General features: G+C 44.6%; 1 protein-coding gene across 1 annotated transcript; it reads left to right on the top strand.

Moving 5' to 3' along the window:
- Window positions 1-10,028: 10,028 nt before the first annotated feature.
- LOC144682606 (cytokine receptor common subunit gamma-like) lies at window positions 10,029-57,532 on the top strand. The gene is made up of 10 exons (XM_078545096.1): window positions 10,029-10,159; window positions 15,244-15,361; window positions 16,806-16,972; window positions 21,726-21,843; window positions 24,012-24,196; window positions 31,314-31,459; window positions 34,777-34,936; window positions 40,619-40,721; window positions 46,465-46,549; window positions 56,012-57,532. Exons 1-10 carry the CDS (start codon window positions 10,084-10,086, stop codon window positions 56,297-56,299), a joined length of 1,446 nt encoding a protein of 481 aa, XP_078401222.1. The 5' UTR covers window positions 10,029-10,083; the 3' UTR covers window positions 56,300-57,532.
- Window positions 57,533-72,089: the final 14,557 nt, after the last annotated feature.

Consider the following 72,089-nt stretch of genomic DNA (forward strand, 5'->3'; position numbering starts at 1 on the left):
GGGGTCAGCAGCAAGGTCAGGGGAATGGCTCTCAGCATATCCCCACCCCCACCCCTTCCTGATGTTTAGTTCCTTGATCGTACCCCGCCCCCTCTTGCACTCCCCCGCAAGGTGACAAGTTGGCCTGCCTGCAGCTGGGTTAATACCAGTGGTGGTGGAATGAGACCCTGATGTGGTCATGAATTGGCCTTAATTGGCAGGAGGGTCAACCATAGGCCTTTCTGCCCACAACTTAATTCTAGCAGAGGTGGGAAGGTGGTAGGGCTCAGATACGTCATCGGCCTGCCTAATTAACTGCCCTTCATGCCTCCGAGCTCACCACCAGAGAGAGCAGAAGATTCCACCCAACATTTCGGGCCGATGAACCTTCATCAGAACGAATGGTGAAGGTCAACGACCTGAAACGTTAACTCTGCTTCTATCTCCACATTTGCTGCCAGTGATGCTGTTTCAGTGATGCTGGTTGAGGACTAATTATTGGCCAAGATACTAGGGATAACTCTTCTGCTCTTCTTCAAAATAGTACGATGGGATCATTTACACGTGAGGTCTCGGTTTAACACCTTTTTCTGGAAGATGGCCTCTCTGACAGAGCAGCACTCCCTGACTACTGCAGTCTAGATTTTGTGAACAGGCTCTGGAGTGAGCCTTGAATCCACAACCTTTTGACTGGGAGGAAAGTTTGCTACCATGGAGAAAGAAAGAAAGACTTGCATTTATATATTATCTTTACCATCGGACATCTCAAATTACTTTACAATCAATGACTTTTGAAGTATAATCAGTGTTGAACTGTCGGAAATATGGCGTACAAACATACGAAATCGGAGCAGAAGTAGGTCATTCGGCCCCTTGATCCTGCACTGCTATTCAATAAGATCGTGGTTGATCTGTTTGTGTTTCAAAGTCCACATTCCCATCTACCCCAAATATTATTTGATTCTTTTGCCTAACAAAGAGGCTATCTACCTCTGCCTTAAAAATATTCAATGACCCCGCCTTCACTGCCTTCTGAGGCAGAGAGTTCATCTGAGAGAAAAAATTTCTCCTCATCTCTGTCCTAAAAGGGCAACCCCTAATTTTAAAACAGTGCCCCCCTAGTTCTGGACTCACCCACAAGAGGAAACATCCTTTCGACGACCACCTTGTCAATACCGTTCAGGATCTTATATACTTCAATCAATTGCTGTTCCGTTCTCTGCAAAACTTCGGAACCTGATTTCAGAATTCCTGGGCAGAATTTTGCCCTTGATGGGCGGGTGGGCCCCACCGGCTAGGCGGCGGGCAGGCAGCCAATCGCCGCCACCGAAATGGGCCCCGCCGCCATTTTAAGTGGGCGGGCCAATTAAGGACTGTCCAGCGGGCTGCCCGATGGGAAGCGCTATGCACCTCCTTTGTGGGTGGGGTGGGGGGGGATTCCCCAACTGTCAGAACGCACATCTCCCTGAGGCTAAGTGCTGCCTCAGGGATGCGCTGAAAGTTTTTGAAAGTGTAAAAATGGAAAAATAAAAAAATTATTAACATGTCCCCCTCATGTGACAATGTCACACGAGGTGGGACATGTTAATAAATATCACAGAAATTTTATTAAAGATTTTTAAAACCGACATGAAACCTCATCCCGCCAGTGGATGAGGTTTCATGTATTATCAGGAGCCTGCTGGGGCTCCTGGCCTGCCCGCCAGCCTTAAGGTTGGATGGGCAGGGCATTTAATTGATTTAACTACCCTGTCAATGGTCTCAATTGGCCATTGACAGGTCGGTGGGCGGACAGCTGATCGCGCTGTGCCCCCGCCATCCCGAATATTTAAATGGGGCGGGATGATGTCAGGGGTTCCGCCCGACGTCATCCCGCGTCATTTTTGCATCGGCGAGTGGGCCCCGACCCCCAAATCGCCGACGGAAAAATTCTGCCCACTAAGCGGCAGCAAAATGATCATAGTAACCCGGGAGGACAGGCACAGGTTTAACCCCCTTAAATCATTCTGAATTCATCCTAAGTAGTTAATACTCAGGAAATTTTGTGGGGAACGGAAGGAAATTTGAACTCGATAATCTGACCTTGAAGCATTGTTAGCCCCGGCAGCCAAGACTAACAGGTGTTATTGGGAATTAATGAGAGCCGATCCTGAGAATAGCAGGCTTTGACTGAGCAGACACACTTTTGAAGAACTTATGTTGAAATGAAACCTTAAAAAATCTACCATAACAGACACCATTGAACCCATTCAATGAACCAACTTGACTTTGTAACAAAACACGCCTGAGGGCTTTAGGCTATGCAATTGTGGCAGTAAGAATGAGTGCATCAAAACATCCTTACAAAATTCCTTTGCTATTTTAATGATGGCATCAGCTTGCTTCAGGTAACTGGGGTTTATTAAAATAGTAGCTTTTTGTACAGTCGCGTTAATGAAGTTTGTTACCACCAACCCACAGGGAGACTTGAAGGCATCTGTGTTGGCTTTCCTGCACTATTTGTTTCCTGGCTAATTTGAATTTTGATTTGAGAGCATTTTGGAATATTAGCAACATCAACAGCGAACAAAGAAAAGGCTGCATTTATATAGTGCCTTTCACAGCCCAGGATGTCCCAAATTGCTTTACAGCCAATAAAGCACTTTTGAAGTGTAATGTAGGAAACATAGCTGCTGATTTGGGCACAGCAAGCTCCCACAAACAGCAATGTAATAATGACCAGATAATCTGCTTGTGATGTTGGTTGAGGGATAAATATTGGCCAGGACACCAGGGATAACTCTCCTGGTCTTCTTTAAAATAGTGAAATGGGATCTTTTATGTCCATTTGCCAGTGCCCAGTGTCTTATCTGAACTAATGTAATGTCTAGCACTTCCTCAGCATCACAGTGAGATTTCAACCCATAATCTAATATCTGAAGCGTAATACTGCTAACCACTGAGCCATAGCTGACATTAACATAAGATTCAAATGATGAGTAAGCTGGTTCTTATATAGCCTCAGTAAGTATTCAATAACTTCAATAATGTCACACAGATTAAGTGGTTTGCAGATCCTGTCATTCTACATTAGATGCAATGACTGTTGTGCTCAGTATCAGTTCACTGTGTACATTTTACTTCCAGTTAGCTGCCCACCAAATGCCAAATTATTAAAGTGCCCCTGCTCATTGTCTGCTTTGACTCAGTTGTAACCCTCGTAGCTTTACCGTGACTGAAGCATGCAGCTTAGCCGTGGTGCAATAACAGAGCAAAGTTGAGAGACTTTTGTGTTGTCGGCGAAGTTGCTTTTCAGATGAGAAGTTAAACCGAGGCTCATAGGCGTTTGTGGGATCTTACTGTGTGAATCGCCATTGACCACGCCTCAGAGGTAATTCAGCAACTATGAAGTGCTTGGCACATCCTGCTGCTGTGAAAGATGCTAGAGAAATGTAAGCTTATCTAAATATGCCACCATCGCCTAAGTATTGTATCTTCCCTTGTTTGATGACACCTATGCAAAACTTCAAAGGACAGAATTTCAATTTGCCACCCCGTGTATATGCTGATGTGGAAGGATTAGCCTCCCATTATAGAAGCCATGCAATTTTATCATCCATTTCCAATCATTTTCTCACCCTGGCCAGGAATCGCCAACATCCGATCTTCCCAGGCCCAGGTAAGTACATAGTTGTATGCCATCACCAAGCATGTTGTCATAGTTTTGTTATAATCAGATCACTTTCAACAGACTTGGCTTTATTCAATATTTGCTGAATTGATTTGACTTGTATTTACACAGCACTTTATCCTGCTGAAGTGCAGGGTCTATTGTATTGGTAATAAATATGTCATCATTTTGCTTCAGCAAATTCTCACTTGGACCATACCGTTGATCTAGGTTTTTCTAGTTGTACCCCTGTATTGGTTGAGCGGAAATGTTGACCAGATAGTTCCCATGTTTTTCTCTGAATTATATCATGAGATCTCTAATGTTCATTTAAAACGATAGGTAGAGCCATATGGTTTAACTTATTACCTGACGGAGCCTCTGACAGTGAAATGTTCCCTCACTAGAGGAGTGATTCCAGTTATAGGCTTCAAAAGCCATCCAACGCAGAGGTGAGTCGACGATTACCTGAGACACGTTGACGGTGCCTTTTGAAGCATTCCCTTTGACTCCGGAAACTTTGGTTTCGTGAACTGGTCATACCTGAATTGATATCCTCAACAAGCTTGACTTTCTGTCATTACTGAGGCTTATTATCAGACATGACTTTGTCACTCATACCATGTCAGCAAACTGTGCTCTGTACCAAGTGCGGCGACCTTTGACACGGCAGCAGCACAGTAGGGAAAATTTGTAATTTCTTGCAAATGTCCGCAGAATCTGTAAATGGTTTTAAGGATGTTTGAAAAGGACTTTTAAGAGCTTGCGTCAATTGTAAAGGGATCAACTGTAATTTTCTTGGATAATAAGCAATACTGATCCTGGCGACCCTTGACCTAGAAGCTGTAGCAACAGGGAGGACGTTAACATACAGAAGCGATTTGGTCAGACTCAAAGCTGAGCTGCAAACAAAGCAGAGCTGGAGCAGAGAGGAGAAACATTGAGTGTACATTTACAAGGAGGTGTGGGTGTGTGTGTGTGTGTGTGTGTGATACAGTTAAATAGGGCTGGAAGTTGAGGACAAGGTTAGAGCAATGATTATGAATTGGGCAATTGTACTGCTGCTACTTCAGATTTGCCAGAGCTGACCAGGGGGTTTATCAGGATTTATTAAAGAGTTCGGATAAAGGAGTCTCAGGCTGCCATGAACCTAACTAAGGAGGTTCTGCAGAAGTGTGTCATTTGGGTAACAACTGTCTCCAGGGACCTCAGATGGAATTTGGCTGCAGGTGAATGGCACCCGAGGGACAAATCGATTAAGTGGCAAAGTGGGCGATCCTACATACCAGAAGCTGAGTTAGAGAACTACGTGTGGCACCACTGGCATCACATGTCTGATGGGAGTGATGCGGGTATTTGTGGTTGAATAAGGTGTACCTTCGTGGCATTGACTATTTAAAGTGATACTTGCCTTTTTATTTTAAGTACCATTTGCTTGTTAACCCATGTTTAATTCACACTGGTTCTGATTCGTGTTCATGTAAAAGCAACAAACAGTGAAATCTTTATTTGGGGGTCGTTTGGTAACTTCTGTTATTTTGGTTTACAGTTTCCCCGCGGGGATAATAACAACTGTGCTATGACTGATGTGATCCTTATACCTCTACATTTGGATACTTTGAAAGAATCTGAAGCAAAAAATCTACTAATCCTCTGTGTCTAATTCAAGAAAGATGCATTCAACCATCTCCTCTCGCCTTGTGCTTCATGAGGTTTCATAGGTTCGCTTAAGTTTAAAATTCTATATTGCACATATCAAACGCCCCATCTGGACTGACAGCTGGAGTCAAAATAAAACCTCTCTGGCTCACTTCCTGCGTTTTATGCCCTCCCAAGAGATTCTAACGCAATGACTTTTGAGCATCTAGTTTCTCTTCGAAGTCTTGCAGAGGGTCATTTTTGAACAGCTGCCTTGGTTTGTATTTATTCTTTCGCGATAATGTCACCAAGATTGTAATTCAGTATGTCCTGTGACATCCTTCTTGTCACTTTCAACATTCCCTTTGTAGTAACTTCTGCAGTTAGGTTAGAAATCAGTGAGCAGAAACGGGTCAAATCACAACGGATGGCCCAACCCCAATTTTAACCTGACCCGCTCCAGGGGGAAAGGGGTGGTTTAGATTGGGCAATTACACCCCGCCCCAGCCTGCCAACCCCCTGTCCCTTGCCCCGCACCCCCCACCCCCTCCACAATTTTACAGTCTATCGACTTCAGTGGAGCACAGAGCTGAGCAACGTGTTAAACGATTAGCAATGGTTAAAACTGGGGTTACATATGCTTGAATGATCGGGCTGCATTTTGCCTGTCACCATTGGACCCTATCTTTGTCCAATTGGCGATACCATCCCTTCCTGCTAAGCTGACAACCGTCTCTGTCAACATTCCCGCTTTGATCCTAGGCTTTTCCCGCATCATCCTTAGAGTTTGTGATAGAGCTGGTGACCAGCCTATGAGACCTTTGATTACCCCAACTTCAGACTGAGCTACCTCACCAAATCAACGTCCCCCACCTGTGACTGTGAACATTCTCTCTGTCAAGCCAACACCCTGAGATGGACCCACACGTGGGCAGCACTGACCCTGCATTTTAGGCCCCTCATTTTCTCACCTTGACTGACAGTCCTCACCACAAACGCCCCCCCTAACCACCCCCCACAGCACCCACCACACCCTAGGCATTAAGCCCTTCCCTCTTCCGCTCTTCGATTTCCACAACCACGCTCTGTCCTCCCTTGGAACTCTATTCCACTCCTCGATGCCCCTGGCCTCACTCCATACACCCCACCCTGCCCCCACCCCCGACTTGCCCTTACCGGTCCCGAGCCTCCATACAAGCTGCCATGCTCCCCATTCTTGCCTGGCAGAGTTCACCAAAAAAAATCGATGACCTTAGACCCAGCTGCACAAAGCCAACTGGTGCAGGTTGCCTGTAAACGCACATGAACTGGGTGTCATGAGATTCTCAAGCGCCACTGACTTTATCTTGAAGATAGGATGAAGTTATAAAACATTTTACGCTAATGAGTATTCACGGCAGGCAAATGTATTATAAACGGGAACCCGCCGCACCTACCTGAGGTCCGATATGCCACAAACATGCTGTTCACTTGATCTCGGCATCTTAACCAGCTTTCAAAGAAGTTGAAATTCCGGCTCCTGCCTAATTTAGTCACCCCACTGTGTTTCCCACTCTTGCGGGCTCCATAAAACCCCTACGTTAACTCTGTTCCTCTCTCCACAGATGCTGCACTGTCTGCTGAGTGTTTACAGCATTTTCTATTTTTATTTCAGATTGCCAGTATCTGCAGTATTTTGCTTTTGTAATGTCCGTGCAATCCTGCATGGTGTCACCACAGCAGCTGCAGCTACCAACTACCTACTGGCATATTGAACTTTTTTATTAAGACCTGCGTGTTTTAAGAGAAATACAAGTAAAGACTGATCAAAGTATGGCTGATGAAGTAAAAGTGACCACTTTCTGGAAAATTCCTATGTGGATTATACTGACAGACCTGCCCTGAGAGAACATGGAATGTCACACCTGAAGAGGTGTTAAGGCCTACTTCAAACAGACACACTTGAAAGGAAGATATGGAAAATGCAAAAGACTGGACTTTAATCTCCTGTGTTTGCGGAGACAATGGAGGCTGATTCTCACATTTTAGCAGTCATCCAAAAACCCATCTCCCGCTGATTTATATCTCAGATTGTGTAAACATTTCGGATATCAATGCAAGACATGACTATTTCCCCTCCCGAGGACGCATAAGAAAAATGGATTAAAAAGCTGGCTGCAGACCAGTGTTTGTGAGTCACAGAAGCAGGAAGAAACACCAGTCAGTCACCCCTGCAAAGACAAGGAGGCGATTATTTATTCTCTCTCTCTCTCTTTTGCTGGGGGGGCAAGTATGTTCTTGCAGAGACCACAAGTAATAAGAAACAAGGCAACCTCTTCAGTTACCCTGCAAGAGAACCAGGGACTGAATGTTTCATTCATCGGGCATGCGCGATCGGTGGGCCTGGGAGTGGACGGGAAACAGGCCCCAATAGCGATTGGCACCCGACCGCGATTTCATGCCAATTAACGGCCAGCCAGTGTGAAACACGTGTTGAGAAAGGCTCAGTACAGCCGGTGGGGGGTGGGAAGAGGGTGGGTGCCAACGTCACCGTGGGTGCTGGTGACAGCTTCCAGTGAGCTCCCTGAAGGGAAGCAGCTGCCTCAGGGAGCTGCAGACCTCCACAGAATAAACCAAACAACAAAAATGCTGCAAAATATGTCCATGCAGCACAAACAAGCACCTGAAAGCATACCTCATAAAAAAACAGTCCTCAGATATCACTTATTATTTTATTTCCCCACAGAGATTTCATCCAGCCCTGGATCGAGGTTTGAGTAAAAATGTAAAGGCCCGTCTACCAACTGTAAAAGTGGACGGGCCATGAAAAATCACTTTCAATTGCCTCCTTAATGGGCTTAATTGCCCGCTTAAATATCAGCAGTTGCGCTTCCGACTGCCATGTGTACCTGCTGAGCGAGATATCATGCTAGTGCATGATGATGTCTGGATGCTCGCCTGACGCCAGCTTGCGCTATTTCACAGCTGGACAGGTCGGGCGTGTGCCCGCCCGCAGTAGTAAAATTCTGGCCCAGGATTCCTTCCCCTGGGCCAAACCAACAAGTGTGCCCAACAGACTGTGAATATGCCAAAGTCAATCCTACTGAAATCGCCCAATCTAACGGCCACAACATACCACCATCTATGCTTCATGAACAAGCCAAGGACTGGTTTGTACATTTTTAAACTTTTGTTCGAACTTTTAACTTCTTATTTCTGATCAGAGTGTGTAGGTGGGTGTTGCATATTTATTATTTTTCCTCAGGTTTTAGTAACTAATAAACTTACTCTTTCTTTGACGCAAGGAAGCCTGTTTAAATTGGCTCCTGATAAAAAGTAAATACGTTTGGACTGGGAAAAGGTATCCATTGTGAAAGGATTTTTAAACTAACCTTGTTGCGACCAACCAAGGGGGTTGAACAAAGTGGGAGTCAACTAATTCCTCCTCACCCAGGATCATAATAAAATTGAGGTCCCATCCAGGTCATAACAAATTGGGGACTCGTCCCGGACTGGCTGTAACAATGGGTATAACTTTAACCCTACTAACTCTAACCTAACAACACTGCTAACTCTGACTGTACCAACTTAACAAGCAACCTTGTCCTCAGTAACCTTTTACAAAAGTCAGGTGCTACTAGCTCCAACCTTACCTCTGGTTGCTTGAACCATATTCTAACAAACTTTCACCCTTTTCGCAATAACTGGAACCCTTGCCTCATTTTTCAGCTAGTTTTAACAGTGCAATCCGGGTTAAATTGGCCAAACTAGCACAAAAGATTGCAAAATCTCAAATGTAAGATAGGTCAAGCGTAAATCGTGTTTCTGTGACCTTCAACGCAGGTTAAAAAATCATTTCACCCAACCGAAATGATCAGGACGGTTAGTTTCTGCCAATTGCACCGAGTTGTAGGCATTTGAGGAGGTTCTTTAAATTAAGTCCATTTTCATAGGCACCAGCAGACACGTATTAAAAGTTTGTAGACACTAAAAAATATTTAAATAAAATTACAGAGGAGCTAACTCGCGTACACTAGTCGCCTAGAAAATAATTTAGTATAGTTTTTTTGAATCATTTTCAGTGATCTAACATCAAGTTACATATAGGGGCAGGACAAGGCATCCTTATTAAAAACACTTACTTCTTGAGATAAACCTATTTAATGCTGTACTAATAAAGCTGCACCGAGTTAACGATCTTAAAGTACATCAATGAATATGTTATACTGCAAGGGTAAAGAATAAACAATCACAGGCGATTATGTTAGATGATTATGCAGGTACATGGAAGATTTTAAGTTAATGATCATGAAAATGTGTTTTAGCACAAACTTAAACTGTGACTGAATCAATGATATTTCAAGAGCAACTTATGCCCAATTTTCCAGTTACACACAAAGGGGGAACTGTATCCTACGTTCCTATTAATTCTAATGTAACACTTACACTGTTGATTCTAACCCTGTTCACTTTGATTTAAAAAATTGTCACACATATAGCAAGTGGATAAGGTTCCTTTTTTATGATACATATTTTGATTTAGAACTTAATGAATGGGCTACGCGAGGTGGAAGCATTCAAGTGGTAAATGCAGCTTTAGTATGACAGAAACCACAGTTAAAATCCGGAGTCAGGCGCTCGGATGATTAAAGTGACTATAGTTCATAAAGCAGGAAATGAGTTCAGGAAACATGACCTGAGTCAGCATTTACAACTTAAGGGCACATTGATAAGCGACAAGTTCAATGCCAATCCACGAGTAGATCAATGAACCAAGTGGAGAGAGATATAGAAGCAGTATATAGAGCTGGGCTCGTATATCATTCCACTTTTTAAAAATGACTCTATTACTGCCCTTTTCTGTGGCCTTCCTTGTTAGTCTGCAGCAGGTGGATGGTCATTCTGCCAAGAAAGGTGAGTGGAGGATGGATTTTGATATAGAGATGAAGGTAAGACAATAATCCAATTGGTGTTCGGAGCTTGGGTTGGGGTTGTTACATAACATAGCTTTAAAGCTATGTGAGGTCTATTAGTGAATTGACATGGGAGACATGTCAATTGCTCCAAAACTAAATCCTTCACGTTATCAGGATGCCTACTTTTACCAGTTTTCTACTACTCCCTGATGGGGAGAAAACCCCAAAACATCTATTAGAAACCCCTACAACAGGCAAAATAGAATATGGCTTGTTGAGTCAAGGTAAATCAGTGGTCCTGATTATTGGCTAGGAGAAATTTCACACTTGTACATTTGAACTCATTGGGCAGGATTTTACCATTGGCAAATGGGGGCGGGGCCCACTCACCGAAGCATAAAATGACGCAGGATGACATCGGGCAGTACTCCCAATGTCATCCCGCTCCATTTAAATTTTCAGGAAGGCGGGGCGCAGCAAAATCAGCCCTGCGCGCTCGCCGACCTGTCAATGGCCAATAGAGGCCATTGACAGATCAATTAAAGTAATTAGTGGACCTGCCCGTCCAACCTTAAGGTTGGAGGGCAGGCCTGGAGCCCTGGCGGGAAGTAGAAAGAACATGAAACCTCATCCACGGGCGGGATGAGGTTTCATGTAGGGTTTTAAAAATTTTAAATAAAGTTTTTTTGAAAATTATGAACATGTCCCAATTTATGTGACATTGTCACATGAGGGGACATATAAGGGAATTTTTTTTTACTCTATTTTTAATATTTTTGCAGGTAGTGCCGATCTCCCTGAGGCTGCACTTAGCCTCAGGGAGATGAGCGCCCTCTTTCGTGCACATGCGCAAAAGAACGCACTCTTGATTTTAGGCATCCCCCTGCCCACACATGTAAAATGGCGCTGCGCCTCCGATTGGGGGTGCCGATCGGAAGCGCGCTCACACGCGCTGGCCCATCAACTTCCCCCCCAATGGGGGGAAAATTCAGCCCATTGTTCTTTCACCAATTAACTGAGGAATGTGGATAGATGGGTAACGTAACATGCTATTGTTTTATACCTATAGTATATGTATGATTAGTAATATTATTATTTATAATTAATGTTGATTAGAACAAGCAAATGGAATAAGGCTAAGTTAGTATGGTATTGGCATATGCCTTTTTTGTTTCCAATGAAAGTCAGATATATTATTAAGCCTTCGGCTCCAGAGTGGAGATTTTAGCCAAGAGAAAACAAAGCTTCATAAGGAGCTTTGCAGTTGCAATCACAGTTATTAACTCCTTATAGAAGGACAGGGCAGCAGACAGCTGGGAACACCATGCTCTGTAAGTTACCCTCCAAACAGCACACCATCCTGATTTGGAAATATATTGCCATTTCTTCACTGTCTGTAGAAAGATCTCACAAGTAGCAGGTTATCTCAAATGGCTAGTATCTGGTTCAGAATACTGCTAGCAACACAGGTTCAATTCCTGCTCTGGCTGAGGTGGATACAGCACCTGCCTCATTTTCCTATCTCATAGAGTCATGGAGGTCACAGCACAGAAAAAGGCCCTTTGGCCCATTGAGTCTGTGCTGGTCAAACAAGTACCTAACTATTCTAATCCCATTTTCCAGCACTAGGCCCATAGCCTTGTATGCCATGGCATCACAAGTGCACATCCAAATACTTCTTAAATGTTATGAGTGTTTCTGCCTCGACCACCCTTTCAGGCAGTGAGTTCCAGATTCCCACCACCCACTCTGGGTGAAAAAATTGTTCCTCACATCCCCACCTGCCCCTTACCTTAAATCTATGCCCCCTGGTTACTGATCCCTCCACTAAGGGGAAAAGTTCCTTCCTGTCTACCCTATCTATGTCCCTCATAATTTTATACACCTCAGTCATGTCCCCCTCAATCTCCTCTGCTCCAGGGAAAATAACCCCAGTCTATCCAATCTCTCTTCATAAATAAAACTCTCCAGCCTAGGCAACATCCTGGTAAATCTCCTCTGCACTCTCTCTAGTGCAATCACATCCTTCCTATAATGCCAGAACTAATACTCTAGCTGTGGCCTAACCAGCGTTTTATACAGTTCCAGCATAACCTCCCTGCTCTTATATTCTATGCCTCGGCTAATAAAGGCAAGTATCCCAAATGCCTTCTTAACCTCCTTGTCTACCTGTCCCACTACCTTAAGGGACCGGTGGACATGCACACCAAGGTCCCTCTGATCCCCGGTACTTCCCAGGGTCCTAATAATTAATCGTGTATTCCTGTGTCTTGTCTGTCCTGCCCAAGTGCATCACCTCACACTTATCCGGATTAAATTCCATTTGCCGCTGATCAGCCCATCTGACCAGCCTGTCTATATCCTCCTGTAATCTAAGGCTATCTTCCTCACTATTTACCACCCCACCAATTTCCGTGTCGTCCGCGAACTTACTGATCAACCCTCCTACATTCAATATATCTGTGGTAAAATGTCATGACACTCGGCAATGGTTTGGTGAAGATTGACCCAATAATCTGTTTTAATGACCTTGTCGTAGGATAAATGCTGGCTAGGGCACTGAGCCCATCTCCCCTATTCTACTTTACAATAGAGCTCTGAGGTAATTTATGCCCAAGCAGATGGGAGCCTTGGTTTAAAGTCACACCTGAAAGGTGGCATCTCTGATATTGTAGCTGTCCCTCAGTATGGCTCTGGAGTGTGAAAGGTCTACATCTGAAACATGGATCAGCCCTCACTCTTTATAATGCTGATTGATTTAATGTTCTCTCCCGTTTTACCTTTCATAATGTTTTAAGATTAAATCATTTTTTTTATGTAACTGGCCTGTGAAGCAATAGGGATTACGAATCACTTTCCTGACAATCTGATAAAACTCTGCAGAAATTTTTAATATGTGTCACTCAGGAATTTCCTTTGTTGACTAATACCTGTCATGGCTTGAACCTGCGGCATCTTGCTAAACCGCCCCCGGTTGGAGATTAAAATCTGTGATTTTTCTTTTTAAAATAAAGACAATCTTTACATTGGAAACAATTGTGGGCATTTAGATGGGTCATGGCAGTTCAGGATGTCCCAAAGTGCCTTACAGCCAGTGAGGTACTTTTGAATAAAAGTAAAAAAACTGTGGATGCTGGAAATCCAAAACAAAAATAAAAATACCTGGAAAAACTCAGTAGGTCTGGCAGCATCTGCGGAGAGGAACACTGTTCCTGGTGCTTTTGAAGTGAAACGCAGCAGCCAGTTTGTACACAGCAAGATCCCACTAACAGCAATGAAATGAATGAGCAGTCCATTTGATTTTGAAGTGTTGTTTGAGGGATAAATGCCGGCTAGGACAGTGGGAGAAATCCCCTGTTCTTCTTTGTAAAGCATCATGGAATCTTTTATATCCACGAGAAGGGGCAGACAGGGCCAGAATAAAGATGCCCTGCACCTCTGACAGTGCAGCACTCCCTCGGTACTGCACTGAAATGTCAACATGGAGTGAGCCTTGAATTCATGACTTTCCAACTCTTGTGGCAACAATGCTACCAATCAAGTCAAGACTATAAACTAAAACTGGATGATTTGTAGGCATGTTCAGAGGGTGTAGCATTAGAATTTGAAGATAACAGTAAGAACAATGGCACCTTTAAGATAATAAAGCATCTCAGGGTGTTTCATAGAAACGTAATAAAACTAAATTTGACACCGTGACGCATAAAGAGATATTATGGCAGATGACAAAAGCTTGATCAAAGAGGTAGATTTTTGGTGCATCTTGAATGTGGAGTGAGAGTTAGAGAGCTAAAGAGGTTTAGGGAGGGAATTCCAGAGCTTAGGGCCTTGGCAGCAGGGCTTGGCCACCAAGGGTGGAGCAATTAAAATAATTTGGTATGTCAGGCCATGGACAGCCATTGACCTCAAGATTACAGAGGCTAGGATGTGGGAGGCAAACCAAGTGTGCATTGGAACAGTCAAGTCAAGAGCTAATAAAGGCATGGGTGAGGGTTTCAGCAGCAACGGTAAGAATTGTTTCAGTATAACTGGATGGCCTCATTATGCATGTTTGTCTGAGAGCCCAGACTCATAAAAGGATTTTCTCAACAGAAGGGTTCTATTTTGATAGCTGGAGAGAACTGTTGACTTTGCTTGATAGACATCTTTAAGTGGTTAAAATAAAAGGTTCATTCTGTGATCATTGTTGTCAATGTCTGAATGTTTACGTTCACAAGATTAGGAGGTGTGATATGTTTGAGGCCTCTGTTATTGGTACTCTAGTTAATGATCTGTGTAGGAACAACAGTCTTTTTGAAAAGATGTGAATAAGTTTTTTTTATTTACTGAGCAGTTCGACATGTGCCATTGTTACCACATGTAGTATAGTTCTGTAAATTGTGTATACTGGGTGAATGGGCATGGAAGGGTCAAGTGTTGGCATGGGGGGAAAGAGGAGCTATGTGGGGTGGGTGAGGGGGCATGAGTTGGCCTGAGTCAGTGAAAGGGCTATTAGGGACCATGGGGTTGGATAGGGGACATGAGTTGGCATGGAAGCCATGCAGGTGGTATGGGGAGTGGGTGGTTGGGAGGATGGGTAGTCAGGGTTTGTAAGGGGTGAGGGTTAAAGGGCCTAACACCATTTAATACAACTGAGGTGAGATCCCAGACAGCTGAGCTGGGCCTTCTAACCAGTTCGCCTCAGCACTCTGAGATCACCCGTTCTCTGCTTCCAAGGCTGCCGGGCCTGTCTCCATCCTACACTCATCCCCCTCAGAATGAAGATCACAACATTCGAGGGCCTTTTTACAGAAGCAGGTCCAGCAAGTTGAGATATTTCCCAACTCGAGCTACCAGCCTTGGTAGAGAAAACTCAGCCCTTACTACCAGTTCTGTATTGGCCCACTTCCAATGCCACCTTACATCAGCACAAGATTGATCATGTAACTAAGTTGCAAGAAAAACCTTTTTAAACCAGCGTTCCTAATTCAATTGTAAGAACAGAACGGGTGCGATATAAATTTTATTTTGGTTAAACTTTGTGTGCATTATATACTTGTAAGTTTTAAAACAGTGTTCTATGTGTGCATTAAACACTGGTAGGCAAAGATGAGATTGCTGAGCAGATAAATTGTATCTATTACAATATGGAATATGTAAACTGCACGTGGGAGCAGAAGAAAGAGGCAGCTAATGGTGTTAATGACACATTTTATTACTGGTAAGTAGCAATCTTGAATATGTGTCCCAAACTTCACTACTGTTCCTATATCTTTGTTCTAACAACTTTTGGCACCTCAATTGCAATGCTGAATAGGAGAAAAAAATAAACTTTCTCTGAAAGACTTGAGTATTGCTGAAAAAAGATTTTTTTTTGTCAAAGCTTTTCGTCTTACACTCATCAGGACAATTTGCAAGAAAATGCCAATGTGGCGGGAAACAGCATGTTTACACTGTATGAGAAGCACTCTCATCTCATGCAGTATAAATTCATTGCTTCCCCTGACATTGGCATTTTCTTGTGGATTGTCCTGATGAGTGCAAGATGAAAAGCTTCGACAAAACATCTCTTTTTCCAGCAATATTTTTTCTGAAAGGCAATTCTCTAATGTTCAATTTCTCCTTGTTACAAAATTTGTCCCTATTTTGCTGGTTTTGTTATGGTCTTTCTTCTTTTGAGCTTTGCTTTCTTGCTCATCCTTACCTCAAATATGTTTACAGGTTTCTCTCCTCCCTACATCCGCTCGGTATTGAAATCCAGGCTTACTGCTTAGTCCCTTAATCACATTCACTCTATCCTAGAGCATCAGGGCTGCTTACCTCAAACGAGTTGCAGATCTAATTTCGTTTTAGTACAGCCCTTCCGACAAAGCCACAATAGCCATTCCTGCAAATGCGACTCATGTTTGACTGGAGAGCAAGTAATGGAATAGGAATAGTACTGAAGCCTTGAATGGAAGTCCAAAAGTGGTTGGGTCTATAGGTTTTCCAGTTGACAATACTTCTTCAAATGGCATCACATGAACCCGATATAAACAGAGAATCATACCACACAGAAGGAGGCCATTCAGCCCATCATGACTGTGTTGGCTCTCTGAAAAAACTGGTTAGTTCCACTCCTCTGCTCTTGTCCCAGACTCCTGAAAATTCTTCATTTTGTTTCATGAGTTCTTCACTTGAGTGCTTTGCTCTGATTTCCTTAGAAAGCTATTACCGAGACTGCTTTCATCATCCCTTCAGGCAGTACAATCCAGGTTATAACAATTGCTGAGTAAAAAAATCCCCTCATCTCCCTTCTGGCATTTTGCCAATTGTTTTCAATCTGTGTCCTCTGATTACCAACCCTCCTCCCGGTCGGAACAGTTTCTTCCTGTTTACTTTATCAAAATTTCTCTTAATTTTGAAGGCCTTTATGTAAACTCCCCCCTATACTTTACTGCTGTAAGGAGAACAATCCCAACTTCTCTAGTCTCTCAAGGTAGTTGAATATTATTCTTTCCTGGTAGCATTTGAGGAAACTCCTCTCTACATCTCCAATCCATTGATGTCCTTACTGTGTAATGCTGAATATTTTATGTTATTTTCAGAGCATGTATGATTATAAAGATTAAATGTATGAAATAGCAGGCTAATAAAATTCTTTGCATATGTAAATACTCTTACAGGTGTTCAAGCAGTCGGTTACACAAGGAGTTATGCAACTTGAACAAAGAGAACCAAAGTTGTAGCTTGAAAAAGAAAAAGAAAACACATAAGTGGTTGTGGTTATATATAAAGACTTTGAAAAATTTCACACTGTTGGCACCAAATGGCTTCCAACTTCAGGGACGTGGTATGTAGAATATTCACATGCAACAACTTTAATATGTACTGCAAATGACTCTCATGTGTTCAGTTTTGCACTTCTCACAACGTGGGCGGTATTAAGGTTTGGAAGGGCAAAAAACGGTGCCACTATCGCACTATCCAAGGTGGGATCAAAGAGTTGGGGCTGACACTTCGGGGATGTTTTAATTGAGGTTTATAAAATGGTTAAGGAAATATTGTGTTTCTGTGCAGAAAGCAGGTTTCAAACAAATCTCAAGTTCTACAAGGTCAGATTGTTATGACGTGGCAAATGATGTGCGGCAGGTGGACCAAATCTACAAGGGAAGTTTAGTCACGCTATCACAATGGTTTTGCAATTTGTATTTATTACAAGATGTGCGCACTGAATTCAAAAGTAATAAGTCCACCAAGATCTTTAGAGATTTTAAAAATTAAATTAAAATATTTATTAACAAAAGAAAAGATTTCAAGCACATGCATAAGATGACAACTATTGCTATGATAACTCCTAAAATTCCTAATTAACTTGACTCCCAGTTACACTCCCTTTGAGGCAATGGTCCAAAATGGATTTTAGATTTAAAACAAACTCAGAAAGTTAACACAATACCCTGAACAGTGGAATTCCAACTGGCTTTTCTCCAGATTCAGTTTTGTAAAACAGCAGACTTATGTTCAAATCCTGGAGGTTTCATTAAGGCTTTTCACACACACCTGTTAGATCTTACGTGGCCTTTTAACACTTAGCCTTCCATCCACCTTTATATCTATATTTCTCTCTTTTTAATATGTAAATTCTATTGTTCCAGACGTCTTTGAAACTGTAGCCTGGATTTTACCCTTGATGGGCTCACATGATTGGTGGGCTGAGGAGCGGCCAGGAAACAGACCGCCAACCTCAATGTTCCCCCGACCTCGATATCACACTGGCTGGCCAATTAACAGCCAGCCAGTGTGAAACGCGCACTGAGAAGCTCAATGCTGCCGGGGTGGAGGCGGGAGGAGGGCAGTCAATGACATCACCGTGGGCATGGGTGAGTGCTGCGAGAGAGCTTCCTGAAGACAGACAGCTGCGTCAGAGTGCTGCAAACCTGCAAATGATGAAAAAAAAAGGTGTAAAAAGCTGCAAAAAAAATTTCCATGCATCACAATCAAGCACCTGAAAGCACGTCTCATGAAAAATGCTGGCCCCAGATATTTCTTTTTATTTTATTTCCTAACGGAGATTTCATCCTGCCCTTGGATGAGGTTTGATGAAAAATGCAAAGTCCGCCTGGCTGATTCGCCCGTCTGCCAACCGTAAGGTTGGATGGGCCATGGAAAATTGCAGATAATTGTGCTGTTAATGGGCTTAATTGCCCACTTAATTGTCGGCGGGCGCGCTTCCGACTTTTGCGTGCACCTACCGAACGAAATATCGCGTGAGTGCGTGATGACATCAGGACGCTTGCCCGACATTGTCTCAAGCGATTTTACACCCGATTGGTCAGGCGTGCACCTGCCTGGTGGGCGTCAAAGTCTGCCCTGTATCTTCCTCACAATATAAAAACTTTCATGTTGCCACTATTTCCAGTAACCTTTGGGAAAAATAAACACATTCCTTAGCCTTGCTTATCTGGCTAGTTGTAAACAGTTTAAAGTCCCTTTGAAATCCAAATATCCCTTCATTTATCTAAAAATGCAAATTCCCTTCACACCTTACATGCTAAGCCAGCATCCATATTTACTCATTAGCATGTCAAGCGCCTAGCTTCTTTTGATGATTCAAACTTGCAGTCTACTTGGCTACAAATGTAATTAAATCAAACACAGACCCAACTGTACTTACCCCCATGAACCTACTTCACAATAAACCAGAAAAATATTATGAAAATTATCATACTTTCATGGCAAGATTTAAATTGGATGTTAGGAAGTGGTTCTTTTCTGAGATAATAGTGGGCTTGTGGAGCAGGCTGCTTTCTGACGTAGCGAACACCAATTCATTAAATCCCTTCATGTGAGTGCTGGGCCTGCTTCTGACTGAGGCGAAGAACCGGTAGTCAATAAGATAAATACCGCCTGACGTTAATCAGCGCCAGAGTGCTCTCCAGGACTACTTTCAATCACCTGAGGTGTTCTGAGAGGAGGGTTTTTTTTGGATTTGTTTCTGATTTTTTATCTCCTTTGGGAAACAACATTTCTGTTGGAATGGGCTGTACGTGTATTGTGATGCACAAGGCATCGCATTAGTGTGGGAAAGGCTGGATAGAATAGGGAGTGTTTTCCTGCCTGTTATTGCGCATTTAACAGCAATCAATAATGCTCCCCTTTCAATACCCTTCCTAACATATGATGGCCAGAACTGAACATGGTACTCCAGATGAGGCCTAACCAACAATTTATATTGATTAAGCAGAGCTCCTTTACTTTTGTACTCTAATTTAAGTTTTTAATTTGCATCACCGTCCAGGGAGCGGCATTGGTACCAAACCCAGGACGTTTCCCCAGAAGGTGTGAAAGGGAGTGAAAAATCTGGAGACAAATTAGAATCAAAGAACGGTTACAGCACAGCGGAGGCCATTCAGCCCATCTTATCTGTGATGGCCCTCTGAAAGAGCAATTCATCTAGTACCACTCCCCTCCCTTTCCCCCATAGTGCTACAAATCTTTCCTTTTCAGATAATGATACAATGCCTTTTGAAAGCCTCTGTTGAATTTGTCTCCACCAAACTCTTAGGCAGTGAATTCCAGATCCTAACCATTTACTACGTGAAAAAGTTTCTCGTCATGTCGCCATTGTTTCTTTTGCTCATTACCTTAAATCTGTCCCCTCTGGTTCTTGATCCTTTGACCAATGGGAACAGTTTCTCCCTATCTACTCTGTCCAGATCCCTCATGGTTTTGTACACCTCCAATAAACCCCCTCTCAGCCTTCTCATCTCCAAGGAGAACAGTCCCAACTTTTTCAATCTTTCTATGTACCTGAAGTTCCACATCCCTGGAACTATTCTCATTAATCTTTTCTGCACTGTCTCCATTTCGCTCACATCCTTCCTAAAGTGCGGCGCACAGAACTGGCCACAATACTCCAGCTGACACTGAACCAGTATTTTATACAGGTTTAACATAACGTCCTTACTTATGTACTCTATGTCCCTATTGATGAAGTCCAGGATGTCATTTGCTTTATTAACCACTCTCTCAACCTGTTCTGTCACGTTCAATGATTTATGCAAATATACATCCAGGTCCCTTTGCTTCTGTACCACATTTAGAATTGGACCCTACCTTTTCTGCTGTCTTTACGCATTCTTCCTACCAACACGAATCACTTCATACTTCTTGGCATGAAATTTTCTCCGCCACTTGTCCACCCATTCTACCAATCTGTCGATGTCCTTTTGAAGTTCGACACTACCCTCCTCATGGTTCACAATACTTCCAAGTTTCAAATCACCTGCAAATTTTGAAATTGTGCCCTATACACCAAGGTTTAGCTTGTTAATATATATCAGGAAGGGCAGAGGTCCTAACACTGACACCTGGGGAACTCCACTACAAACCACCTCCAGTCCAAAAAACAACTGTTTGTCACGACCCTCTCTGTTTCCTGTCACTCAGCCAATTCTGTATTCTTGTTGCTAGTTTCCCTTTATTCTGTAAGCTCTAACTTTGCTCACATGTCTGTTGTGTGGCAATTTATCAGATGCCTTTTGGAAGTCCATGTACACCACATGAACAGCATTGCCCTTATCAACCCTCTCTGGTCCTCATCAAAAAACTCCAGCGAGTTAGTTAAGCACAATTTGCTCTTAACAAATCCATGCTGACATTCCTTAATTAACCTGAATTTGGCCAAGTGGCCATTAATTTTGTACTGAATTATCATTTCTAATGTGCAATCAGCATGAAGGTTAAATCAATTGCCCTGTAGTGGCTTTCCAAAGTTACTTTCATGAAGGAGTGCTGTCAGAGACTGGTATTTGAGCACTTTTCTTTGAGGTTTTTGAGATTATGAAAGGAAGGAAAGATCCAAAGCAAGATTGAATTTTGTAGAATTTGTTGCACAGGATCAGGCCATTCAGCCCAACAGGTCTAGGCTGATGTTTATCATACACTTGAGCCTCTGGTGGCAGCCAGTTGAATTTAAATTCAATCAATTAATAAATCTGGAATATAAAGCTAGTCTCAGTAATGGTGACCATGAAGCTATCATCGATTGCCGTAAAAACCCATCTGGTTCACTGACGTCCTTTAGGGAAGGAAATCTACCGTCCTTGTCGGTTCTGGCCTACATGTGCCTCGAGGCCCAAACAATGCAGTTGACTCTTAACTGCCCTCTAAAATGGCCTAGCAAGCTACCAAGGTGTATCAAACTGCTATGGGAATGGCAAACCAGATGGACTGCAGGTTCAGGAAAGTGGCTCCCCACCACCTTTTCAAGGGCAATTAGGAATGGGCAACCAATGTTGGCCTTGCCAATGACGCTCACTTCCCATGAAAGACTAAAAAATGCAGATCCTTCGACTTATTTCTCCCTCATGCACTTTTCTAACTTTCCCTTAAATATATCTATGCCATTCACTTCAAATTACCCCTTGTTACCCCTAACCCCTCTCTGGGTGAAGCGATTTATCCTGAGTTCCCTATCAAATTTACTGATTGGCTACCTAAGAATTCTAATGCAGTTTAGGAGTTCCCAGCCAAATGTTGTATACTTTATTATACATCTGATACACTTGCCTAATCTTCTTTAGTTTCATTCTGTTGTACAGGACCACATAGGTTGATAAACCAAAAAACAAACACGTCCGATTTGAACTGTACCTATTATGACAACGGCAATCTAAACTGCACTCGGGCACAAGACAGCAGTTATAAAATTTATTACACGTAAGTTGTATTCAAGGACTCATATTTTTTTGGGTGACAATAAGTAAATTGATAAAGTGGACTTAAAGAGGTATTCGGAGGCTGGGCCTACATTGGCTGGAGTTTAGAATAATGAGAGGTGATCCAATTGAAACATATAACATTTTTAAGGGGCTCATCAGGGTAGGTGCTGAGAAAATGTTTCTCCTGGCTGGGGAATCTAGAACTTGGTGTCACAGTCTTGGAATAAGTGGTCGGACATTTGGGACTCAGATGAGGAAAAATGTCTTCACGCAAAGAGTTGTGGAACATTGGAATCTTCTACCCTAAGATGCTCAGTTGTTGAGTATATTCAAGACAGAAGTCAATAGACTTTTGGATACTAAAAGAATTAAAGGATATGTAGATAGTGTGGGAAGGTGGAGTTCAGATAAAATATCGGCCGTGATCTTGCTGAATTTGTGTAGCAGGCTCGAAGGGTCAAGTGGCCTACTCCTGCTCTTATTTCTTACGTCTTCATTTGTTGTAACATCAGGGAGTGGGGGTGGGGCTTTCAGAGTTGGTACAGGCGAGATGAGCCAAGTGACCTTCTCCCATTCTATAAAATTCCTTGATTCTGAGAGAACATGACTATCGGCTGAAGAAGTCTATGGTCATCATTACTTTTGGATTGGGTTAAGATATTGGACCTACTGGCTGGGATCAAGAATAATTCAATTTCAAAGAGTGAAGGTGGGTGTATGTCCCTTTGCCTTGTAATTTGTGATGATTGTTCCTCGTGTTTCCATTTGAATTGAAAATACTTTATTTTCAAATATAAGTATCATTTCACAAGCTGGCCCGTCACTGTGGCCCCATCCCTGTCTGGGACTTTGGTTCACAGCTTCACATGAATTGAGCCCATTGTGTTACAGCCCCTCTCCCCCTCGCTCCAATCTAGTGACGCTCCATGCCAGACATGGGGCCATGAAGGTTTACCCTTCTTGGGCGGAATTTTACGGACCCCTCCTGTCGGTGGATCTTCCGGTCCCACTGAAGTCGACGGACTTTTGAATGTCTCGCCATATTTTCCGGCCCCACAACTGCCGCAGCTGGGCCATAAAATTCCGCCCATTTTTTTTTTTAGAATGCTTACTGCTTGGGGAGGAATACCAAACAGAGGAACTGAATGATGAAGAGTTATGATGCAACTATGCATAGCAGTCGTAGCAATACTTCCCCTATTACCTTACGTTTTCTCAATTGTAGCACTCTTGCCTCTGAGCCATGAGGTTGAGAGCTGAATTCCTACTCAGATGCTCAAGCATCCTGTCTTTCACGTGAGATGTTAAATTGAGGTTCCATCTCCCTGCTCAGGTAAATGTAAAATATTCTCCATGGCACTATTTAGAAGAAGAGCAGGAGAGTTCTAGCTGGAGTCCTGGCTAATATTTATCCCCCCATCAACCTCACGGAAACAGATTATCTGGTCATTGTCACCTTGCTGTTTGTGGGAGTTTGCTGTGTACACATTGCTGCCACTTTTCCTACAACAGTGACTACACTTCAGAAGTTCTTCATTGGCTTTAAAGCACTTTGAGACATCTTGAAAAGTCACTATTTCTTTTCTCTTTCGCATAATCCAGGCTGACACTCCACTGTAGTACTGAGGGAGTGCTGCACTGTCAGAGGTGGCATCTTTTGAATGAGATGTTGAGCCGAGGATCTATCTGCCCTCTCAGGCGGATGCAAAAGATCCCATGGCACCTTTTGAAGAACAGTGGCGGCACTTTCCCTGGTATCCTGGTCAATATTTATTTTTCAAAAAACATTGCTGAAACAGATTACCTGGTCAATATCTCATTGTTGTCTGGGGAGCCTGCTGTGCATAAGTTGGCTTCAGTATTTCCTACTACACCTCAAAAGTATGCCATTGATTGTAAGGCACTGCAGGATGTCCTGAGGTTATACAAAGCACTATATAAGTCTTTCATTTTTAATTAAAAATTAATTGGGAACTTTAGGCTAAGCATAATGGTTGAGATTCTGCTTTGTACAGCTTTTAATGTACTGACTAACATGTTCATGTAAAACTCTTTTCAGTTAAGTTATAGACTCACTGATAGGATGTAAGAAAAGACCATCAATACTTCCTGTGAGCATTTAACTTTGTTTCTCATTGAACTAAACTATTAAATGCTGTCTTTCAGGTTCTCAAAAACTGCCCTGCATGTGAAGCAATGCAACAAATATTTAGAGAACCGGAGTCTCAATTTTGGCTGCCAATTGACCGAGGATCCAAAATTTTGCAAAAGCCACTGGCTCTCTGTGTACGTCATTGATTCCAACCATTTCACAGTTGTGGAGCCGCATGGACTTATGCTTTTGGAAAATGGTATGGCCATTACTCTTCACAGTCAGTAACTCCATTCACTGACAGTACAATAGTGTATTTTTTGTCTCCTAGTTTATTGCCTCTCCGAGAAGAGATATTGCTGCAGGGTGGAGGGGAGGTGATCGATGGGGAACAGGTCAGAAGTGTCTTATTATGTACTACATTCATCTTAAGCATGGGGTAGGCTTGATGGAGCAGCTACTCCTTTCATGGCTATTATTTCTTTTGTTGGTAATAAATAAGTGTTTATTAATAAATACCATAGGCCATGGGCAGGATTTTCCCGTCGGCGAGTGGAGGGTCAGGGCCCCCTCGCCGACGTGTAAAATGACGCGCGGTGACGTCGGGCGGAACTCCCGGCATCACCGCGCCCCATTAAAATTTTCAGGAAGGCGGGGGCTCAGGAAAATCAGCTGTGCGCGCGTTGACCTGTCAATGGCCAATTGAGGTCATTGACAGAGTCATTGAACCAATTAATGGACCTGCCCATCCAACCTTGAGGTTGACGGGCAGGCCGGGAGCCCTGGCGGGCATTAGAAAAAGCATGAAACCTCATCCACCAGCGGGATGAGGTTTCATGTAGGTTTTAAAAAATGTAATTCAAGTTTTTTAAAAAGGTATGGACATGTCCCAACTCATGTGACAGTGTCACATGAAGGGGTATGCCAGGGATTTTTTTTTCTATTTTTAATAATTTGGACAGTAGAGCTGATCTCCCTGAGGCAGCACCTAGCCTCAGGGAGATGAGTGCACTCTTTTGTGCGCATGTGCGAAAGAGCGCACTCTCGGGTTTAGGGATTCCATCCTGCCCACACAAGGAGCACATAGTGCTTCCATGTGGACATCACACTGGGCGGGCCTTAACTGGCCCGCCCACGTAAAATGGCGGTGCGTCCCCAATTGGTGGTGCCTATCGGAGGCGCACCTCCGCGCGCCCGCACTTCAACTTCCCCCTCAACGGGGGGAAAATCCTGCCCCATGTGAATGCTTATGGAACATAGGTAAACACCTAAAACAAATTCTTTAAAGGGGTAATAAAGTCTAAGAGGAAGTCTATGCTTAAAACAAACATATATCTTGAAATGAGTGCACTTCTTCTTACATTGTGGTTCTCAGTCGTTTTACATCATCATTCTCTCAAGGCTATTCTGCTGATTTCCTTTTCCTATCCCTTTGAATCATATTGTTGATTGAGCTGATGTCGGATAGCCCTGACAGCCTATCCTGATTCATTGACTGTGGCTTCATTAGATCCTCTGTTTTCACTCTTCTATACCCGACCTTCTCTTTCCATGCTAAAGAATCTCTCCTTGAGCTCCATCTATCTTCCTTTGTATTGTGATAACTTTTCCTCACTTGACACTTTGTATAGTGCCCCCTCCCTTTCCAAGGGTTCTACCTTAGGCTTCTCAAGTATGCTTCATTGTGTTCACCTGGTACCATCCCATGGAACCAAACACATCTAACGTTCGGCTAGAACCCGGCATTCTGCTTTCATCAATTGTCACCCTGTGCTTCTGCAGAACACTGCACGTTGGTTGCCTAGTACAATATCTGGTACTTGCCCATATCAGTAGATCTTTTCCTCATGCTTTCTTGGCTCAGTTAGATAAAACCACTGATATTGTTGACCCAATATGTAGCCATGCTCGGAGTAAGTGGAATAGGCCATTTAGCTACAAAATCAATAAAAAGGAATGAAACCTAGGCACCCGGGATGACAACTGCAAACCCAGCCCTGTCGACACTGCAAAGTCCTCCTGACTAACATCTGGACACTTGTGCCAAAATTGGGACAGCTGCCTCAAAGACTAGTCAAGCAACAGCATGACATAGTCAAGCTCACAGAATCATACCTTACAGATCATGGCCCAGTCACCACCATCACCATCCCTGGATATGCCCTGTCCCACCGGCAGGAGAGACCCAGCAGAGGTGGCGACCCAGTGGTATACAGTCGGGAGGGAGTTGCCCATGTGTCCTCAACATTGACTCCAGACCCCATGAAGTCTCATGGCATCAGGTCAAACATGGGCAAGGAAACCTCCTGCTTATTATTACGTACTGCCCTCCCTCAGCTGATGAATCAGTGCTCCTTCATGTTGAACACCACATGGAGGAAACACCAAGGGTGGCAAGTGCATAGAATGTACTCTGGGTGGGGGATTTCAACGCCCATCACCAAAAGTGGCTCAGTTGCACCACCACAGACCAAGCTAGCCAACTCCTAAAGGATATAGCTGTTTGACTGGGTCTGCGGCAAGTGGTGAGGGAACCAACAAGAGAAAACCATGCTTGACCACATCCTCACCAACCTGCCTGTCGCAGATGCATCTGTCCATGACAGTTTCGCTAAGAGTGGCCACTGCACAGCCCTTGTGAAGATGAAGTCCCATCTTCACATTGAGGATACCCTTCATCGTGTTGTGTGGCAGTCCCACAATGCTAAATGGGATAGATTTCGAACAGATCTAGCAACTCAAGACTGGGTAACCATGAGGCGCTGTGGGCCATCAGCAGCAGCAGAATTGTACTCAACCACAATCTGTAACCTCATGGCCCTGTATATCCCCCACTCTACCATTACCACCAAGCCTGGGGATCAACATTGGTTCAATGACAAGTGTAGGAGATGCCCTCCTGCAGCACCAGGCATACCTCAAAATGAGGTGTCAACCTGGTGAAGCTATAACCCAGGACTACTTGCATGCCAAACAGGAAAAGCAGCAAGTGATGGACAGAGCTATGCGATTCCACAACCAATGGATCAGGTCTATGCTCTGCAGCCCTGCCACATCCAGTCGTGAATGGTGGTGGAAAATTAAACAACTCACTGGAGGAGGAGGCTCCACAAATATCCCCATCCTAAATGATGGGGAAGCCCAGCTCATCAGTGCAAAAGATAAGGCTGAAGTATGCGCAACAATCTTCAGCCAGAAGTGCCGAGTATGATTCATCTCGGCCTCCTCCAGAGGTCCCCAGCATCACAGATGCCAGCCTTCAGCCAATTCAATTCATTCCACGGGATATCAAGAAACGGCTAAAGGTACTGGATACTGCAAATGCTATGGGCCTTGACAATATTCTGGCAATAGTACTGAAGACTTGCGCTCCAGAAATTGCCACAGCCCTAGCAAAGCTGTTCCAGTACAGCCACAACATAGGCATCTACTCAGCAATGTGGAAAATTATCCAAGTATGTCCTGTACACAAAAAGCAGGACAAATCCAACCCAATCAATTACCGCCCCATCAGTCTACTCTTGATCATCACTGAAGTGATGGGAAAGGTCATCAACAGTGCCATCAGTCCGCACTTGCTTAGCAGTAACCTGCTCACTGACGCTCAGTTTGGGTTTCACCAGGCTCACTCAGCTCCTGACCTCATTACAGCCTTGGTTCAAGCATGGACAATAGAGCTGAACTCCAGAGGTGAAGTGAGAGTGGCTGCCCTTGACATCAAGGCAGCATTTTACTGAGTGTGGCATCAAGGAGCCCTAGCAAAACTGGTGTCAATGGGAATCGGGGGAAACTCTCCGCTGGTCGGAGTCATGCCTAGCACAAAGGAAGATAGTTGTGGTTGTTGGAGGTCAATCATCTCAGTTCCAGGACATGACTATAGGAGTTCCTTGGGGTAATGTCCTAGGCCCAACCACCTTCAGCTGCTTCATCAATGACCTTCCTTCCATCATAAGATCAGAAGTGGGGATTTTCGCTGATGATTTCACAATGTTCAGCACCATTCGCAACTCCTCCGATACTGAAGCAGCCCATGTCCAAATGCAGTAAGGCCTGGACAATATACAGGCTTGGGCTGACAAGTGGCAAGTAGCATTCACGCCACACAAGTGCCAGGCAATGACCATCTCCAACAAGAGAGAATCTAACCATTTCCCCTTGACATTCAATGGCATTACTATTGCTGAGTCCCCCACTATCTACATCCTGGGGGTTACCATTGATCAGAAACTGAACTGGACTAGCCATATAACTACTGAGGCTTCAAGAGCAGGTCAGATGCTAGGAATCCTGTGGCAAGTAACTCACCTCCTGATTCCCAAAGTCTGTCCACTATCTACAAGGCACAAGTCAGGAGTGTGATGGAATACTCTCCGCTTGCCTGGATGAGTGCAGCTCCAACAACACTCAAGAAGCTTGACACCATCCAGGACAAAGCAGCCCATTGATTGGCACCACATCCACAAACATTCACTCTCTCCACCACTGACAAACATTGGCAGCATTGTGTACCAACTACAAGATGCACTGCAGCAACTCACCAAGGCTCCTTAGACAGCACCATCCAAACCCACAACCACTACCATCTAAAAGGACAAGGGCAGCAGACAGATGGGAACACCACCACCTGGAAGTTCCCCTCCAAGCCACTCACCACCCTAACTTGGAAATATATTGCCATTTCTTCACTGTCGCTGGGTCAAAATCTTGGAACTCCCTCCCTAACAGCACTGTGGGTGTACCTACACAATAGGGACTGCGGCGGTTCAAGAAGGTGGCTCACCACCACCTTCTCAAGGGCAGTTGGGGATGGTCAATAAATGCTGGCCTAGCCAGTGACACCCACATTCTTAAATGAATTTTTAAAAAGCCCCTCGAACTTGTTCCGCCATTCAATGAAATCATGGCTGATCTACGAACAACTTCATTACTATGAATATGGGGCCTTTGCCCCATATTCCTTAATACCTTTGGTTAACAAAAATCTATCAGCCATAGTTGTAAAGTTACTAATTGATCTAGCATCAGTTGCTGTTTGGGGAAGAGAGGTCCAAATTTCTGCCATCCTTTGTATGAAAAAATGTTTCCTAATTTCACTCCTGAAAGACCTGGCTCTACTTTTTAGACTATCAGTGTAATCTTGTGCCTCCACCTTGGCATGTTTGGTGGCAGAGGACATATAATTGGACAGGAGGGTGAGGGATGTGCCTACAGCAGACCATTGCTTGAGCACTGAGCCAGCGTAGACCAGATATGTTGAACGGTCTCCTTCTGTACTGTACAACATCAATGGTTCCGGCTCTGTTGTATTCAGAGACTCTCTTCTTTTCCTACTTTGTTTTTTTTTTTGTCTTTCTTAATTTCTACTTCTTAGCACAGGAGAGAAGTTAGGACCACAAACTCTGACTAAGTATGCCACTATGATAATAAAACTTTCAATGCAGTAGGAGGCTGTTCAGGCTGCTGTTGCAATGTTCCTTGACTGCTAACATTTCTGTGCTCTCTCCCTCTACATTCCATTATATCTTTCTACTTCAAGAGTTTACTTAATTTCCCCTTGAATAATATGATTATGTCTTAACTTCAGTCTCCTAATATGTCAAAATATTCTTTTGATTTAACCTTTCTGGCACTAGCACAAGACTAAGGAGCCTTGGTGAGTTGCTGCAGTGCATCTTGTAGTTGGTACACACTGCTGTCAATGTTTGTTGGTGGGAGTTGGGTGGAATTTGGGTATTATTATGTGTCCTGCCTACTCAAAGTGAACTTGTAGCAGCAATCATTGTTCACTTTCTTAAAACAAAAGTAAGTATCACTGCAAGAAAACCAAGCGAAACATTGTCTACGTTGTTAATCCCATTTATACCAAAGCACTATATCCGGAGTGAATACAGAGAGGTTACAGGAGACTAGAACAATTAGGGATGGGCAACAAATGCTGGCCTTGCCAGCAATGCTCACATCCCATGTCAGAATAAAAAGAAAGGAAAGGTTATATGCCGAACAAGAGACCAGTAGCCTATTGCTCACATTTTGACAGGAAAGTTCTTTGTCACTCATTGTTCTAGCAATCTCTGCACAAAGTAACCCTTCTTCTTAATGTGAATTATTAAACATAAAATTTTCAGTGCATCTGCCACTTGATCTACTTACACTAGAAAATTGCTTTTTCTCAAAGCGGGTATGAATACCAGGGACTAATTCCATCACCTCTTGCCAGCCTTCTTGGCAATCTATCTATGCATCTCTCTGACAAAGATTTTGGCTTGGTTTGACTCTCAGGTTTCTGCCAGTGCTGTGGTCACCGTAGCAGCCCAGGACCAATTTCCCTTTCCTCATGTGGGAGGTATGGAGCACCAGACAGTTGCTTCCCCTGTGCAATGGGGCTGAGATAGGGAGCTTGATGTAGTTGGGGGGAACAAAGCTGTGAACAAAGCTTCAGCTCCATATTATGACTATTGTACTCGAAAGTGCAGATTTCATCTTTCTGTGTTCGATCAGTGAATTCCACATGCTCAGTACAGTTGTTAATTCAGGAATGATGTGGAGCCAGTCAGCTCCTTTCTGTGTAATGATGGCTCACAGAGTAAGTGTTGTTGATGCACATGATGGCTTTGAGCTATTGATCAGCCAAATGGGCAGGTGCCCAATCTTGCCGGTGCTTTCATTCTAATGTGTGGTAGATCAGTAACAAGCATCTGGTTAACCAGTGCATCTAGAGTTTGTTGAGCCCCACGAGCTGTGTGGTATGACACCATCCGAACAAAGCAGTCCATTTGATCAGCTTTGAACATCCATTCCCTGCACCACCGGCCCAACCTACTGTAGAGTGTGTGACTCACAGGATGTGCTGCAGCAAAGCACCAAGGTTCTTCAAGAGCTCCTTCCAAACCTAAAACATCTGCCACCCAGATGAACAAGGCCAGCAAGTGCATGGAAACACTACCACCTCCAAGTTCTCCTTCAAGTCACAGCTCATCCCAACTTTGACATATATTGACAGTTCCTTCATTGCCACGGGCTAAAAGTCTTGGATCTCCCTCTGTAACAACACTGTGGGAGCACCTTCACCACATGGGTGGCAACTGTTCAAGAGGGTGGTTCATGCCACGTTCCCAAGGGCACAAGGAGGTAGACAATAAATTCTGGCCTTCTGGTGATGTGCCATATGCCAAGAGTTAATTTTTAAATGGCCAGCACTATGGATCTACTAGCTAATTAAACTGCAACATTTAGAGAGAACATTTTATATGGAGGATTAGTTTGAGATAAATGAAGTCCGCCCCCTTTGTAGGGAGTATTCTGTGTTCCACAGTGCAATCTTTGTGAAGGTTACATTTTATGAATATTCTAATTTCGTACAAATCTAATGATTTCAGTTAAACTGAGTCCACCACAAAACCTGAGTGCTAGACTTACTGCAAAAGAGGAAGTTTCATTAACCTGGGATGTGCCAAAAAATCAGAAACCAGAATGGCTTCAGTACGAGATGGGATGGAAAAGCAACATGGACTCAGACTGGCAGGTTTGTGCATTACATACTGCAGGCCTTTGTGCTCTGAGCTCATTTCTACCTTGATTCTAAATTTTTTTTCCATGTGTTCAAATCCGCCTTTGGCTCCATCCTCCTCCCCATCTCACTGACCTCCTCCAACCCTTCAACTTTTCATGGTCTCTGTGCTTTTATAATTTTGGCCTCATGCTCTTCTTGATCCACTCCTGGCCATGCGTTCAGCTGCCTAGGCTCTAAGCTCTGGAATTCTCTCTCTAAACTTCTGTGCCTCCCTATCTCACCCCTTAAAGCCTTCTCTTTGTCCAGGTTTTTTGGTCCCCTCTTCCCATTATCTCTTTATGTGGCTCGGTGTCAAAATTGTGTCTAATAATGCTCCTATGAAGTGTCTTGGGATGTTTTTTTTTTATTCATTAATGGAATGAGGGTGTCGCTGGCTAAGCCAGCAATTATTGCTCATCCCTAATTGCCCTTGAGAAGGTGGTGGTGAGTTGCCTTTTTGAACCACTACAGTCCATGTCGTGTAGGTCAAAACCCTGGAACTCCCTCCCTAACAGCACTGTGGGTGTACCTACACCACATGGACTGCAGCAGTTCAAGAAGGCAGCTCACCACCACCTTCTCAGGGGCAATTAGGGATGGGGAATAAATGCTGGCCTAGCCAGTAAAGCCCACGCCCCTTGAATGAATAAAGAAAAGGTACACCCACAGTGTTGTCAGGGAGGAGTTCCAGGGTTTTGACCCAGTGACCCAAGTCAGGATGGTGAGTGGTTTGGAGCGGAACTTAACTGGTGGTGGTGCTCCCATGTACCTGCTGCCCTTGTCCTTCAAGATGGTAGTGGTCATGGGTTTGGAAGATACCCTCTAAGGAGCCATGGTGAGTTCTTGCATGTTAAGGGTGTTATATAAATGTAGAATGTTTTTGTTGGGCATGGAAAACGTTGGCAAGTCAGGATCACATGAAGCAGATGTAAAAATAAAGGAGCCTTTAGGAGTATGAGCTACAATGAAAATAAATGATACCAAATCACCTAAACAATAGGAGCTGGAGTCACGAAATGGAACAAAGTGAGATAAGTTGAAATCAGACACATTTTTAAATCGAAATGAATAAGTCTTACTCCACATGACTGACTGAGATCTAATCATTGTGCTTATGATTCAGAAACTCTCTCGTTAAACAGGAAATAGGGCTTAATTTTCCGTTGATGCATTTACATGAAACTCCTTTCTTCGCAATTTAAAGATTTAGGATAAAACGTAGTGTTAATGAATGAGCAGCCCCTTAATGTATAATACTTCCTCACTGCAAGATAATTATTCCCTGCATGATTCCCTAAAGAAGCATACAAATGGGGATGAGGAGGAAGCCCAACACACTAAAATAAAAAAAAAGTTAGATGTGTAAATTCAGCCCCTGAGAGCAGCTTAAATTCATTGTAGACAAGAGGAGTTGAATGGTCTCTTACTGTGCTAGAATTCCTGGGGTTGAATATCTCTTGAAACCCTTATGCCTCAATAATCGTTCCTAGGTGAATAAGGTTAATTTTGATTTTGAACAGGAGAGTAAAACGAATGAAGTCAATTCAACCATCTGCTATGTATCGCTCCTGATTTTCATTTCCATCGAGGTGATTGGAACTGAAATTCAGGAGCTTCGTATAATAGGTAGCTTGAATTATATTACTTGTCTTACAGTACCACCAGCGCAGGGACAATGGCTGCTGCCTGAGCTGAATGTTACACAATAGAATCTTTTCTGATTCACTGCAGAACAGGCCAGGAGGGGTGTGAAGGATTACAAAATCTAAAAACCATTATAAGGATCGCAATTTAATCAAGTTGTTCGAAGGTGACCCACAGACACTTTACTTCTGCTATTTATATTATAACAACGTCTGAAATTCTCAGTTATTTCATGACTATGTTATTCTCTCCTGTTAGTCCATAATTTTATATATCTCTACAGGGAACTCTGGGGTAGGTGTAGGTGAGGAGCAGGTATCACAGGATTTTCACATTCCCAGCTCATGATTCATTAAAGTCTGTGGGTGGGACTCGTGGGCTGAGGTCTCGGCATTGTTTTCACTATTTGGTCCAGCCATGCTTCAAGAAGTGGTGCATCGGGACTTGAAGCCCTTGCTTCCTGGTCTGTCCTGAGCTTGTCAAGGTAATGGTAATGGGGATACAATTGGCCTCAGTGAGAGGGAGGGAAAGGGTCAATCAGGATTTCCTTTCATAATCCTGGTCATTTTTGGTAAACACTGCTTAAAAGTGCATCTGTATGGCAGCTAAATGGGAACTTGAGAGGCCTCAGCTATCAGGTACCTTCATCCTGTGTTCAAATGCCTTTTTTTTAATGACAAGGCCAGCATTTGTTGCCCATCTCTGATTGCCCTTGAACTGAGTGGCCTGCTAGGTCATTTCAGAGGACAGTTAAGAGTCAACCACGTTGCTGTGGGTCTGGAGTCACATGTAGGCCAGATCAGGTAAGGATGGCAGATTTCTCTCCCTTAAGGGCATTAGTGAACTAGATAGATTTTTACTGCAATCGACTATAATTTCATGTCAAGTCTAACTTTCAAATCGATATTTTATTAATTGAATTTAAATTCCACCAGCTGCTATGGTGAGATTTGAACCCTTGTCCCCATAACATTAGCTAGTGACATTACCACTATGCCACCACCAATACCTTACTAATATTCACTGTAAAAGCTTGTACATAAATGATTGTCAATCTACAAAGGTAGCAAAGGGTGATTGGCACCTGTCAAACCCCAGTACTTAAGGTCCTCAATCTTCTTCTGTTTGAGGTGACGGTGACTATGTTCACCGTCTGCAGTGTTTGGTAGCGTTCCAGTGGGTATGCAGGTGACTTTAAGGTCATTCTGTGACCCAAAGGTTCTGCTGCACATAAGGTAGGATACCACAGATAATTGAGTTTTGGAGGCATTGCTGCTAAGGATTTCCTCTGCTTGCGTTTCCTCTCTGCCCCTGATATGAACCTGCTTTGGACGGAAGCCACACTGCGTTTTGTTTGGGTGCACCAGGTGCAGTGGTCCTGGGCGAGCTTCTCCCAGGAATCAAAGTTGATATCAAAACTCTTACGTGAAGCCTTCAGAGTGTCCTTGTAGCGCCTCCTTTGACTGCCATGAGAGAGCACCCCAAAAACTCTAGCTCTCCATAGGAGATTCACTTTGGTAAGCGAGTGTCAGGCGTGGAAAGAGGGGAGAAAGATTGGCACAAAAAATTGGTGTAAAAAATGCTTTAACTTTTGATTCTGTTACTTTGACGACCTTGTCACTCTCAGATATTATTCTTCATTGCAGGGGGAAGAGTTTCGAAGCCATCCATTTACTTTGCCAAATGCTGATCTTGCGAAGTGCTATTTCTTTCGTTTAAGATCCCGAATGAATGACATGTACGCAAAGAAAAGTTACTGGAGTGAGTGGGGACCCACGCTTATTTGGAAGGGAAAGACTTGTGCAGGCATGTACAGCATTCTGAGTTTTGCTTTCTGATTTTGTAAATGTTGGCCTAGAAAGTTGGCAAAGGAGTGCCCACTTGAGCACTACACAGCCTCCAACTTGGGAGGTGGGAAGCACACATGCGTTATGAACTGGAAGTGGGTGCCTCGCACTCCCATCATATTGTTAAAGACCAAAATGTCAGCGTGCACTATCATCACCTGAAACAGGCATTACCGCTTTATGCAAATGTTACGGCCACTACTATTGCTGGGTGATGGTGGCTTAATGGTAATATCATTGAACTATCAATTCAAAGGCCCTGGGTCAATGCCTTGAAAGCAGAGATTAAAATCCCACCATAGTAGCTGATGGGATTTAAATTCACTTAATAACATCTGAAACGTAAAGCTAGTCTCAGTCATAGTGACTGGAAACCATTGTTGATTTGTAAAAATCTCATTCACTAATGCTCCAAAGGAAATCTGCCATCCTTACCCAGTTTGGCCTACATGTGACTCTGAACCCACAACAATGTGGTTGACTCTTAACTGCCCTCTGAAATAGCCTAGCAAGCCCCTCAGTTTGAGGGCAATTAGGGATGGGGAACAATTGCTGATCTTGTCAGTGATGCCCACATCCCATGAAAGTGGCGTTATTTAAAAATCCCAGAGGGAAACTGTAAACAACTGTCGTAACCTTTAATTTTAAGTTGTTATGTTTGAAATGCAACTCTAAATTCAGGAATCAGACCACTAGTTCTTGAGGCTTTACATTAAACTAATTGAAAGACTTTATTAATTTACACAGGTTAAAATTTATGTACACATGGCTACAAATTACAACTATCATAACTTATAACAAAATCCCAAACTAACCTCAATTAGGGCAACAGCAACCCAAAGACTTAACGAGGCACCAGGCAAAGCATTTTCACTTTGCAAATTCAAAATGAGGTTCTTTCCTCTGTGGAGCCAGTTGGAGGCTTACAGCTGCCTTTTGCTCTTCCATTGCCTCTGCCCTGTACACCCGAAAACTACTGAAGTTATACCTGCCACCACTGATTGAATTCAAATTCTCATTGTATCACCAGCTTCTTTGAACTTTACCTTTTAACAATAAAACCCTTTTCATAGTACCAATTTTAGTAGTAATATAAACATATGGCTTGGTATTTGCGAGATAGGCATCAAGTTTTCACACTACTTCTTGGATGCACCATTCAAAAAATAAAAATTCAAACTATCTCTCTGTTTACATATCAAAACTAGTACAAATCAAAGCACCCAGATTAGTTGGCTTTAATCCAATTAAGACACACCCGCAAACTAAGCCTCTATTTTAAAAGAAAAATATTTTCCAAAATATAATATACATTAGTATCACAGAATCAGAATCACAGAATCACACAGTGCAGAAGAGGCCCTTCGGCCCATCGAGTCTGCACCGACACATGAGAAACAGCTGACCTACCTACCTAACCCCATTTACCAGCACTTGGCTCATAGCCTTGAATGTTATGATGTGCCAAGTGCTCAACCACGTACTTTTTAAAGGATGTGAGGCAACCCGCCTCCACCACCCTCCTAGGCAGTGCATTCTAGACCGTCACCACTCTCTGAGTAAAAAAGTTTTTCCTCACATCCCCCCTAAGCCTCCTGCCCCTCACTTTGAACTTGTGTCCCCTCGTGACTGACCCTTCAACTAAGGGGAACAGCTGCTCCCCATCCACCCTGTCCATGCCCCTCATAATCTTGTACACCTCGATCAGGTTGACACTCAGTCTGCTCTGCATCAACGAAAACAACCCAAGTCTATCAAACCTTTCTTCATAACTTAAATGTTTCATCCCAGGCAACATCCTGGTGAATCTCCTCTGCACCCCCTCCAATGCAATCACATCCTTCCTATAATGTGGCAACCAGAGCTGCACACAGTGCTCCAGCTGTGGCCTCACCAAGGTTCTATACAACTCGAACATGACCTCCCTACTTTTGTAATCTATGCCTCGATTGATAAAGGCAAATGTCCCATGTGCCTTTTTCACCACCCCACTAACATGCCCCTCCATCTTCAGAGATCTATGGACACGCACGCCAAGGTCCCTTTGTTCCTCAGAACTTCCTAGTGTCATGCCATTCGTTGAATACTTCCTTGTCAAATTACTCCTTCCAAAGTGTACCACCTCACACTTTTCAGGGTTAAATTCCATCTGCCACTTATCTGCCCATTTGACCATCCCGTCTATATCTTCCTGTAGCCCAAGATACTCCACCTCACTGTTAACCATACGGCTAATCTTTGTGTCATCCGCAAACTTACCACTCCTATCCCTCACATAGTCACCTATGTCGTTTATATAAATGACAAATAATAGGGGACCCAGCACAGATCCCGGTGGTACACCACTGGACTCGGGCTTCCAGTCACTAAAGCAGCCTTCTGTCATCACCCTCTGCCTCCTACAACTAAACCAATTTTGAATCCACCTTATCAAATTACCCTGTATCCCATGTGCATTTGCCTTCTTTATAAGTCTCCCATGTGGGACCTTGTCAAAGGCTTTGCTAAAATCCATATAAACTACATCAACTGCATTACCCTCATCTACACACCTGGTCACCTCCTCAAAAAATTCAAATTTGTTAGGCATGACCTCCCCCTGGCAAAGCCATGCTGACTATCCCTGATCAAACCTTGCCTCTCCAAGTGGAGATAGATTCTCTCCTTCAGAATGCTCTCCAATAGTTTCCCTGCCACTGATGTGAGACTCACTGACCTGTAGTTCCCTGGCTTATCTCTACAACCCTTCTTAAATAGCAGAACCACATTAGCTGTTCTCCAGTTCTTTGGCACCTCCCCCGTGGCCAGAGAGGAATTAAGAATTTGGGTCAGAGCCCCTGCGATCTCTTCCCTTGCCTCCCTCAGCAGTCTGGGACACAAATCATCCGGACCTGGAGATTTGGCTACTTTTAAGCCTGCCAACACCTCCAATACCTTGTCATTCCCTATATCAATTTTCTCAAGAACCTCGCAGTCTCTCTCCCCGAGATCCATACCTTCATCCCCATTCTCTTAGGTGAAGACGGATGTGAAGTGTTTGTTCAACACTCTACCGATGTCCTCTGGCCCCACCGTTAGATTGCCCCCTTGGTCCCTAATGGACCAAGCTTTTACCAGCCAGAGCTTTCTCATGTCCCCTCTTTGCTTTCCTAATTGCTTTCTTAAGCTCCGCTTGCACTTTCTGTACTCCACTAATGCCTCCGCTGATTTGTTTCCCTTGTACCTGCTAAAAGCCTCTCTTTTCCTTCTCATCGTAACCTGAATATCTCTGGTCATCCATGGTTCTCTGGGCTTGTTCCTCCTTCCTATCACCCTAGAGGGAACATGTTGAGCCTGTACCCTCCCCATTTCTTTTTTGAACGCCCCCCCACTGCTCTTCTGTAGATTTCCCCACAAGTAGCTGTTCCCAGTCTACCTTGGCCAGATCCTGCCTTATCTTACTAAAATCCATTCTCCCCAAATCCAAAACATTTTTTTGCAACTTGTCTATTTCTTTGGTCGCTATCACTAAAATGCTTCCCCACCACCACCTCAGCCACCTGTCCGGCTTCATTCCCCAGAATTAGGTCTAGCACTGCGCCGTCCCTTGTTGGACCCTCTATATATTTACCTAAAAAGTTCTCCTGTACACACTTCAAGAAATCCACTCCATCCAAGCCCTTAACACTATGTCTATCCCAATTAATGTTGGGAAAGTTGAAATCACCTAATATAATTAACCTATTGTTATTGTTTTTACACACCTCTGCAAATTGTGCACATATTTGCTCCTCAGTTTCCCGCTGACTATTTGGCGGTCCATAATAAACATCTAAAAATGTGGCTGCCCCTTTTTTATTCCTACGCTCTCCTCACAAAGCTTCATTCGATGCCCCTTCCAATATATCATCTCTCCTTACTACAGTAACTGACTCCTTAACTAATAATGCAAGGCCTCCTCCTCTGTTACCCCCTCCCCTGTCTCTCCTGAAGATTCTGTATCCAGAAATGTTAAGCTGCCAATCCTACCACTCCCTCAACCATGTTTCTGTGATGGCTACTATATCACAAATCTATACGTCAATCCTCACCCTTAACTCATCCATTTTACCTGTAATACTGGCATTAAAGTAGAGGCCATCCAGCCTTGCCTTACTCCTTTGAAACTAAATGCAGCTGTACTCCCTCTGACTTGATTATTTTACTGTACTATGATGTATCCCTATTCTGCTAACATTCTGTGTCCCCTCCCCCTGCTGAATTATTTTAAACTCCTCCCAACAGCACTAGCAAACCCGCCCGCAAGGATGTTAGTCACGCTCTGGTTCAGATGTAGACCGTCCCGCTTGTACAGGTCCCACCTTCCACAGAAACGGTCCCAGTGATCCAGGAATCTAAAACCCTCCCTCCTGCACCAACTCTTAAGCCAGGTATTCATCGGCGCTATTCTCCTATTTCTGTGCTCACCATCACGTGGCACTGGGAGTAATCCAGAGATTACAACCCGAGAGGTCCTGCTTTTCAGTCTACTGCCTAATTCCCTGAATTCTTGATGCAAGACCTCATCCCTCTTTCTACCTATGTCATTAGTACCAACATGTACCATGACCTCTGCCTTATCACCCTCCCCCTTCAGGATGCCCTGCAGCCGTTCAGTGACATCTGGACCCTGGCACCAGGGAGGCAACATACCATCCTGGAGTCACATTGACGACCACAGTAGCGCCTATCTGTTCCCCTGACTGTAGAATCCCCTATTACTATTGCTCTTTCTCTCTTCCTCCCCTCCTGTACGGACAGGCTGCTTGTGGTGACAGAAGCTTGGCTCTGTCTGCATTCCCTGGAAGGACCAGCACCCTCATCAGCCTCCAAAATGGAAGACCAATTTGCAAGCAGGACCCCAGGGGTCTCCTGAGCTACCTGCCTGTTTCTCTTGGACTGCCTGATGGTCACCCATTTCATTCCTTCCTCAAGTCCCTTCATCTACGGTGTGACCACCTCTCTAAACATGCTATCCACGATGCTCTGAGACTCGCGGATGCTCCACAGTGTCCCCAGCCGCCGTTCCAGCTCTGAAACCCGAGCTTCCAGGAGCTGCAGCTGGACACACTTCCTGCACACATGCTGGTCCCGGGCACTGGAAATGTTCCCAGCTTCCCACATGGAGCACGAGGAGCACACCATGGGTTTGAGCTCTCCTGCCATGACTTATCCCTTTAAATTAAACCTTTTAAACCAATTACTCTCGGGCCCTTCTTTCCTGATCCTCAATACGACAGAATATACAAACTATAAACCACAAAATGACCTTAAACTAAAGGCGGTAAAAGTAGTAAATACTTACCCAACCTTATCCACTCGCCATTTCTCTCCCTTGTAGCCCTTTACTGCTGCAGTAGGGCAAGACCACTCTCTGAAGATTTAAGAAGTTGGACAGCAACTCTGCGCCAAATTCCCACTGTGCACCAGATTGCCAATACCCACACTCACTCTGGCTGTGTCTCACTCAGGATGAGGTCTCTCCCCTGCTCATGTGCAAGCACACTGAGTAGCGTCATGACAGGCCAAGCCGTGGGATCAATGTGCATGCCTGAATTTCTAAGCTGCTTTGTCCTTAAATAACTGCCATTTAATGTGATTACTTTCCTTCTTCTTTCCCAAGACTCATCCGCCTCACCAACAATAAATTTACTTTTCCTGGTTTTACCGCTGGCAGCAGTTCTGTCTATTGTTTTACTCACGTGCGCACTTTATAAAATTAAGAGGTGAGTGAAGTATTTTTTTCATTGGGAAGCTTAATCCTTGGAATGTGCTTCAAGTTGGACTTTCTCAGTTCAAAATGGGCAGCGGGATGGTATTAGGGCAGTGGATTGTCGGGTTGAAGTTGGCCTTCCAAATTGAGAACAGCGGCAGGCTGTGAGGAGGGAGAGGGTGCTACAAAATGGAGGCACCCTCGTCTCAATATTTTTAAGGTGCACATTAGAAAACATATTCTGCAGCTAGGCCAACACTATGGGGCCTGTGACTGCTCTTGTCCCCAGGAAGGCGGGGAGGGCATCCAGGCCTACCTGGAGTGCTGGTCTCTCTGGCCTGTTGCTGGAAGATGACACCAGGCAGCCTGCAGGAACCTTTAACTGGCCTCAGTTAGGTTCCTAATAAGCCTGATAGGCCACTCGCAGTGTGCGGATGGGTAGCCCTGCTGGCTCCCACTTCCGCCTCTCCAAAAGTGGCCCTGAGGCGGAATGCAACAGAGGATCCGGCCAGCTGGTGGGTGGGGTGGGGAGGGGGTTGGGTGGGGGGGTGGGGCGGGGCGTGTGGGAGAGGGGTTTGGGCAGGGCCAGGCCTATTTTTAGCTCCTGCTCACTTCCAATCCCAGCCCTGATGGGGGCAGAAAATCCCATCCCACAGTCTCAGGTGTGGCTCAGTGTTGGAGCTCCCAGCTTGGAGCCAGAAAGCTGGGTGTTCAAGTCCCACTCCGGAAACTGGGGCACGAAATGTAAAGTGATACTCCACTGCATCGCCGAGGGAGGCCCCATCTGCCCCTCAGGTAGACACAACAGATCCTCTAACACCATTCAAAGAAGAGCATAGGGGTTCTCTCTATTGCCATGCAATATTTATCCTGCCACCAACATCACTAAAGCAGATTACCTGCTTGTTATCACATTGCTGGTTATGGGGCCTTGCTGTATGTATGTCCTGCAAACCAAAGCAACAATGCTTTTAATGTATTTAATTGACTGGAAAGTCCTTTGGTCAGGAAGAAATCAAAGATCTTTGCTTCTTTACTGCGATGACTAAATTCCCGTCCATCAGCTCAGCAACAGCAATGGAGCCAAATGAAGTTATTCTGCTGCAGTCAATTCTGATCTAGTTTAGCCCTTTCAATCATTTGTATCGCTTTGTGAGACAAGTCGATCTTGAAAGTCTCCATACCAGGTTTTCTTGGTCTGCCTTGGCTTCTAGTACTATGTACCTCTATACAGTGCTCTGAAAGGTCTTTCTCGCTCTTTCCATTCTTGAACCATTGTAGCGGTCTTTCATTATTTCGTGACCGAGCCACATTCTTTTGTTATCATTCTTGATTTTTTTGCATCCTAGATTGCTGACCCAGAAAGATACATATGGTCACTTAGTAATACAGAACTTAAGTATTGCTGAAAAAAAGAGACATGCTGTCAAAGATTTTCATCTTGCATGCATCGGGACAGATGCAAGAATATCAAATTTCAAAGGGGACAACAATCTATGCTGCATGAGAAGAGGGATGCTGCTTGGTTGGCAAGTAGGATCTGATTGGCTGACGTGGCAATATGTCAACCAGTCAGAGCCAACTTGCCAACCAAGCAGCATCCCTTTCCCCATGCTGTATAAATTGTCGATCCCTTTGAAATTTGGTATTTTTGCATCTGTCCTGATGAGTTCAAGACAAAAAGTTTTAACAGCATGTCTCTTTTTTTCAGCAATGCTCAAAATACATTTGGTGATGACACATGGGCCCCAAAACCACAACTGCTAAAATTGTGGGTCTGACCAGAAACCAATGCTTCCTGTTTAGTTGGCATTAAAATGCGGAGATGCATCATTTACAATTCTGTAGGTTAGACAATTATTGAAATAGCAACTGCACTAAATTATCTTGTACATGTACTAAATAGTTACAGATCCTCATTCACTTTCTACCACCTGCTAAGTGAAACTGACAAGGCTTTCATCTGAAACTGACATGGGTTAAGCAATGAATATGAATCTGTGATCTATGATTCCGAGCTGAGAGGGGATGGGGTAAGAAGATACGAAACTTCAACTAAACTCCTCGCACACACTTCTGGCTTTACCGATTACTCATGGAAAATGCAGATGGAATCTGGAAAAAAATTACGATCTTGCAGGGCTGTGGGGAAGAGTTGGGGGAAGGGGCCAACTAGAAAGCTCTTTCAAAGAGCTGGCAGGCACAGTGGGTCGAATGGCTTCCTTCTGCACTGTATGACCCTGTAGTTTCCAAAGCCAGAGATCCCTGATCACAATCTTTTGATTACCGGGATACTAAAATGCCAAATAGGCTTCCAACAATTAATAAATACCGTGCTCACTCCACATGAAATCAGTTCTCAGGTAAAAGATGTTTCTTCTGTGTTGCAGGGAAAGTACCTGTAAAAATTAATATTGTTGAACAAGAGTGGACCTTAGCGGTTCCCCTGAGAGCCAGACAGGGTCAAATGGAGATTCCCACTTACTTAATTATCATCACAAATCAGGGTGAACTGAAAAGCTCCCACCAGCAGTGCTTTATGGACAGTCCCCCATGCCATTCCAGTGAGGCCTATTTGCAAATCACTGAGCCACTGTGTTTGTTATTTTTCAGTCATGGGATGTGGGTGTTTCTGGTAAGGCCTGCCTTTATTGCCTATCTTTTATCACCCTTGAGTAGGTAGTAGTGAGCTACCTTCTTGAACTGTAGCAGTTAGTGCGGCGATGATACTCCCACGGTTAGGTCAGGAGTTCCAGGATTTTGACCCTGCAACAATGAATGGCTGTACAATTCCAAATCAGGCTAGTGTGTGGTTTGGAGGGGAACCACACTTGCAGGTGGTGGCCTTCCCAGGCATCTGCTGTCTTTGTCCTTCTAGGTGCTAGAGGTCAGGGGTTTGGAAGGAGCCATGGCGAGTTTCTGCAGTGCATTTTGTCGATGGTACACACTGCTGCCATGTTGCAACTGCGATGGATGGAGTGAATGTTTAAGGTGGTGGACGGAATGCTGATCAAACCAGTAGCTCTGCCCTGGATGTTGAAATTCTTGTTAAAAGACCCCTTAATTTTCTAGTATTATGGTGGCCCACAGCGGCCGGCCTCTTGTTCCCTCAATGCCAAAGCAGCTCCATTCATTTAACGAGATTCTGCAACAGCAACTTACTTTTATAAAGAGCTCCTTTTATTTGGTTCCAAACATCTCAAGGTTCTTCCCAGCAACGTTATCAAATAAAATCAGATGAATATCGTGACTTCTGATCGACCTGAGAAGCAATACACAGTTGCCTGGGTGCAGGCATTCAATGTGGGGTTTTTGAGAGTTAAGAGAGGCTGTAGATTCGTTCCCAGGCCTTTCTGAAGTTAACCCATTCTGGAATGAATGGAGCTACCTCTGGGCAGAAAGGGACTCCTGGCTGTTAGTGGCATTGTTGGAAAAGCCCTGGAGGAAAAGAGACTCAGTCTGACAGCAGTTTAAAAAAAAAGTTATTTTAACAATGACAAAATGTACGTCTTTACTCGTTTTTTTATATCCAGGGAAAACGGGGGCAACAGAAAGTGCTGCCTTCATAACTTTGTTCCCTTTTAATGAGGTGATTAACTACCCTGTTATTTAGGTTTCAGAGTCCCTTTATAGAGGGACCAACAAAAAGTCTGTGGTAAAAGTAGCATGAAGAAAGGTATGAACATCTGCCTCAGGAGTTCAGTTTAGACGAGGTCAGAGGTTAAGTATCTTGGTAATAGGGACCCAACTGGGTTGTACCATTAAAAAAATTTTCCTTGTGTCAAAAAAATGACAAATTCAATTTATAACATAGCAGCGTGAGAATGTAGAAAACAGAGTAGTCCATTCAATACTTCAAGCCTATTCCGCCATTCAGATAGACAAATATCTGGACAGATTTGTTATTTTTGGCAAACGCCCAGCTCCCTTTTGTTTGAATTTACTAATTCTGGGTAATATGCTTAGAGTTTTTATTTTTATTTTAGGAAGAGGCTAGTGATGACTGCAGGTGAAAAGCTGTACTCCCGTGGCTCTGATGTACCTCTCAGAGTCTTTTACTACTACTCTCTCAATGAGGCAGCCTGATAGCTCTATTTATGTGGCCATTTTGTGTGTCTGTAGAGGCACATGCAATACACAACTTCATACTTTCAACCATACATGTCCACAGTATACAGATATGAGCATTTGCAAAACATTTTGGACAAAGGTGACTTGTAAGTTGAAACAGCAACCAAAACAGGTGTGTGACAATAAAAGAGAAAGTAATTACTTGCATTTATTTTTTATTATTCACTTATGGGATGTGGGTATCACTGGCTAGACCAACATTTACTGCCCATCCCTAATTGCCCTTGAGAAGGTGGTGGTGAACTACCTTCTTGAATTGCTGCAGTCCATGTGGTGTAGGTACACCGGCAGTGCTGTTAGGAAGGGAGTTCCAGGATTTTGACCCAGTGACAGTGAAGGAACAGCGATTTTTTTTCCAAGTCAGGATGGTGAGTGGTTTGGAGCGGAACTTCCAGGTGGTGGTGTTCCCGTGTACCTGCTGACCTTGTCCTTCTAGATGGTAGCGGCCGTAGGTTTGCAAGGTGCTGCCTAAGGACCCTTGGTGAGTTCCTGCAGTGTATCTTGTAGGTGATACACACTGCTGCTACTGTGCGTTGGTGGTGGAGGGAGTTAATGTTTGTGGACGGGGTGCCAATCAAGCGCCTTTCACAACCTCAGGACATCCAAAAATGCTTTATACCCAAAAAAGCACAGTGTTGTAACGTAGGAAATGTGGCAAATGATTGGTTTGTATCAAAGTTCCACAAACAGCAAGATAATAACAATCAGATAATCTGTTTTAGTGATGTTGGTTGAGGGATAAATATTGGCCAGGACATCGGGGAAAAATCCCCATCTTGTCAGCATATTAGTGCCATGCAATCATTTCATCCACTTGAGAGGGCAGACAGGGCCTAGGTTTCACGTTTCATCTGAAAAATGGCACTTCTGACTGTGCAGCACTCCCTCAGCACTGCACTGAAGTGTTAGCCTAGATTTTGTGCTCAAATCTCTGTTGTGGGATTTAAGTACCTAACCTTCTGACACCAAGACATAAGTGCTACAACTGAGCACATCTTACCAACCTATAATTTTCAAACGTATCCATTTCCCCTTTCTTAAACAGACGTTTAACATTAGAGACCACCCAAACCTTTTGCGCCTCTCCCATTTCCAATGATTTTTTTTGGAAAGCTATAGTTGATGTCTCCACCAATCTTCTTCCGCCTTCCTTCGTTATTCTTGAATTTGGGCCAAATGTCCTGTTAAACTTCCTACTTTTAATCCCATGAATGTTTTAATTCATTTTTCCCTCTGAATGAAAAAAAAAACCTGGGCCACATCTCAAAATGACCCCTGATTTTGCAACCTCACACACGGAAACCATGGCATTTTAGGTAGGAACACACAGACAAGGCCTTGTTTTAATGCCTCATCTGAAAGCTGTACCTCTGCCAGGGTGGCACTCCCTTAGCATTGCACTGAAGTGTCAACCTATTTTTTGTACTGAACAGTGGGACTTGAACACAAAACCTTTCTACTAAAAAATAAGAGTGTAGTCAGAGGAAACATATATATATATCTTGCATGACTGTGATAGAACAAACAGATCTAGTTACGTTGTTTAAGCTCTTCTCTGTATTTCAGTCCAAGGTTATGTGTCTGCCTCTGATTGTGCACTTAGTACAGTGTGTCTATATCTTTAGAGTAAACACGTGGCTTTTCCCAGGAATACCAGACCCAAAACATTCATTTGTTGAACTCTTTGAGGACTACAACGGAAACTTTCAGGTAAAATGTGAAACAATTGTTTTAAATTTTAATCCTTGATTCTTCTTTCCCACTCAGTTATCCCAGGCTGGTACATGATAGCTTGGGAGACTGCAGCTTTCTGTACCTCATCTAAGTGATCATTATTCATGTACTAGCTCAAAGGGAGTTCATGGGATTAGAGGCATCATTGGCCAGACCAGAATTTGTTGCCTATCCCTAATAGCGTTTGAACTGAGTGGTTTGCTCGGCCATTGCAGAGGTCAGTTAAGAGTCAAGCACGTTGTTGTGAGTCTGGAGTCACATGTAGGTCAGACCAGGTAAGGATGGCAGATCTTCTTGCCAAAAGGCCATTAGTGAACCAGATGGGTTTTTAACAACAATCAGTATTGGCTTCATAGTCACTATTGCTGAGGCTAGCTTTATATTCAAGATTTTATTAATTGAGTTTAAACTCCACTAACTATCATGGTGGGATTTGAACCAGTGACCCAAGGGCATTAAGTCTGAGCCTCTAGGCTACTATGCCAGTGATATTACCACTGCACCACCATCTCCTCTATTAAAACCTATTAAAATATGACAATTTTACAAAAAGGCTAATTGGATAATAGCCAGTTGTGCAAGTGCTGCCTGATCCTTGCTAATTCCTAGTCCATCAAAGCACACCGACCACTATTTCTTTGAGATTAACTTACAGGGAATATACAACACAGAAGCAAACCATTCAGCCCATCTAGTCTGTGCTGGTGATTATGCTCCACATGAATCTCTCCCCCCGCCCATCCCATTCCGTCTATCTCAGCTCAGTCTTTCACCATAGCTTTCGATTCCATTGTCCCTCATGTACCTTTCCATTCCTTTCGAAAGCATCTAAGCTATTTGCCTCAACTGCTCATTGTCACTGCAAGTTCTACATTAGAAGACTCCTGAAGCTTGCATCCGGTCAGAATTTTCAGTGACATTGGACATTAAGGTCTTTGATTTGCTAGACATACCAATTGGATAAAATCTTTATGGGCCCAGTTACGATGGCCAATGTTGCAAGTCATCCCTCCCAACAGTGAACCCTGTTCTAAAGAAAAGCACATCAACAGCAGCAAAAGCAACATGCTGCATTTAAATAGAGCCTGCAATACAGGGCAGAGTTTTGCTCTTGGCGGGCGGGCACAGCAGGGGCAGGTGGGGGTGGTCGGGAAGCCAAATGCCACCCGTGATCGGGGCCAGAAGGCAATTTCATGCTGGCGGACCAACTAAGGCCCGCCCAGCATGAAAGGCAGCTGGGGAACCTCCGAGGAGGGGCAAGCGGGGGTAGGGGCACGTTGTCCTCCGGGTCCAATGGCGACCCGGCAGCCGATTCAAAAGCGGCGCAGGCAGCCCCCGGGGAGGCTGCCCACGCCGGAGTTGCAGCAGCGACATGGCTGCGACCCAGGAAGGAGAATCCACGCGGGAGGTGAGGTCGGTGGGGTAGTCGGCTCCAGGTTTCTCCGACGAGCGCCTCGCTGCCCTCCTGGAGGAGGTGGCTGCCAGAAGGGACACCCTTGTCCCCTGAGACGGGAGGAGGAGGCCACCGCACCTCACCAAGAGGGCATGGGAGGAGGTGGCACCCCGGCTGAGCAGCCGCAGCATGGTGAGGCACACATGGGTGCGGTGCCAGAAGTGCTTCAATGACCTGCTGCACTCAGGAAGGGTGAATACTGTATTGGTATGAGTCAGCGTGGAGAACAGCTAAGGTCTGGCTACCCCCACCGTGGACCTCAGAGGTGCTAGAATCTGAGCAGCACCTGTCAATGAAGCCAGAGCTGGCCAAGAGGGTGAGCCCTCGCTGCTTGGACTGAGTGTCTTGTGGCTCAAGGGCCAAGAATCGAATGTGCACTGTAAGGTGTTCCTCAGGTGGGGATGGCCAGGCTGCAATGGCGCTGCAGGTAGAGATTGGGCTTATCAATGCTTCTCTGTCCTTTCAGGAGAAGGCATCCCATAACAATATTGAGAGGTTGCGGACTAGTGGGGGACCCCCACAACTCCTCAGCCTCACCCGCTATGAGCAGGAGACCATTGAACTTGAGAGGCAGCAAGCACCTCGATCAACCGGCCATGATGAGGTTGGGGTTTCAGATGAAGCTAAGAGTGCAGTGCACAGAGGTGAGAATTTCGGATTGGGCAACCATTCGAGTGTAGACTCTTCATTGGTGTGAGCTTTGAACCTGGAGTCCCCATTGTTAATCGAAAGATGATGGCACCATGATGTAGATCTCCGTTGTCTCACCAGGGTGCCTGGCACACACAGTGACAGTGTGATGGTTTTCACTAATGACATGTTCTTCTTCTCCCTTTTAGGTTCACCAGCAGGCGTTCGCACTGAGAACCCTGAAAGGCCATCCCTGACCCCGGAGAACCACCATGCTCCCCATGCACTGCGTCACACCCACTCTGTCAAGCAGGCACCAGCACAGTTCCCAGCACCTCGGTGGGCACTAGATCGCCATCTATTATCTCGGTGCACATTGGTGAGGGCACTTCACACTCGCTTGAGGTGCAGGCGGAGGCAGAGAGTGCCCAAGGTGCCGACAGTTGGAGGACTGCTGGGGACCAGGACAATGCTCAGTTGAAGGCTGATGATGGACCCTGGAGTCGTCCATTAGGCAGCAGGTGTTGGAAGTCCAGCGGTTTGTGCGAGAGGATCTGGTGGAGATACATGAACATATGCATGCCATGGTCTCCATTTTGGGTGAGTCCCTGCAGAGCATGACCTTTGCGTTGACCCTCATGGCTGAGCGCAATGCCGCATCCATTGAGAGAGTGGTGACTCTCATGGAGAGGCTGCTCTAGGGGCAGAATCAGCGGTGCCTGGGGATGCACTCAGGCATGCAAGCCCACACACAGGCAATGACCTCAGTTGGTCAGTGTCCACGTGTGAGTTGGATGGGGTACCCAGGATCCCAGCTGGGTGCCCATCCATCAATGGGAGCAGGGAGGTCCAGAACGACCTCACATTGGTGCATGAGCTGCCTGTTGTCTCTGCGGGCTCCTCTCAGGGCACTCCAGATGACGGCAGCAACTCCTCCGCCCCTCTGCCAATGACCATGACATCTGATGAGGCTGCGGTGACTGGGGAGATGCCAACCTTGGCACTGGCCACTCCCTCCCAGGCGGGGCCAGCACAGGCTCCACAGGCCAGAGGACGCCCGCCAAGGTCATCAAAGCCAATAATACAGCAGAGTCAGCAAGCTGTCTCCTAGGCCGGTGCCAGCGAGGGGGAAGCACCTAGACGTAGCACCTGCAAAAGTAAATTTAAAGCACTTTAAGCACAAGATGGGCTTATCACGGGCAATATTTTGTTCCCCAATTTTGCTTTGAGGTTTTTAATGGTGTGACAAACAACACTGGTTAATGTTTAGTTCAGCAATCTGTCACGTGCAACATTAGATGAGATTTAATTTTGTGCTATTGGCCTGAGTTAGCTTTGTTTGTTCTGTAGGTGCAGGGTAGGCCATTATGTAATGATGGGCGTGTGTCTCTTGAAACTTTATTGCAAAGGCACGTGGTATATGTTGTTGGCCAAAGAACTGGTCCTGTCAGGGATCGAGTATGGAGGCTGCAGCCCTGGCATGTGCTGGTGGTTCTTATTTGGTAGCCTAGCTGAAGGAGTGTTGGATCAAAGCATCTTGGGTGTCCCTGCCTCCCTGGAGGTTACCCTGGTCTGCCTCCGCACCCTCAATGTTCTCCTCACCGTGTTCATCCTCAGACTCACTACTGGATTCATCCGCTGTGGCCTATGCAGCTGCGTCAACATCCTCTTCCTCCAGTGGGTACCCCCTTGCCAGTGCCAGATTGTGGAGAGTGCAGCATGCAACCACTATCAATGACATCCACTCTGGGGGGCATTTCAGTGCCCCCTGAATGGCCCAAGCATCGGAAGCGCATCTTGAGAAGACCAATGGTCCTCTCTCGCACCGCCCTTGTACCAGTTGTACCACTGTTCGGCCACTGTTCTTGGGTGGTGGAGAGGCGTCATAAGCCACCTCTTTAACGGATAGCCCTTGCCACCCAGCAGCCATCCATCCAGTCAGGCTGGAGCACTGAAGAGCCTCGGCACCTGGGAGTGTGTGAAGATGTAAGTGTCATGGGAGCTGCCAGGGTACCTTGCACAGACTTGCAGAATCTGCATCCTGTGGTCATACACTATCTGCACATTCGTGGAGTGGAAGCCCTTTGTGATAACAAAGGCACCGGGCTCACCCGCTGGCACCTTGATGGCCACATGTGTGCAGTCGATGGCACCCTGGACCTGGGAGAACCCAGCAATCACAGAAGAGCCTCTGGCTCACTCAGCCTGGCTGGCCTCGTCCATGCAAAAATGATTGAAAGTCAATGCATGCCTGAAAAGAGCTTCTGTCGCCAGTTTGATGCAGCTGTGGACAGCTGATTGGTAGACTCCACATAGATCCCCCACTGACCCCTGGAAAGAGCTGGAGGCAACGACGTTGAGGGCCACTGTGGCCTTCAGAGCCACTGGCTTGGAACGTCCATCCACACACAGTCAGAGCTGATCTCAGGCCCAATCCTCTGACAAATGGAGCTAACGGTTCCCCTGGGAGGTGGAACCTCCTTCGGCACTGCACCTCGGATATTGAGGTAGCTGCGTCACAGCCTTCAAACCCTGGCAGCAGGATAGTGTCCTCTTCTGCGGCCCCTTCCACCTTGGACTCCCTGCTAGCCCTGCCACCCACTCTGCCCGCGCCTCTCCTCCCACAGGTGGCTCCCCTGGAAGCTGCATTGGGACACCTGGCCTCCTCTCCCTTCTGCCTCTCTCCTCCTCTTCAAAGGAGGTGCCTCCAGCAGGGACCACAATCCCCATCACCAAGGTTATGGAAGGCTGTCTGATATCGGAAAGGGTCCAGACAGTCTGAATCCTCCAGGGGCCTGGAAGACAACAATGAGTCCTGAAATGAAGCCTAGAAATGATCAGAATGAAGCTGAGATGAAGCTGTCCAGTTCACATTAGCAACCAGCAGCACACGATCTCCAAAACTCCTCATTACTCACATTGACAATGCTGCTGACCCTTCTTATCCCGCCCATGGATGAGCTTTTGCAAAGTGTGGCCTGCCCGTTTTGCCTGTGCTACATAAAATCAGCAACAGTTGGTATGTCAAGGGCCTTAACTGGCCTCTTAATTAATGGCGGGAGCGCCTCCCCTTCCCGCGTGCGCCCACCGAGCGAAATGTCGTGAGAGTGCTCGTTGACTTCGGGGCGCTCGGCCAACGTCAACACGCGCTATTTAATGCTCAAGTGGGTCAGGCACGCGCCCACCCGCCCACCGAGCGAAAAGCTTTACCCATAGGAAGATGTTCCAAGACACTTTAGAGAGGTGTTAGGGGAAAAGAATAGACACTGGTTTAAAGAAGCTAACAGGAAGGCTGACCTAAATCTTAGCTCTGAAAGTTATGTTTTAAGATGAGTCTTAAAGAATGAGATAGGGAGAGAGAGAGAGAGAGAGTAAAAGGTGATAAATGAGTGCATTCCAGGTCAACTGAAGGAATGGCTATGATGAGGCATTTATGAGGGGATGAACAAGAGACCAGAGTCAGTGGAGCTCAAAGTCTGAGACGAAGGGTTGCCTACATTGGATTGATAATTAAACTTCAAAAATAAATTAATTAACCATGAAACACCTTGGAATATCCTGAGGATGTGAAAAGCACGAAATACATTTACGCTCTTTTAGCACTGCTGGCAAAAGTGACGGATATAAAGGGTTGAATTTTCACCCCCATGTCGGGAGTGCAGTTGTAAAAACACCTGGCTCCACCAACCAGGCTCAGGAGAAAATGCCCAGAGTGCACAGATTTTCAGTCCATGGGCCTGGATGTTAACAGGAGTTGTGCCCGCTGCCCCTGGAAGCAGTTCGGAGGCAGCGCAGGAGCTGTTGGGTGCGAAGGCGGGCTGGGCGAAAGGATGACCTCGGTGACCCGGTACTTCGTCCCAACTGCAAAAAAACCATAAAATAGCCCTTGAGCCCTCACCTCCTCACATCCCATCCATGCAAACCCATGCCACTGCATGCCCCCCACCGACCTCCATGGCCCCTCATGCCACCCCCCTGGCCCCTCATACCCTCCGTGCCAAATCATGCCCCTCCACCAACCCCCATGGTCCTTATAGCCCTTAAGCAAATTTACCTCAGGACCCACGCTGAGAGGAAATAAGAAAAAGTTCTAAATGTCTGTTGCTGAATTCTCTATTTTTAAAAAAAACTCTCACTGATTAAAAAAAACCATTCACTACATTTAAATTCTTTCAACCACTTAATTCCTTACAACAACAAGCATTTGTATCCACAGCCCCACATCAAGACTTGAAACAACTTGGGATGACAATCAAATGGAACTGACAGGCACCCCACTGTGTTAATGATAGGTTATGAAATCAGTCATACAGCATAAATCATGTAATGATAATCTTCAGGCTTATATCAACAGGCAGAGTGAAATAGCAACACTGATTCTTTTTAACCTGCAGGCTTTAGAAAAAAAGGGTTGGAGATTTAAGTCATTTGAAAGCTTGACAGTTCCAATGAACTTTGACAGCTCCCTTGATAGCTTGACAGACCCCTTGGCAGTTCCCTTGACAGCTCTTTTGACAGTTTGATAGTTCCAATGAGTTTATCCATTTTTTACACACACTCATGTCTATTTTTGAAAAATACCAAGGGCACCTTACTTCTCACAAAGGTGTCCCTGAACCTATACAAAAGAATGCCCCGCCTCTCCCCAAAGATCTCTGCTAAATTCTCTTGATAGGTGTAATGTGTACAAGTCCTGTTTTGGACATCCCTCTATTGAAAATTGGATCTGACTGAAGGCAGCTGCACTTTAACATGTGCAGCTGCCTCTGGGAACCACGAGAGTGCAGATTATAACCTGCTGTCATTCCCCCACCCCCGGCGAAAATGGCAGGTGCTGGGTTTGGGGAATCAGGGCTCCATCATCATTTTGAGTAAGCTGGAGAACCCATCCATCTTTAGGAAGATTCAAGTCAAAGAGGGAAGGGTCATGACTGGATTTAAACACAAGAATGAAAATTTTAAATTTCAGGAATTAGGAGATGAAGGGCAGTGGGGAAATTGGCGATTGTTGAGTGGGTCTTGGTGCATGATAAAATATGAACAGCAAAAAGTTTTGGATGAGCTAAATTCTATAAAGGATGAAGGCTGGAGGGCTAGTCAGAAGAGCTTTGGAATAGTTGAATGTGGAGGTGACAAAGACACGGATGCAAATTTCAGTGACAAATGAACTGAGATTGGGCCCAAGGCAGAAAACAAGATGTAGGTTGTCCTTTTGATTCATGAATTATGTGGTCAAAGTTCTAGCTCAAATGGGATATTGAAGCAAAGTCTGATTCATGATGTCTAGGGAGGTGGGTGGTGATGGAGTCAGTAGCAAGGATATTGGATTCATGGCAAAGGATCAAGATGATGGCCTTGGTCTTCCCAATATTTAGCTGGAGAAAAACTTGGCCCATTCAAGACTGGATGTTGGACGAGCAGTCTTACAACACAGGCAGTAGAGAGATTGAGAGAGAGGTGGTGAAGAAGTAGAGCTGGGTGTCACCTGCATGTTTGTGGATGTTGGCGCTACGTGCAGATGAGAAAGAGGGGCCAAGGATAGATACTTGGGGGTCTCCCCCTATAAATCGTGCAGGTGTGGAAAGATTTACATCACATGGTGATCCTTCTGTAAGCTCGATCAGGTTAGGCTATCTGGTATGAAGATTATCTGTAGGGGAGGACAGATTGGACAATATGCTCGATGCCTAGCCCTCCAAACTTTCCAATTATTTTTAATGATTAGAAAAATCATGAATCAGGCTGATTGCTTTCTGTTGTTGCCTTCCTGTCAGTGATTAATAACATTTACCCTGTGTAGACTATCAAATGTGTGGGAGTGAATTGAAGGCAACAGCTCAGAAATCCTATAGCTGTAGAATAAAAAGAGCTGCAGGGAGCTAAAATATATCTATGGAGATACAAACCGAGAAATTATTGCCTTTCATATTAGCGTACGAACGCTCAAAGAGTTCATGTGACATTACGCTGTCTGTTATTTTAACCGAGTAGACAACTCATTTAAAATATGTGCATTATAAGCAGTTAAAGCAGATAGGGAAATGTCATAAGAACATGTTAAGCATTTGTACCTCATTATCTCACATGGCAATTTCTAGGTAACAGTCATTATCATGGGCTTCTACCATATATACTCATTCGATTCACTTACGCTGCCAGACACATAAACCTCCTCAAGCCAGTTCCTGTGTGATGTCAATGTCACAGAATACTATATCTAAACAAAAAAAAGGAGCTAATAGGCATTCTCCTAATGGTTCAGGAGGTAAATGTTCCACTTGGTGTGTGGTACTGAAGGCAGGATGGTTATATGTTCAATTCCTGGGGGCTGCCTGTGGTGAGTTGGCTGATCTTAGCTATGTGCCAGCAATAAGCACTGCAATTGGTGTATGGGTTTCTAGGTGAGGAAAGAGAGGAATAGCTCATCCAGGATTTTCACAAATGGAGTGTGTGTATGTGTTTACTGCATCCATAGGGCAAAGAAAAGAGCCAGGCTTGATTCTTAGGCACCACAACATAGCATACAAACACTTTGGAACTCTCTGCCTCAGAAGGTGGTGGAGGTGGGGTCACTGAATATTTTTAAGGCGGAGGTAGATAGGTTCTTGTTAGGCAAGGGGCTCAAAGTCCCTTTGGGGGTGGATGAGAATGTGGAGTTTGAAACCCAAATAGATCAGCCATGATCTTATTGAATGGCAGAGCAGGCTCGAGGGGCTAAATGGCCTACTTCTGCTCATATTTCATGTGTTCAGATGTATTGAACTCACTCGTGAAGCATGTCCACTTGAGGGAGATGCTGTAGGGATTTTAACCTCCATTTAACCGTATCGAAACATGATAAAAGAATGTTACGGCACTGATATATTTCAAGCCACAGTTGCCACTGGCTCTCCTTTGTGGAAGTGTGAACTAACAGTGCTGAGTTTTAGGGACCAGCAGGAATCTTTCTGAAGCTAACTTTGCACCACTTACAGTTAACTGCAAATAAGAAACAGTGAGTGAAACTTGTGGTTCCTGTAACCATTCATAATGCTTTAAGCCATTGGTTAAGTGGCTTCACACCAGTTAGGCTGTATTTATTGAATCAGGACAGAACAAAAATAACATTGGACTGACACAAGATTTACTGTCCAGCAAGACATGAAATAATATCCTGTCCAAAGTTCCAGTTAAGGTTAGCGACAGCTCCACTATCTTAGGCTAACTGATCTATCCAACTTTTATCAAGTGACTTTTATCAAGAACAGGGTGGGAATGTAGCAAATATGGTTCATGATCTTTTCTAGTTCCTTACCTTATTATGACTAAACTACCATGAGTATGACTTACAAAAATAATGTGTCCTCTTGCAAAAGGAGTGGATTAGTGTGTCTAAATGCCTGAACATAAATTCGCAATCGGACTGTATTCCAATTGAATGCCAAGTTGAAGAGGAAGCAGTGAGGCTGAAGATGGAGCACGAGGATCCTCAGCGACTTCTGTCAGACAAGACTGAGAGAAGTGATTCAGCCCCCGAGGGCATTAATGAAGAGAATGAAAAGTCTGTTGAGGATGTGCCAAATTCGCAATTACTAGTTCATGAGACTTCCACTATTGACATGTCCAAAGTCATCATGGATAAAAACATGTACATAAGACTATGATTTACATGTTCAAGGACACAGTTCTTATGATGTTAAGATACAAAATGGATGTCAAGGGGAAAGCAAAAAGACTGTCTCTGAACTCAGAACTGATAGCAACATTTCTAAAAACAATGCTTGAAATGATATTTTCAGCCGAATGGACGCATACTTCAACAGAGCAATCTGCCCACCCTTGCACATCACTTGGTTAATCATGCTGGTTAAACCCCATGTCTGTGTCTGGAGAAATCCCTCGGACCTGCTCCCACACTAATATTTTTTATTATTCAGTCAAGGGATGTGGGCATCACTGGCTGGGCCAGCATTTATTGCCCATCCCTAATTTCCCTTGAGAAGGTGGTGGCGAGCTGCCTCCTTGAACCGCTGCAGTCCATGTGATGTAGGTACGTCCACAATGCTGCTAGGGAGGGCGTTCCAGGATTTTGATCCAGTGATGAAATTAGCGTGAGGAAGCCTTATGTATTGTTGGCGGAATGGGAGCATCTCCGAGGAATTTCCTGGGTTCTCAGTCGGATTAGACTACCCAAATGGCAACAACAACAACAACTTGCATTAGGGCACCTTTAAAGTAGTAAAACATGCCAAGGCAATTTTATAAGATCAAACAAAAATTTGACACCTAGGCTCCGAAAGAGATATTAGGACAGGCAATCAACAGCTTAGTCAATAAGGCAAGCTTTACAGGGAAGAGAGAGAGGTGGAAGAAAGTAGACCATTAGGGAGGGAATTCCAGAATGAGGGGCATGGCCCAGCCACTAATGGTGGAGTGATGAAACTCAGAGATGTGCAAGAGACCAGAATTGCAGGAGCACAGATAGTTCAGGGGATTAAAAACAGAAAATGCTGGAAAAACTCAGCAGGTCTGGCGGTATCTGTGGAGAGAGAAACAGAGTTAACATTTCAAGTCCGAATAACTCTTCTACAGGGCTGGAGACAAGCAGAAATGTGATGTATTTTATGCTGCTTAGGAGGCGGTGGAGCAGGTGGACATGATAGAGGGTCAGGGATAGGTGGCAGCTAAGGAGAGACTGACAGAGATGTCATGGGCATAAGACAAATGGAGTGTTAATGGTAGTGTTAAAGACTAAAGAAGGTACTGATAGTGGCATAAAGGTAAGATAGCAGAATGTGTTAATTCCAGAATAAGGGTCAGCACTCTGTGAAAGCACGCATAGAAACAAATAACAGATAACCCTGGGGGTGAAGGGGGGGGTGCTGCAGTTTGGGGAAAAGGATAAAAATAAATGAATAAATATAAAGAAGTAAAAAATAAAAATAAAACTATATATTTTTTAATTGGATTAAAAAGGGAGTAAAGATAGAAGAAAGAGTTCATGTTGTTGAACTCAATGATAAATCCAGAAGGCTGTAAAGTGCCTAATCGGGAGATAAGGTGCTATTCCTCCAGTTTGCGTTGGGCTTCACTGGAACATTGCAGCAGGCCAAGGACGGACATGTGGGCATGAGAGCAAGTTGGTGTGTTGAAATGGCAAGTGTCAGAAGGTTCTGGGTCATGCTTGCAGGCTGAGCGAAGGGGTTCCTCAAAGCAGTCACCCAGTCTGCAGTCAGTCTCCACAATGTACAGGAGACAGCATTGGGAGCAGCTAATACAGTAGGCAAATTGAAGGAGGTGCAAGTGAAGTGCTGCTTCACCTGAAAGGAGTGTTTGTGCCCTTGGACAGTGAAGAGGGAGAAGATAAAGGGGCAGGTGTTGCACCTTCTGTGATTGCATGGGAAGGTGCCGTGGGAAGGGGTTGAGGAGTTGGGGGTGATAGAGACGTGGACCGGGGTGTCACAGAGGGAAAGGTCCCTATGGAATGCTGAGGGATGAGGGGAAGATGTGTTTGGTGGTGGCATCATGCTGGAGTTGGCGGAAATGGCAGAGGAAGATCCTTTGATTGCGGAGGCTGGTGGGTGAAAAATGAGGACAAGGGGGACCCTATTATGGTTCTGGGAGGGAGGGGAAGAGATAAGGGCAGAGGCACAGGAGATGAGTCAGACACTGTTGAGGGCCCTGTCAACCACAATGGTGGGGAGCCCTCAGTTGAGGAAGAAGGAATACATCTTTCATCTTAGCTCAGGAGATTGTAGGGTCGGAGGAGGCTACAGAGAAAAAGAGTGGCAAGGCCATGGAAGGATTAGAAAACAAGGATGAGCTTATTAAAATAAAACTTCAACTGATAAAAATCTGCTTAAAAATATCATCTGACATGAAAATAGAGTTGATAGGGGAGAGAAAGAATATTTTTCTGTATTGCACAAAACTGTCTGTTGGTTCAGACATTAGTAATTGTATTAAATGTACAGTGATGTATATAACTCTGTCCCTTGATATATGAAATCTCAGTTCAATATTATGAAATAGTACAGTACCAAAATGTTGGTGTGACAAATATGATTAGTCAAGCAATTAAAGAAATGGTTGATGCTCTTCATGTTTAATATGTTGTTATTGTGCAAGTTTGTTGAGAGCCACAAATATTGTCAATGCCTTACGCAAAGATCACAACTCCACAGAACACTAGAGCATGCAAATCAGAGAGTGATGACACATAGATATATGTCTGGGACTTTTAAAAAATAATGATCTGTAACAAAATTATGCTTCTTTGCCTGTGATGATTAGGCCTGAGTACACTCAGGGTGAACTAAGGATGTGGTGAAGCAATTGTTTTCCCTAAAGGAAAACATTGTTGCTCATGACTTCAGGACAGCCAGTGAAACTCTTTTGAAGCTTAGTCACAGTTGTAATGTAGGAAATGTGGCCGCCAACTTATGCACAGCAAGCTCCCACAAACAATGAGATAAATGTCTAAGTGACCTGGTGTTTTTTTTACGGGTTTATTGATGGATAAATGTTGACCAAGGCACTGGGGACAACTCCCTGGCTGTTTATCAGATATTGTCTGGGAAGCTTTTTCATTTACTCTGCTTATTGGAGACCAGGTAAAGCAAGAACTTTTGGTAACAGGGAAAGGGCTGAAAATTGCCTCTTCAGCTCATTTATACTGCCCATTTCAGTAGCCTTCCCCACAAAACTATTAAGCTTCAGGGGAAAATGTCTGCCTTATCTTTCATCTGTGTCTCTGATATTTAACTTCATCATGAACAATTTACCTGGTCTAATTTTCTTAACAACTCATTTACACATAAGATAAGATCTGACGCATATCTCATTGCATTTCCTTCCACCCTTCGAACACAAGCTCAACAATCACTCAAGTAGGACTGGTAAACTATATTGTGAGTTCTTTATTCGAAGGATGCAGTAGTTTATACACTTTGCTGGAGGGCTCTCACTAACACATCTTACTTAGGCAACTAACACATTCCAACGCTTTGTCATGTGACAGATGATATCATATCCTGTCTGGTGATATATAATATATATGGGCATACTGGCTTAAAGGAATTGAATATATCCAAGCGAGGACAAAGAAACAAATGGGGTATTTTACCAGAGGTGAACCAACAATGGTACAAGTATATATTACTGCATGTTCACTGTCATTAAAACATTGCATTGTGGTGTGAACAAGGTGAACTCGGAAAGTGGTTAGAGACCACAACTGACACTTCAAATCACCTGCATGCTAAAGTTGCTCATGGAAACTCATGCACATTTGGAAGCTAAGTCATCACTAAGAGTAATAAATTTTGTTTGATAAAGCCGGATGTGATAGTTCCAACCTCAATCATCTTTGTCACGACAGACAAAGATTAATTTCATAAAATTCTTGGGTTTGTGTTGTTAAATTTGGCAGCAGGTTTTTTTAGATTCTAATGAGCATGTCTGAGAGAGAAAGAATCGTAAATTGGAGCGAATTTGTAGTCCCCGAGTTAAATTTCAATGAAGGGTGTGAAACAATGCTGTGGGATAATGACATGTAAACATTGAACAACTGATAGTCCTTTTTAACGCATTTTGCTAGAGGTATTAACCCACATCAAATTAATGAGTTTATGCCTCTGCTGAAATGGCAGAAGGAGGAATTTTAGATGAATGGGTTCAGCGTTTATTCTTTAATATCCCAAAGCATTATTTCAAATCCAAATAATTATTTTAGTACATGCTGTCTCAGCCCACACATCAAGTCTGGTTATTGGACCAAGGTCGCTGATGGCCATTGAACCATACTCCACTGTCAACCTGCTGTAAGGAAGTGAGGAAATTATATACTTAAGAAAATATATCAGAAGTGAAAGCACATTTTCAATGACTTTCTTAGTAAACTAATTGGAACAGGGATTGGAAATATATCTTCGTTCCTTCACTGTCGCTGGGTCAAAATCCTGGAACTCCCTCCCTAACAGCACTGTGGGTGTATCTACACCACATGGACTGCAGCGGTTCAAGAAGGCGGCTCACCACCACCTTCTCAAGGGGCAATTAGGGACGGGCAACAAATGCTGGCCTTGCCAGCGATGACCACACCCTGTGAATGAATAGTAAACGCAAGGATTTTTCTGGCCCCGCCCACTGCCAGGATCTTCTGGTCCTGCCGAAAGTCAATGGGCTTCTGGCTGGCCTGCTGCTTATCCCGCAGTGGGGCTGGAAAATCCTGGCCAAAGGAAAAAAGTACTCAGTGTGAATAAAGCCAGAACGTTAAGAAAAGATTTCACTTCGTCTAACTAAATAGGCTGATCTCAGGCAGATATTATAGGTTTCAGTATCCATGGACTTGGAACAGAAAGAACAAGATTGCTATCTCTGATTTCTATCTAGCGCCCCAGCTCAACATTGCAGATGTGCACAAATTCAGTAATGACAGACTAGGCTCAGTTGTAGTTTAATCCTGTTTAAATGCCAACCTTTAGTGTTATGCCTCAGCCATGAAAATCAGTCACTTGGGACTGTACATAGTATCGGTGGTGACCAGTGCCCATGGCAAAGCTCTCTGGGAGGAATATTGGCAAACACACATCAAAAGAACAAGCCATTATCTACAATTAACTATTTCCAGTTCTTAGATTTTATTTGAAGCAGATTTAGAGGGAGAAATCTAGTCATGTAGCATCATTACACAGACTTACCCCGTGGATGTCGGCATATAAGTGCAGCACTGCTGACAGTGCAGCACTCCCTCAGCACTGTACCGTAGAGTCAGCCGAGATTTTGTGCCCAAGTCCCTGGGAGTGGTACTTGAACCCACAAATCCTGAGTGTGACCGTAGAGCCACATGTGGCCAGACTTGCTGCCTTTCAGATTAAGTAGGAAATGTGGCCTGAAGTGGTTCCACCAAATGAGCCATGACTAACACCTTTCAGAGCGTAGGCCTGATGTTTACCCTTGGCGGGCGCCCGCTGACTGCTGACCGCGATTGGCATCCGACTGCGATTTCACACTGGCTGGCCAGCCAGCGCGGAACGTGCATTGTAAAGCTTAGCGCTGCCAGGGTGGGGGGGTGGCGGGAAGAGGGCGAGCAATGACATCACCGCGGGTGCAGATGTGCGCTGTGGGAGAGCTTCCCGAAGGCAGACAGCTGCCTCAGGGTGCTGCAGACCTTCAAACGATTAAATAAAGGTTTAAAAAGCTGCCAAAAAGGTCCATGCATCGCAGTCAAGCACCTAATAAAATGCTGTTCACAGATATTTACTTATATTTTATTTCATCACGGAAACTTCATCCCGCCTGTGGATGAGGTTTGATGAAAAGTGCAAAGTCTGCCTGGCTGATTCACCCATCTGCCAACCATAAGGTTCGACAGGCCATGAAACATCAGAGACAATTGCGCCGTTGATGGGCTTAATTGCCCTCTTAATTGTCGGCGGGAACGCTTCCGACTTTTGCGTGCACCCACCAAGCGAAACATCGCGCCAGTGCGCAATGACGTCAGGACGCTTGCCCGACGTCATCTCGCACGCTTTTACACCCGATCAGGTCGGGCAAGGTCCTGCCCGCAGGATGTAAAGTTCTGCCCGTAGTGTTGCTAACCCCGGAGAGCCCAATAACTTTTAAAAAGAAATTTGAATTTCCAGTGAGTGCTTGAAAGGATTACACAAGATTTAAAGCTGTAAGACTTCACTGTAACACACAAACTAAAAGCAACGTTTACTAAACACTGTTCCAGTCGGCAATTTATGCTCTAAACTACGGAAAAGATCCCCCATTTATTATTTAAAATGACCAAAAAAATCTACGGTTATACTATGACCTCCAACTAGACATTTCATTCTCCAGGATCCAGTCCAAATTGATTCTTAGCTCCTTTTCCCTTTTCCATTTGAATAACTTCTGATCCCCGAACTGAATTTCACAGTGTGGCTTACCATGGAGTTCCCTCCCTCTGGCCAAAGCTAGCCAAATCTTTCAGTTTTGTTTAAACCCTCATGACCTTAATCTCTTCAATCCAACCACAAGCTCCCACCTACATTTTGCCTGCTGAACAATGGAGACTTGCTGCCTCTGTATCCCTGGTCTGTCTCTCTCATTGGGATTTTTGCAGACTGACCATGACTGTGAGGTTCAGTGATATTTGCAGGAAAATCTCCCTTCTCACAGCCCATCTCCATGGTATTGTGAATCACATGGGCCTTTTATCCAGGTCAGAATGATAATTAGCTATCCTCTAGATCACCCCCCCACCAACTCCATTCAGCTTGGAATTAAGCAGGCAATTTAAAGTATAACCATTTATTATGCCTGACATTCCTACCACCTCTCTGGGACTTAGAGACTAATGCCTAGATTTTTGTCTGTGTGTCAGGTGTGAAGTCAGGAGAATTCCTGGCTTCATGAATCCAACTTCTAAAAATGTCTGAAAGAAGTCACGTTTTTGGTCCAGGGTGGGGGCAGGCTATATTAGGAGTTTGGGCTAGTGACCCCAGAAGTAGTGAGGTATCAGAGGTGAGCTTGGGTGAATTGGGAGCAGACAAAAATTGGGCCCTCAAGAAAGGCCTGTTTGAGAGGTTGGTCATCCATAGTGAAGTCCCTGTGCCTCAGAGAAGACGCCATTGCCTTGTCAGGTAAGTAGGAACCCTGTAAAGCTTGTCTGACCGTTAGCTGGTGCTGGAACCAATACCCCATCATGGGCTTTCCTTTGGAGAAAATTGTCATTGTTGCTGCCTGTTCACATTGCACTGTACCGAGGCACCGAAACCACGGAGTGGATTCACAAGACACAACCATGGAGACAGCATTATCTTGCCACTACTCCCTGGTATAGATATTCAGCAGTCATGTAGTTATTTGTCAGTGGACGAATGCTGAACAGTGCCATGGTCGCTACCCCACCCATCTATCAGGATGCGCCCATACTGTTGACCCTTGACCAGCTCCTTCACAGCTGCACGCTGTCATGGTATAGCAGTGTGGCTAAGAGGGAATAAACCAGTCGGCCTGTCAGTGGAGACGGAGCACAGCATACCACCTTCGAGTCACAGCCGCAACATCCATGGCACCAAGCGTTTGTGCAGAGCCATTTTCTCCACCGCGTTTTAACAGTAATTATTGATGATATGGTGAAAATAGTTTGTGCATGTAAGCACACGGAAGTGAATGAGAGCTTGGTAACCTGAATGGCTCACGACCCTTTTCGCCTTACATTTTTATTGATAGAATGTCACAAAGAGGAGACGCGGGGGAAGGAATGGCCCCAGCTACAGCACGATCTTCTGATCAAGTCCTTCAGGTTTTGGTGGAAGAGGCCTAGAAGAGAAAATTAGTCGTCTATCCTGCTGGCCACCCTAACGTCCCCGTAGCAACCAAAAAGACCCGGATTCAAATAGCGGATGTGATGAATGCCGCACGGGATCGTCAGTACTCATGGATTCAGCGCAGGAAAACGTTCAATGATCTGCCTCTTTCTGACAATGTGAGGAGCTTGGCTTATCTACACAGAGCTCCAAGGGAAGAGTCATATCTGCATGCTGCAGCTAAGGTACGAGACATGGCACATACCTCTGCTTCAGCATTGATGTATAAGCTGCTCATGGAGGTCTTTTTTTTTAACTTATCCTTTCATGGGATGTGGTCTTCGCCCAGAAGTCAGCCTGATTGACAGGCTTGGCATCCAATCAGTTGGGGAGGACTGAGAGCAGGCTGCAGGCCGCAGCCCACAATCACTAGAAAATGACCCAGAATTTATTTTATTCATTCACGGGATGTGAGCGTCACTGGCTAGGCCAATATTTATTGCCCATCCCCAATTGCCCCAGAGAAGGTGGTGGTGAGCTGCCTTCTGGAACCATTGCAGTACATGCAGTGTAGATACATGCACAGTGCTGTTAGGGAGGGAATTCCAGGATTTTGACCCAGCAACAGTGAAGGAATGGTGATATAATGCCAAGTCAGAATAGTGAGTGGCTTCAACAGGAACTTCCAGGTGGTGGTGTTCCCATGTATCTGCTGCCCTTGTCCTTCTAGATGGTAGCGGTCGTGGGTTTGGAAGATGCTGCCTCAGGAGCCTAATAAAGACACTTTTTAAAAACTTGGGCCCAGATTTTTGCTTCCAGTTCAGGCGCGCAGAGATGGGAGAATATCGGACTCTGTGAACCTGACCTTTAAAAATGGAGGCCTGCAGTTCCAATTTTTTGTTCCAGATGGGCAGACTGTATCAGAAATCAGACACAAATGTGGAGACTGCTTGGTGTGGAGGTGAGCTAGATGGAAGGCCTGCCTCTGTGCTCCAGCACTTTGTTGAATTCAATAAAAGAATGATTAAAACAAAAAAGAACCCTCCAGCCCTCACCCCTCAGCCTGCTCCCACACCCACCTGCCCCAACCAATGGCCCCTCATACCCCTTCACATCCCCCACATCTGCATGGCCCTTTATAGCCCCTATGTCAACTTAGTGCCAAATCATACCAACCCATACCCTGTCGCCCACCCCCTCTATGCCAACTGACCTAGTATCCATGTACAAACCTCAGGAGCCATGCTGACATAAAATTAACTTTTGCGTACGTCATCATTTTAAACAAAACAACACTGATAAAAAAAATTCAATACATAGAAATTCCTTCAACTAATCTCTTATGAAAACAGACGTTTCTATCCTATAACCACCTGGAGCTGTCAATCAATTAATTACTTAACAGGCACTCCACTTTGAAAATATTAGTTTGTAAAATTAGTCATTGCAGCACAAATCCTATAATGATGACCCTCAAGCTTATGTCAAGTGACAGAATGAAATATCATGCACTGTTTTTTGCTTGAACTCCAGACTGTTTTTTTTTTATTATTTAAAGCCCAGCAGAGTTAAATCGAATTACAGCTTTGACAGTTCTGATGAGTTTTGACAGTTCTTTGACAGATTTGACAGTCCTTAGACAGCTTTGAAAGTTATTTGACAGTTCTTTGACAGATTGACAGTTCCAATGAATTTCAACAGTTACAATGAGCTTTGATGGTTTGTTGACAGCTTTGACAGTTCTTTGACAGTTCCAATGAGTTTATGCACTTATTACGCACAACCATGTTTACTTTTAACAATCCCATAGGGTAATTTACCTCTCCCAGAGGGCACCTTACCTCTCCAAAGATGTCCTGGGACCATATCCAAAGGGGTACCTTACCTCCCCAAAGGACCTGGTTAGCCAAACAAATTCACCAATTTCAAACCTGCTCTTACCTGTTCTAACCTGCATATGCCAGGTTTCACACACCTGGCTTACCAAAATACAACTTCAGTGGAGGTAGCTGATGATTTAAATGGCCAGCTGCCTCTGTAAACCATGCATGGGCAAACCCCGGCCTGACTCCGGTCCAGTTCCCATGAAAATAGGAAATGCCATTTCCACCACGATGAAGAAAATCTGGGCCTTATTCTTTCACGGGATGTGGGCATCGCTGGCAAGGCCGGTATTCATCTTCCCACCTATCCTTCTTGGATTTATGGACCAGTTCATAATCGTCAGCTATCTCCATTGCCTGTCTAGCTATTTTAACCTTCTGGTCTTCAACATGGATTCTATTTTCATGAGAAACTGAATCTTTAAATTCTTCCAAGGTAATTTTTCCCTCAGAGCTTCATATGTCACCTCTACCTTTAATGCCCTTATCCAATGGCCAAAATTACTTTGCTTTGCCCTTTCAAATTCAATATAGATCTGTCCAGGCTGTTTCCTTAAATTCCAAAATTTCTGCCTGTATGCCTCAGAGACTAACTCATATGCACTCATAATAACCTTTTTTTAATGCATCATGATCCATTGATACCTCTTCTGAAAGTGAAACATAAACCTCATAAGCTCTACCTACCAACCTACTCTGTAAAAGTAATGTCCAGATTTCTTTTGGCCACTTAATTTGCTTAGCTACCTTTTCAAACAAGATAAAGAATACCTCTACATCCCTTTCCTCAAACTTTGGAAGGGCTTGTACAAACATCTCACCACTGGACTTTGCGTTTGAAGTTTTTTCATCATTAGAACTTCCTCAGCATCTGAGGTCTATTTTTTTAACTTCAGTCTTCTAAGCCAGTATTCCCTTTGTCATTCTTTCTCTCTTGCCTGAAATTCCAGTTCCAGCTTCCTAAATGCCTTTTCTGCTTCCTTTTCTGCCCTTTCTTTTTCTTTTTTCTTTTGCCTCTAATTCATGTTTTTTAGTTGCTTTGCTTGTTTAGGTTCAATCTTCTTTATTTGTAACTGAAGCCTCACTACCTCCAGCTGTGACTCATCCCCTGGAGTGCGTGATCTCTCGAGTATCCCTTCCAATTTTAAATACTGTGCTATTATCTCAACTATGTCTATTTTCATCACCCCTTTGGGTAATTCTAACTCTAGCTTATCCATCAATTCCATTAGCTTACTCTTGATTTTTTTTCTGTAAACCAGTCAGGGTTACATTTTCCATCTGTAAAAAGGTCATAGCAACCTCCAAAGCCATTTTGAATTCCAACTAATATAATATACCTCACAGCAACTCCAATTCCTATGTCCAGTACCTCTTTACCTCCACACACTTGTTTTATAAGGATTCACAGATTCCACTAAAGTCAAGGGTTTCCAATCCCACTTTTCAATGGTAATCTGAGACCAATTAATACTCCACGTCCAATCACCCGCTGCCCACATTTCAAATCCCACAAGAGTCCCCATTGTGTTATGGTCCCAACTGAGGTTACCCCTGGACAAGCCTGATCCCAGAGTGGAACCCAGCTTGATAGATTCTAACTTTTAATTTGTTTGTTTAGATGCATGGAGAGTAGCCACTGATCAGAGTCACTGAAGTCAAGTAATGAATTTTTAACAAAAGAATAAAATATTTATTAAACAAGGAACAATTATATTACAATACTTCTTCACCCAAAACTATACCTTTACAGATATATACAGATTTATAAGGATAAAACAAGTTACAAAAGCTATCTTATGCTCTATTGTTCACAGTAAGTACACAGTCCATGTAAACCAATAGGCACCCTGAGGTCAGACACACCACACTCTGAAACCAAGTGACAGATGCCACCTCAATCAGATGTTATGGATCTCTCATCAACTCCACCCAAGACACTTGTCACATCGTGAGCCAACCAGTCTCACTGAACTCTGTCTTTCACACGAGGGTTTCCAATTATCCAAGTTCTCCAAGAACTCACCTTAGAATCTTCTCCCAAACCAACACTTTCTCTCAGATGCCTTCTGCAAGGACTCATCTCCAGGGTTTAGAATTTTTCTTCCAATGTTCTTCTCCCCTGGGTCACCATATGCATTCAAGCTGTCTTCTATGCATTCTCTCTCACTGACTCAGCCATCAACAGTACCACTGCTTCACATGTCCATAGCAAAGAGTTACAGACATTCAGTTGTCTCTTTGGGCCTTCTGGCCTCTTGAAAGTTCCTCTCACTTTAAATCTGCTTTCTGCAGCTTTTGTCTCTTTAAATCTGAAGCTTGGAGCCTTTCTCTCTGCTCTTCACTCTTAGCTCCATTTAGCAGGTCCTTTTCCCAGGTTCGTGTCCTTCCTTTGACTAGAAAGTCTCCTTGGGATTTTCTCCTTTTCCTCTTCCCTGGACTTTGAGGTGGTTTCTTTAGCTTGGTGCTGGCTATCTGTCTCCTTTGCTCCAGTCTCTCCTAGAGGCTACTTTCAAAATCAACTGAACTCAAAACAGCTTCCAAGTCACAATGATGTTTCCAGTTTCTTGTGTGTGTGTCTGTGGGAGGAACCTATCCCTCTGGACCCCTATTGCAAGACAACAGCCCAGTTTCTCTACTCTTGTTCGTTTAACTTAGCTGTGACAGTCGTAAAACTCTCATTAGAAATGCAGGCATCTTTTCAAGTGAAACTAAAACTCAATTTGACCTTTCTTAACACACAGATACAGAAATTCAAATCAAACTTAAACATTAAAGGTAAAACTCATTCCTAACACTCATAAATACAACTTGCTTAAACTATCTCTATTTCATAACAAATTGAATTTAGCTGCCATGATTGGATTTGAATCCTTGCCCTTAGAGGATTAACCTGGGCCTTTGGATTATTAATCCAGCAACATTGTCAATACAACACCACATCCCCCTTACTATGCACAGAACAGATGTGAATGAGCACTGTGACACACAGGCACAATGAAGAGAAATATCACAGCATGCACTATATATCAGGCTAACATGAAATCATGTTGTCATTGCAGTTAAAAAGGGTGAAGAATACAAAAGAGATGGCCTGGAATGGGGGTGCATCAGCCTGGATGAAAACAATTTGCTCGGTTCAACAGATAGCCATGGAATTTGCCAGGGTGTGGGAACAGCTGTCTGTTGGTGATGGTGAATCGCCATTAGCAAGTGATAAAGGCAGTGTCACCACATAGTGGTAATGGTGGAAGTCATGATGTCACTTCACTGAGCACAAGGGAGGGAGTATAAGGATGGGATGGTGTCATATAGGCAGCACAAGCATGATTAAAGGCAATGGCACACATCACGTCATGCTTTTACAATGTGAAGGGCCAAACCTGTTTAACTCCTTTTGTGTCTCACACAGGCCCCAGCTCTGGTCCCTCAGTGTGCACACCCTTGCTCCTTCACACTGGGACAAGGTCAACGCTCAGACATCAAGAGGCGTCCGAGGAGGCAGCGTCATATGAGCTAGCCCACGTTCTGCCAACTCGGATAACAACACTTCAGAAGGATGTAGCGGACATGTAAAGTCGGTGGCACAGGGTGAAAGTCACCGCACCATAATGCAAGAGGATGTGTCAGTGTCAGACACATATGTGCATAGTCCCCCTCGGAGGAGGGAGGATAGTCACGATGATGCTCCAGTGGGCAGGAGCTTGGAGCCTCAGGAGTCACCCTATGGGGCAAAGTATTTAGATAATCAGCAACAGATGTGTGGACATCTGGTGGAGTTCCTTGAGGCTCTGGGAGCTCTAGGATTACAATTGGAAGAATCCATCACCATCATGAGCTCCACATTGTCAAGGGGTCTCAACTATGAGTTCTGACTATGAGAGATTGGCCACTCTCATGGAGAGACACATGCAGCAGCACTTGGACTGGATGCGAGAGCAGCATCTCAGCCAGGAAAGAGTGCAAACCTCCCTTAGTAGCCTGGATTATTCTGCTTAGAGTATGAGCGCTGACACCCATGGAATACATGAGGAGCTGCAGGATAGCTGCACCGTTGGCACTGTGGCAGCTGGAATAAACAGCTGTTGGGCACCAGCAGCTAGCCCCCATCAGCCCCACCTGAATGTCAACCCAGGGCTGTGGAGGCCACTGACGATGAAGGAACCGGGAGCTTTGCAGCACCCTCATCTTCTTTCACTTCCCCAGACCTTCCGCCAGAGCCCTCATCTGCTACACGGGTGTCAGTGATCATGGCTGCCCATGAAGAGGTATAGAGGCCACAGCCTGAAGGAGGCCCCCAATGTGTGCCTGCATGACAGAGCAGGCCACCATGCCCCTCATTGCTGTATATACCGAGAAGTGAGCAGCCTGCCTCCACCTCCTCCAGGCAGCACAAGGAACACTTTGTAGGAGTGTGCAAGAGCAAAGGCACCATCCCAACTAGAGCACTAATGGGTTCACCACGGTTACACTTTTCACATTGTATATATCACATTTGAGCACTTTTTGAATATATTTACATACGCTCGTAGATGACCCGATGTGTGTTCGTACACTACAGAACTCCAAAAGAATGGTAGCATTAAGAAGGACATTCTTACCAGTGATAATGGAGGTGACATGCTGAGGTCTATCTCAAGGTGAAGTCATCAGGGGTAAGGGTGTGACCATATTTGCGAGGCATTGGAGGGCTTCTTCCTTCTCTGGTCAACCACATAAGTTAACGCTCAAACACTGAGATGCTCCTTGAATCTTTCATTGTCCATCCAAATTTGACTTTAAGGGAGGCTCAATGATTAGACCTTCACAAACAGATGCTGGGCAGCAGGTACATCTCAAGCATGTGTGCTGGGTGAAAGACATTCATTCACTCGCACGGCACTGTCACACATTGGCCTAGGTGTCAGTATCGCAGCTCGACAGGCCATGTATGCTCCAGGGAAAATTGCTGTCTCCACTACGTTGGCAGCAGTTGCATTCCAGGTGGCAGAGGACGTGCTTTGTGAGGGAAGATGAGGCTTATGGAGGTCTGGAATGCTGTATAGGTTGCCCACCTCAGAAACTGGGTCATTGGCTGGAATGGATGGTACACCAGTTTTTCGAAGTGCTGTTGCTGCACAGTTGTGGGCTCATCCTGCCCAATATGCCCTATCTGCATGTTTGCTTACACATACAATCCTATTAGCATGTAGAGGAAGTAAAGTTTTAAGTCATGTCACTCTCAGCATTGTGAGCACGGTTCGATTATGGACAAGGTGGCAGCTTCAGACCTTATTTACAGACACTGGCATTTATCTGAGGAGGCCAGGTAGTGAAGTGTGTTTGTAATATGCTGAGGTCTACTCTTATGATGCTGAGGGTTTCAGCCATTTTAATGTAACTGAGTCAACACATTGATGTTGATTCTCTCCCTGCCTGGGCATTCCCCTGAGTAACTGGCATCAATGTAAAAGATTCTTTACTTGGAAGTTGCTCACCAGGGACTGGTTAATGGCACTTGTGTGATAGGAGGACCATATGTGAATCAATTTTGCACAAGAGCACGTCTGGTGGTGATCTGCTCCTGCACAGAGTCAGCCCTGACTACATGGTCATGACTCCCAGCTGCTCTCCCATTGGCGGTCTCCTCATCCTCCTCCATTTGGGAATCATCAGAATGACAGGGGTTTCCTTCTCCTCCTCATCTTCCTCCTCCTGAGAGGCTGGAGCTCTGTCCATGGCGTCGTCATCATCGATTTGTATGCCCCTCTGCTGCACATTGTGTGCAGCATGCAGCACACCACTACTACTCTCGATACTCTTGCTGGGCCATATTGCAGGTCTCCACCTGAACAAGCATTTTTAAAATGCCAGCTGCCTGATCGATGGTGCTCCTCGTGATGACATGGCTGCTGTTGCAGTTGTGCTCTGCCTCAGTTTGAGGGATGCTAAAGGGGGTCATTAGTCAAGTTCTTAAGGACAAGTTCTCTTTGTCCCCTAGAAACCAACCACAGATTTGCAGTGGTGGCTGAAACAGCTGAGGGAGTTGTGAACTCCTTATGAAGGGATCGTGGCTGCTTTAGGGGACCTTGCACACACAGGAAGGAAGACCTTGTTGTGGTCACAAACCACCTGTACATTGAGTGAGCGGAAGGACCTCCGGTTGATAAAGGTGTCCGAGTTATGAGTTACAGACTTTATGGCAACATGGTGCAATCAGTAACACTGTGCGCTTGAGGGAAGCCTACAAACTGAGCAAAGGCCTTGACTCATGCATCTGAGACACCAAA

This window comes from Cetorhinus maximus, chromosome 7 (assembly GCF_964194155.1).
Source record: "Cetorhinus maximus chromosome 7, sCetMax3.hap1.1, whole genome shotgun sequence".
Lineage (NCBI taxonomy): Eukaryota > Metazoa > Chordata > Chondrichthyes > Lamniformes > Cetorhinidae > Cetorhinus > Cetorhinus maximus.

Coding starts and splice junctions, on each gene's coding strand:
- LOC144682606 (XM_078545096.1), top strand. CDS start 10,084: ATGACTCTATTACTGCCCTTTTCTGTGGCCTTCCTTGTTAGTCTGCAG. Junction 24,197..31,313: donor ACTTATGCTTTTGGAAAATG/GTATGGCCATTA, acceptor TAATGATTTCAG/TTAAACTGAGTCCACCACAA. Junction 40,722..46,464: donor GCACTTTATAAAATTAAGAG/GTGAGTGAAGTA, acceptor CTATATCTTTAG/AGTAAACACGTGGCTTTTCC.